Below are 72,089 nucleotides of genomic sequence, written 5' to 3' on the forward strand. Positions count from 1 at the left end.
CTGCTCCAATAGGACGAGGTGGAATGGAGAATGAGGTGACAAGCTGTGATGCCTCCAAAGACCCCATAATGTAGTCTACCACCGTGCCTCCGGTCCGTGTATGACCCCCATGTGGGAAGCATGTCAGCCCTCCTGACCCCGGCCACTGTAGCATCCCGTTATAAATAACGAGACGATGCCTGGCTCCCAACTCTAGTAAGTGGTCCCCATAATGCCCTCTGTCTGGTCCAGTGTCCTCTGATGCCCGACTAGCCCCTATCTCCTCTGGATCCACAGGGTGGAGGATCTCCATGTCATCATAGTCATACACCTCACACTGTCTGCTCTGTGTGTGGGCATTGAAGTCGCCCGTAAGAAATACTTCCCCTAGTGTAGAATAATGCATAATCTCCTCTGACAGACAAGTGTATGGCGAGGCTCCTATCTCCTCCTCCTGTGGCATGTCCTCTGTAATGACGTAGGAGGATCCTGATGGAGAAAAGTAACATAGAGCTATGTATATAACCCTGTCCTGTGAGAGCTGTAAGCTGATCCACATGTATCTGGCCTCTGGATCCTGTGCTACCACTCTCAGTCTCCCCTGTAGCTCCCGTCTGAATAGGATTGCTACTCCCCCCGACCCTCTCGAGGTACCCTGGCGTGTGGTCCTCCTGTATGCTGACTCCCACTGGAATCCCTCTACTCGAGGTAGCCCTCTCTCTGGGCTCTGATGTGTCTCTGTCAGAAGTATGATGTCTCTCCCCACCATAACATGCTCCAGTCGTCCAGGCTGCACCCATAGTGAACCATTACAGTTCCATACTGCTATGTGTATCTCTGTCAGTGGCCTGGTCTGTGTCCCATAGGCCCCAAACCGCTAATCCATGGGCCGGCCATCAATGATGACCCGACCATCTCGATAGAAGGCCTTCTTGCCTTCTCTCCTCGCGTGTAAGACTCGTGGCATGCAAGCTCTCCTATGCTCAAGCTGCATCCTCGTGAGATCATCATCCAAGAAAATAGGAGCTCCCTCTAAACCCCGTAGTATGACCCTCTTCCTCATGAAGGTGACCCTCTCCGTCTCTCCTGCAAACTGTAGGATGAGGGCTCGCTTGCGTGTTGAGTCTTTCCCGGCTCTCCATGCTTTGGTGAAGGGGAGAGGGTGCTCTTCCTTGTAACCGAGCTTCATGCATAGAAGCTGTCCATCTTTCTCGGGAGTGGAGTCGGGTGTCTCGGCTATACCTGTGACTCGAATGTTGAGGCGGCGGGCATGCCTCATCTTCTCCTCCTCAATGGTGGTGTGAATGATTTGGTCCCTGAAGAACATGCCTGGGTGTGCTCTGAAGCGAGCCAGTCGCTCCGCACCCTCTCTGTGAAACTGAGCTCTGATCTCTGTCATCTCTCTCTGGTATAGGCGTGGTGTCCGAAAGCCAGGTGTCCTCTGTCTCCTGCGGGCTCTAAGTGTCTCTGCTCTCTGGAGAGTAATCCCCTGCCGTGTAGGGGCTGGGAGGGGTATGGATCTCTGGAAAAATGTAGTAATCTGTGTCTGTCGCCCCCCCTCTGGAGCTGTCTGAGCCTGTAATAATGTCTCTCTGTGGCGCTGTATGTCTAGAATGTATCTCCCTAGTATGCGCTGGTCTGCTGTCTCAAAGATCTGGCGTAGGGAATGTGGCTCTCTGAATAAAATGGGATATCTCTCTCTGATGGCTGTATATGCTCTGCATCTGCATACATAATGCTCCTCACTCTCCACCTCCTCTCTGCACAATCTGCATACCCTCTCCTCTCGGGGAATCCGTGCTGCTCTGCCAGTCTCAATCTCCAATCGGTGTGATGAAACTCTGAGCTGACCAATAGCCACTCGGGAGCCGTGTGGTAAAAAGCCCTCCATGTATCTAGGCCTCTCTATAAATCCATCATCAGTGATACTCATGAAGTGATCTCTGTAGTATAGCATCTTCGGTGGAAGAGGCTGTGTAGGCGATATCCATGTCTCTCGTGTATAGAGCTGCCATAGATCCTGTCTCAATACTCTGTTCCTCTCACTATGAGAGAGACGGATATGTGGTGCATCCCTGTCATACTGGAATGGTGGTAGATGATCCATGTCTAGGCCATGCTGTGAGAACCAATGTGTGACCTGTGCATACCATGATCCTCTGTCTCCTGCCTCAGCCAATTGTCTAGATGCCTGAAAAGCTCTGTATGATAATCTGTCATGTGGCATCTCTCTGAATCTGTCTAGCAGGCATATAGTCTGGAATATGGCCTCTACCATCATAGGAGGCGCAGCAAACTCTGCTCGGATAATGTCATGAGGTACTGACGGTTTGCTGCGTATCATGCGTGCCATCATGAGGGCCTGTGGTCTCTCTATCTGTGTCCACCAATGAGTAGCAAGGCCTGGCGCCCATACTGCTGCTCCATACATCAATGCCGGTGTGACTAATGTGTCAAATAGCCACCCCTTCGTCCGGGGCTCCTGAAAATGCGCCTGGTGGCACTGTCTCTCTAGCATAGCCAATGCTGCATATCCCCGTGTCAATCTAGCTCTGGCTGCTGAACCCATGGTAAAGCGTGTGGCTGCTGCAGAGAAGGTAACCCCTAGGTACACGTATGATGTCACCACCTCCACCTGGCATCCTGCGAGAGTGAATGTCAGCTGACTCCTGCCCTGTCTCGATGTATGAAAGACCATAACCTTGGTTTTCCCAAGGTTCACAGTAAGACCCCTCTGCGTGCAGAAATCATGGAGTGCATGTAGATGCTGCTGTAGACCACCTGGGGACTCAGACACTAATACAATATCATCAGCATAGAGCATAATATGTACTGAGGTACCTGCTAAATCCACTCCATCTCCGCCTCCCCGTGTAATGAAGTCAGCCACCTCATCAATGTATAACCCAAATAGCGTGGGGGAAAGTGGGCATCCTTGCTTCACACCAATGGTGCTAGCAATAGTCTCGGACATACCTCCTGGACATCTGACTCGCCCAAAAACCTGCTCATATAATGCATAGATGCCCCATGTCATATCTGCTGGTATGCCAAGAGACTGCAGGCGCTGAAAGAGCCTCTCTCGTGGTACTGTGTCAAATGCCTTGCGGAAATCCACAAAGCAGCAATAGAGCTTTCTCTTCCTCACTCTGGCCTGATCAATCATACATCTCAAAGTGAATACATGGTCAGTGGTAGAGAAAGCTCTCCTGAAGCCTGCCTGCCCTGATGAGCGTAAGCCTGCTCGCTCAGCATATAAGCTAAGCTCCTGCTCCAGCACTGCACCATAGAGTTTGGCTAGCACGTGGCCAACCATAACCGTCCTGTAGTTGCTCGGATCGAGCATATCCCCTGTTTTGTGAATCGGCACAATGGTGTGCATCGTCCACTCCGCAGGCAAACCCTCTGCTAGTGCCCTGTTAAACAGGTGTGCAAGAAAAGGAGCTAAAGAATCTACTGCATATATGAGATGCTCACCCTGCAGGCCCATATGGTCGGCGACCCGTCCATGCTGTAGGCGGCGGATAGCTTCCTGTACCATCGAGTGGGTAAAGAAGCTAGCTGTGGTAGGTCGAGGCTCCTGTGGCTGAGGTATAGGTGGCTGCTGTGGGGCATGGTATAGACCCTCTGCATATGTGTGCCATGTCTGTGGGTCTGCAATAGGCGTCGGGGTCCGGGGCTCTCTGAAGTGCCGCCATGAGACAGGGCTATCTCTACTCATGAAGAAATGAAAGATCTCTAGCTCCTGTATCTCTGCGAAGGCCCGCCTTTTGCGGCGAGTAAGTCTCCTCATCTCTCTCCTCGACTCCTGCTCTGTGATGGCTCCCAAGGCTCTCTGTATGCGGAGTCGTGAGTATAGGGCTCTGCACTCGTCATCATACCATCTGTTCTGGGGCATAGTCCCAGGTCTCGCAGGCTCTCCTGAGTGTACACGATGTGGGAAGCTCTGTAATGCAGCCGTGTGTAGGAGTGATGCGAGCTGGGCTGTAATGGTATCCATAGATGCCAGGGGATCCATGAGTAGGAGTCCATCCTCTACTCTGCCAGTGTATATGTCTGCCATGTCATGTGTGAAGTAGATGGTAGTGTGTGGCGTCGGTATGTGGGGGGCTGGTGATACTGGTGATCCGGCTAGTGAAAATGCCAAGTATGTATGATCTGCTCCAATAGGACGAGGTGGAATGGAGAATGAGGTGACAAGCTGTGATGCCTCCAAAGACCCCATAATGTAGTCTACCACCGTGCCTCCGGTCCGTGTATGACCCCCATGTGGGAAGCATGTCAGCCCTCCTGACCCCGGCCACTGTAGCATCCCGTTATAAATAACGAGACGATGCCTGGCTCCCAACTCTAGTAAGTGGTCCCCATAATGCCCTCTGTCTGGTCCAGTGTCCTCTGATGCCCGACTAGCCCCTATCTCCTCTGGATCCACAGGGTGGAGGATCTCCATGTCATCATAGTCATACACCTCACACTGTCTGCTCTGTGTGTGGGCATTGAAGTCGCCCGTAAGAAATACTTCCCCTAGTGTAGAATAATGCATAATCTCCTCTGACAGACAAGTGTATGGCGAGGCTCCTATCTCCTCCTCCTGTGGCATGTCCTCTGTAATGACGTAGGAGGATCCTGATGGAGAAAAGTAACATAGAGCTATGTATATAACCCTGTCCTGTGAGAGCTGTAAGCTGATCCACATGTATCTGGCCTCTGGATCCTGTGCTACCACTCTCAGTCTCCCCTGTAGCTCCCGTCTGAATAGGATTGCTACTCCCCCCGACCCTCTCGAGGTACCCTGGCGTGTGGTCCTCCTGTATGCTGACTCCCACTGGAATCCCTCTACTCGAGGTAGCCCTCTCTCTGGGCTCTGATGTGTCTCTGTCAGAAGTATGATGTCTCTCCCCACCATAACATGCTCCAGTCGTCCAGGCTGCACCCATAGTGAACCATTACAGTTCCATACTGCTATGTGTATCTCTGTCAGTGGCCTGGTCTGTGTCCCATAGGCCCCAAACCGCTAATCCATGGGCCGGCCATCAATGATGACCCGACCATCTCGATAGAAGGCCTTCTTGCCTTCTCTCCTCGCGTGTAAGACTCGTGGCATGCAAGCTCTCCTATGCTCAAGCTGCATCCTCGTGAGATCATCATCCAAGAAAATAGGAGCTCCCTCTAAACCCCGTAGTATGACCCTCTTCCTCATGAAGGTGACCCTCTCCGTCTCTCCTGCAAACTGTAGGATGAGGGCTCGCTTGCGTGTTGAGTCTTTCCCGGCTCTCCATGCTTTGGTGAAGGGGAGAGGGTGCTCTTCCTTGTAACCGAGCTTCATGCATAGAAGCTGTCCATCTTTCTCGGGAGTGGAGTCGGGTGTCTCGGCTATACCTGTGACTCGAATGTTGAGGCGGCGGGCATGCCTCATCTTCTCCTCCTCAATGGTGGTGTGAATGATTTGGTCCCTGAAGAACATGCCTGGGTGTGCTCTGAAGCGAGCCAGTCGCTCCGCACCCTCTCTGTGAAACTGAGCTCTGATCTCTGTCATCTCTCTCTGGTATAGGCGTGGTGTCCGAAAGCCAGGTGTCCTCTGTCTCCTGCGGGCTCTAAGTGTCTCTGCTCTCTGGAGAGTAATCCCCTGCCGTGTAGGGGCTGGGAGGGGTATGGATCTCTGGAAAAATGTAGTAATCTGTGTCTGTCGCCCCCCCTCTGGAGCTGTCTGAGCCTGTAATAATGTCTCTCTGTGGCGCTGTATGTCTAGAATGTATCTCCCTAGTATGCGCTGGTCTGCTGTCTCAAAGATCTGGCGTAGGGAATGTGGCTCTCTGAATAAAATGGGATATCTCTCTCTGATGGCTGTATATGCTCTGCATCTGCATACATAATGCTCCTCACTCTCCACCTCCTCTCTGCACAATCTGCATACCCTCTCCTCTCGGGGAATCCGTGCTGCTCTGCCAGTCTCAATCTCCAATCGGTGTGATGAAACTCTGAGCTGACCAATAGCCACTCGGGAGCCGTGTGGTAAAAAGCCCTCCATGTATCTAGGCCTCTCTATAAATCCATCATCAGTGATACTCATGAAGTGATCTCTGTAGTATAGCATCTTCGGTGGAAGAGGCTGTGTAGGCGATATCCATGTCTCTCGTGTATAGAGCTGCCATAGATCCTGTCTCAATACTCTGTTCCTCTCACTATGAGAGAGACGGATATGTGGTGCATCCCTGTCATACTGGAATGGTGGTAGATGATCCATGTCTAGGCCATGCTGTGAGAACCAATGTGTGACCTGTGCATACCATGATCCTCTGTCTCCTGCCTCAGCCAACTGTCTAGATGCCTGAAAAGCTCTGTATGATAATCTGTCATGTGGCATCTCTCTGAATCTGTCTAGCAGGCATATAGTCTGGAATATGGCCTCTACCATCATAGGAGGCGCAGCAAACTCTGCTCGGATAATGTCATGAGGTACTGACGGTTTGCTGCGTATCATGCGTGCCATCATGAGGGCCTGTGGTCTCTCTATCTGTGTCCACCAATGAGTAGCAAGGCCTGGCGCCCATACTGCTGCTCCATACATCAATGCCGGTGTGACTAATGTGTCAAATAGCCACCCCTTCGTCCGGGGCTCCTGAAAATGCGCCTGGTGGCACTGTCTCTCTAGCATAGCCAATGCTGCATATCCCCGTGTCAATCTAGCTCTGGCTGCTGAACCCATGGTAAAGCGTGTGGCTGCTGCAGAGAAGGTAACCCCTAGGTACACGTATGATGTCACCACCTCCACCTGGCATCCTGCGAGAGTGAATGTCAGCTGACTCCTGCCCTGTCTCGATGTATGAAAGACCATAACCTTGGTTTTCCCAAGGTTCACAGTAAGACCCCTCTGCGTGCAGAAATCATGGAGTGCATGTAGATGCTGCTGTAGACCACCTGGGGACTCAGACACTAATACAATATCATCAGCATAGAGCATAATATGTACTGAGGTACCTGCTAAATCCACTCCATCTCCGCCTCCCCGTGTAATGAAGTCAGCCACCTCATCAATGTATAACCCAAATAGCGTGGGGGAAAGTGGGCATCCTTGCTTCACACCAATGGTGCTAGCAATAGTCTCGGACATACCTCCTGGACATCTGACTCGCCCAAAAACCTGCTCATATAATGCATAGATGCCCCATGTCATATCTGCTGGTATGCCAAGAGACTGCAGGCGCTGAAAGAGCCTCTCTCGTGGTACTGTGTCAAATGCCTTGCGGAAATCCACAAAGCAGCAATAGAGCTTTCTCTTCCTCACTCTGGCCTGATCAATCATACATCTCAAAGTGAATACATGGTCAGTGGTAGAGAAAGCTCTCCTGAAGCCTGCCTGCCCTGATGAGCGTAAGCCTGCTCGCTCAGCATATAAGCTAAGCTCCTGCTCCAGCACTGCACCATAGAGTTTGGCTAGCACGTGGCCAACCATAACCGTCCTGTAGTTGCTCGGATCGAGCATATCCCCTGTTTTGTGAATCGGCACAATGGTGTGCATCGTCCACTCCGCAGGCAAACCCTCTGCTAGTGCCCTGTTAAACAGGTGTGCAAGAAAAGGAGCTAAAGAATCTACTGCATATATGAGATGCTCACCCTGCAGGCCCATATGGTCGGCGGCCCGTCCATGCTGTAGGCGGCGGATAGCTTCCTGTACCATCGAGTGGGTAAAGAAGCTAGCTGTGGTAGGTCGAGGCTCCTGTGGCTGAGGTATAGGTGGCTGCTGTGGGGCATGGTATAGACCCTCTGCATATGTGTGCCATGTCTGTGGGTCTGCAATAGGCGTCGGGGTCCGGGGCTCTCTGAAGTGCCGCCATGAGACAGGGCTATCTCTACTCATGAAGAAATGAAAGATCTCTAGCTCCTGTATCTCTGCGAAGGCCCGCCTTTTGCGGCGAGTAAGTCTCCTCATCTCTCTCCTCGACTCCTGCTCTGTGATGGCTCCCAAGGCTCTCTGTATGCGGAGTCGTGAGTATAGGGCTCTGCACTCGTCATCATACCATCTGTTCTGGGGCATAGTCCCAGGTCTCGCAGGCTCTCCTGAGTGTACACGATGTGGGAAGCTCTGTAATGCAGCCGTGTGTAGGAGTGATGCGAGCTGGGCTGTAATGGTATCCATAGATGCCAGGGGATCCATGAGTAGGAGTCCATCCTCTACTCTGCCAGTGTATATGTCTGCCATGTCATGTGTGAAGTAGATGGTAGTGTGTGGCGTCGGTATGTGGGGGGCTGGTGATACTGGTGATCCGGCTAGTGAAAATGCCAAGTATGTATGATCTGCTCCAATAGGACGAGGTGGAATGGAGAATGAGGTGACAAGCTGTGATGCCTCCAAAGACCCCATAATGTAGTCTACCACCGTGCCTCCGGTCCGTGTATGACCCCCATGTGGGAAGCATGTCAGCCCTCCTGACCCCGGCCACTGTAGCATCCCGTTATAAATAACGAGACGATGCCTGGCTCCCAACTCTAGTAAGTGGTCCCCATAATGCCCTCTGTCTGGTCCAGTGTCCTCTGATGCCCGACTAGCCCCTATCTCCTCTGGATCCACAGGGTGGAGGATCTCCATGTCATCATAGTCATACACCTCACACTGTCTGCTCTGTGTGTGGGCATTGAAGTCGCCCGTAAGAAATACTTCCCCTAGTGTAGAATAATGCATAATCTCCTCTGACAGACAAGTGTATGGCGAGGCTCCTATCTCCTCCTCCTGTGGCCATGAGAGAGAGAGAGAGAGAGAGAGAGAGAGAGAGAGAGGGTTATAATTCAGCCGGATATTGAAAAGGCTTATGATCACATTAGTAGTTGGTTTTTTCTTTCATAGCTTATGCAGACTTTGGGATTTAGCCCTCAAATGTCTTCTTTGAGTTCTACTATTTGACAACATGCAATGGCTAGGCTTATGATTAATGGTGGGGTGACTAAGCCCATTCATTTGATGAGATCGGTCAAGCAAGGATGCCCACTTAGCCTTCTCTTGTTTACAAATGTTACACATCCAATCTTATCTCAACTGGATAAGCTAGTGGAGGACACTAAAGTTGTAGAGAAGCTCTTCCAAGCTGAGAGCAGATGGTCGACCGGGCATTGACAAATGATTCTTTCATGTTCCTTAAGGCTCAAAGAGATAATGTTCAGAAGGCTATGGCTCTTTTGGGATACTTTTGGTCTTTCTTTAGGGTTATACATTAATATGCAGAAATGTGCTCTAATAAGCTATACCGAGAGCGATTTTCTTGGTTTGGGATGGAATGGGCATGTCATACAAAGGGGATGCATCACACGCCACTTGGGTTATCCGACTGGAGTGGATGTTGATTCACATGCTTTTTTAGCATGGATTGCTGCAAGGATAAATGATAAGTTTGTGTATTGGAAATATTAGGGTTGGCCTATACATGTTCAGCTCAAAGTGGTACAATCCATTATGATTAGCATGATATCTTTTTTCTTGCCTTTATTTCCATGGATAGGCAAAGATTTACATCAGATACAACAACGAATTAGATTTATGCTATGGAAAAGAGGAGAAAATAAGCTAGGGAAGACATAGATTTCTTGGGAACATGTTACTTCTCCGAAGAGGAAGACAGATTTCTTGGGAACATGTTACTTCTCCGAAGAGGAGTGGAGGGGCAGCCCTATTAGATGATGTCAGATTACATATGGTTGCTAGGAGATGGCCTTTATTGCAAGATATGTGTGTATCTGAATAGCCATGGGTGGTAATGGGTAAGGCGCTCATAAAGGAGGTCGCACTTGTGCATGGTAATACTAGGATTGATGGTACATGGTGGGATGTAGTGAATGGTTCCCAACAGGTTCAAGTGGTAGCTTCATCTCTCCTTTCTCATTTGATGATCTCATGGAAGATGGTGTTGGCACACACTAAATGGAAGCCTTCAAATCAGCGATTGCAGTTAAAGTCTATAGGGCAGGTGAAGTGTTCGCTACTTCACGACATCTGGAGTGGCTTGACAAACTTGTTGAGTGGCCGAAACTCAATAGAATGGCTCGATTGGGACTAGTGAGAATTATGGATGCGTTGTTGCTACTTCACGACATCTGGAGTGGCTTGACAAACTTGTTGAGTGGCCAAAACTCAATAGAATGGCTCGATTGGGACTAGTGAGAATTATGGATGCGTTGTTGCTACGTAGAGGCCACTTATTGTCTTTTCAAAAAATCCATCAATCTTTTCGAGTTCCATGTGGATATGTACAGTTATGGGAGAAGGTGAGGGCATGACCTACACCGTTTGGTGATATGCCTCAGTTGGAGGATCAACAACCTTGGTTAGATTGGGCATTTAGAAAGCCTAAGAACATTGTCCAGTATACAACAAATCAAGTGTACCATATGATGGTGGAAGATAAGCATTGAATCATTGAGAAGGCTAATAGGGTATGGAACATCAAGAAAAGTAGGGCCTGGTGAAAGGAAGTAATCTTATAGCACTGGTGGTCTAAGATTCCATATCAAGGGATGGTGTTCCTATGGTGCATGCTAGTTGGAGGCCTACCATTGGGGGACCAGTTTGCAAAAGCAGCGGATTGCTTTTGGTTATTGCATGTTTTCTACTACATGCTTGGAAACATGCCCACATCTTTTCATTTCATGTCTGGTGACAAAGAAGGTGTGGGATTTCCTTTCTCGCGTATGGATTCCGTTGATAGTTAGATGGGCTTGCAAAGGTTAAAGACTAGATTTTTGGCAAGATTCCGAATGGGCCGGATAACCTAGAACATTCATTTTTTTTTTCATTTTTTCAAGTGGACAAGTCTGTGGCATATCTAGTTAGCTTTCTAGGAATGCCTTTATATTTGATGTAAAAGTTGGTAGTATAGCTCACATAGATCGTGGGCTACTATTGTGGCAAGTGTCTTCCTTGTGGGGTCAGCTCATTTGGTGGAGAATGACATGGCTATATATTGGATAAGGGTACTTCGAGCTACACCTGTGGTTTGGAGTAATTAGTGAGGGAAAGCTAGTACATCACATGGCAGCCATGTGGCCATTTGTAAAGTGATTTTTGGTAATATATCTTCTATTACGAAGAGAGAGAGAGAGAGAGAGAGAGAGAGAGAGAGAGAGAGAGAGTCTTGTGTTATTCATGTTTTAATGTGTTCTCATATGCTTTGCCATGGTTTTATTTATTTGCACATGGTTGTTCAATTCTAGTTTGAAATGTAAGTGAGTGGTGAGAGATTTCTCCTTGTGCCAAGATCCTATCACTTGGCTCTACAAGGCAAATAAGACTAAGGTTCAATTCAAGTTTAGAATGTAAGTGAATGGTAGAATGTAAGTGAATGGTGAGAGATTTCTCCTTGTTTTAAGATCCTATCACTGGGGCTCTACAAGGTAATAAGAAGACTAAGGTTCTAGACTAAGGTTCCATTAAAAGTTTTACTCTGCCCTCTAGAGGAAATCCTTAATAGAACCATTTGTTGAAAATACCAATGTGACACTAACAAGGAATTTACAAAAGTTTAGATTTGAATTATATACGTTTGTGAGTTTAGTGATCCATGGTTAAGAATGAGAACACCTAATTTGGCTCATCATCAATAAAGTTTGTGAGTTTAGTGATCCATGGTTAAGAATGAGAACACCTAATTTGGCTCATCATCAATAAAGTCATCAACAAAGCCATCTCATGTAAATGCTTGGACTAAAGGTTTGAAGAAGTAGAATAGGGGTTATCATTAGGATTTAGGGCATCTTGAAGGGCATGAAGAGGTCACAAATATAAAATTAAATTGGAGATGGGGCTAGGTCTTTAGTTAGGTAGATAGAAAGTGTTCTTCTTGGGATATTCCTCAACCCTTATTATGCATGGAAAGGTCACCCTTGCTAGCACTATTTAGAATAATATAGTTTATTTCTTATGTTGTTAGAGGCCATTCAAGAGATAGATAGAGAAATTAGAGAAAGTCCTTAAATTAACATTACAAGGCAACAACAAGACCAAGGTAAAGTGCCCCAAATATTATTCATCAAAGGGATAAAGGAGGATTGGAGGTTCTCAACATTTGAGCTTTGGCCAATAAGCTTGCAATCAAATGGCATAACTATTATTAGATAATAAACAAAGTGTAAAAGTGATGCAAGAATGGGTATAATTATTGCTAGGTAATAAATAAAGTGTAAAAGTGATGTAAGCATGTTGCTTGAGGTTTTCTTTATGTGTGGACAATTTGACATAGTTTCAAGTAATGTGGAAAAGTGAACAACAGGCATGGTGTTCACATAAACACTTGCTTCAATGGAATGGGAGGAAATGGAGAATATGGGGTGTTGAACAAGACTCCATGTGGATTCCTTTTTGCATTAATGACCACCATTTTGATATACAATGGGCTAGAAGCTTGAATAAAAATGACCAAAAGACCTTGGGAGACATGTGCATGGGATCTTCACAAATACTCACGGCACACTTTAAAGACTATTAAAATCTAGTTTAATCTAAAATTAGTAGATAGACATATTGTTTCTCTTAGGATACATGCTTTAATAAATGGGAAACAATGATCTTGCAATGGCACAACTCTGCCATTGACAACCATTTTCTTTATGAATAATTCCCCTTATTGTCATAGAAACTATGGTTTATCTCCTCAAAACGGGTCAAAATTAACATTATTCATAGTATGGTGGACCACACCAGGGACGAAACAATGGGGAAGATGTGCAACATTTTGTAAGTTAAGAAAGATTGTATGTAAAGAGTGAAAGGAAGCCTATCTTAGCAAAAAAAGATCCTCTCTTCCGTGATCATAAATTAATTTTGCTTATTCATTAACCATTTTTTGTTGCCTATCAGATTTAGTGTAGACCCTTATTTTGCAAATTGAAGCTCATTTTGTTGCATTCAAGTTATGAATACCTTGCGTTTTGCAATCTTTAGGTCAATACTTGGCACCCGAGTGTGTAAAGGCCCCTATCATGCAATGTGTAGTTCACTGTGGCATCCAAGTGTGAAAAGACCCTTTGTTTACCATTTGTAGCTCCATTTGTGTGTAAGGACGCTAAATTTGCACTCTATAGATTGGCATCCAAGCCTTATTTCCAAGCTCATCAAGTTGGCAATAGACTCATCATGCATGCTGTGGGATCCAACTTTGTAAAGACCACATAATGAGCAATTATATTATCAATCCAATAACTAATCCCTCTCGCATATGGAATTTTCAACTTTTCAAGAAGAAGGTGAAGAAAAGGAAGAGATCCCGGGAGAACCCAATTTTGCAACGCTGGAACGAAGGCTAGGGAAATGTCTATGATGCGTACGGTGGGAAGGGGGGTGTGGATACTGGGTGCGTAGTAGAATGCAGCGTGCAGCAAGGCAGCTGATTCGCCTTGTAACCTGTGATTTTCGCAAAGCCCTTTATATGAATGCAGCGTTTTTCCATACAGCAGCAGCAGCAGCAGGGACCCATCATCATTATCATCACCACTCCGCCCTAGCGGGCAGACCCATCATCACATTGCAGAGCTGCATTCACTTCTCTGTGTTGCAGCTTCTTTGCCCCTCACACAGTGGCTTCTGGCTCATCCGATGCTACTGTAACGGGTGTCCTCTGTCATCCCTTCTAACACACGACCATGATGGCTTGCACGCCACAGAGCTAAGCAAAACAGGTTTGTTTCTCATCAACACCACTTTTACCTCGCATTTGAGTTCTTGGGTTGGGTGAGTTTTAATGAAAAAAACAAAAAAGCAGTTTTGTTTTGTTTTGGGAATGTGATCTCACGTTATCGTTATTGAGTACATTTGCAAATTGCTAGAGTGTGGTTTTAACAGTCCATATCTGATCTTGGTTTTCGATTAGTGAGTTTGTTTTATGGGTAGGGACTTTTCAACAAAAAACAAACAATAAGATATTGAATTCATTCACTCTTTTTGCATTGTTTGTATATACATACATACATACTACAAACACATGTGCATGCGTATACACACACACACACACACACACACACACACACACACACACACACAAACATATATCATTCATACATGTCTATATATGATGTATGTGTAGGTATTTGTGTGTGGAATTTTTGTACAGTTCCCCTTGAAACGGGGCGTGACTGGCTTACTGTTTATGGTTTGTTTCCCTGGCCTTCCTAAGGAATATTTTGAACTTTTCTTGTTGATTGGGTGCTCTATCAGCCAGGCCTCAAGGTACCCCCACCAAAATCACCCCCCCACCTCACCTCCGGAACGGCAGTGAGGATTGTCGTTTGGGTTGCAGGACTCCCACCCTTCGAGTGGGTATAGCCTCATTGGAGAGCCTCCCTTGACAGTTTGCGATTTCGTGATTGGATGGTTCTCAATTATTGCAGAGGATCGGGTTTTCCAGCTTGCCCGGACAGTGCTTTGTTTGCTGACAGATATGGAAGCTATTAGCCAAGCATGCAAACAAGAGCTTTTGCTCCAGCTACAGAGATCTAGATGGCCCGCTTGTGGATGCACATGAAACAGTGCAAGTAAGAAGTCCACTTAGCTGTGTCTCTGCCCAAGTTCGAAATACTCATTATTATACCCTTGAAGCATATCCAAACATCTGCAATACATAGTCATCATTACATAAACATTATAATGAGGACGTGAAACCGATCCCGTCAAGTGGGAATAGACTCCGTTGGACACCCACACGCGTAAATAGCACAACTTAAATATCACAATATGAATGGACAACTCAACAACAATTGAAAACTGAAATGAAATGAAATGATGATCAATGGACACCAGCACTGGGGCCGGAATGGGCCGATCCCCCCCTCAATAAATGATATATTATTGGGAGTATTTAAGTGATACAATGCTCCATGGGTTCAATGAACCAGATGATGTCCATGTACAACTGAGATGAATACAGTTACCAAACAAGAGACTTGAAGTAGACGTTCAAAGGAGAGTAATCCAATTGAAGAAGACTAATCTCTACGGTCCTGTGCCTTCACTGGAATCCGCAGAGAGCGCCCCACTGGTGTTCCAGGACCACGCACAAACAGGCGCTCCCGTACTAACGCCTGGCTCTCCCGATCTCGGCACCCATGGACCGTGGTTCTCTAGAAGCTTGGACTACCCGGCACCGAACGGGTGTTAGCAGCAGAGGGTATCCCTTGTAAGATTTACACCAAAGACCTTTGCTTAAATCTCAATCCACTTACCTTGTAAAATAGTGGATATGGCCTTCGGAAGTACTAGGCACCCACGTACGAAAGGAGAAGTCTCTATTACTGCTGTTGCTCTGCCAGCCCGCAAGTGAGAGAGTCGCCTGGAGCTCGCTAGTGGGAGAACAAGTATCAGAGGCGCCTGAGTGCAGTTGCATAGAGGCTAGAGAAGGACATCTGGGCATAGCCGCCTGCGGGCAAAATAAGGAGGGCCTGTGCGCAGCCTTCTGCAAGGAAGAGAGGGTGGCGCCTAGGCGCAGCCGCCTGTGGGCAAGCGACATAGGAGACCTGTGCGCAGCCGTATGTGGGTAGTCAGATGAAGAGGTCGCTTGTCCGCAGCCGTCAAGTTGCAGTGGCCAGGCAAAGCAAGAGAGAGATGGAATCTACGTAGCCGCCTGCAAGTTGTACAGCCGCCTGTAAAGCGAGAGGGATGGAAGGACCTGTGCACAGTCACCTGCAAGGCAAGAGGACAGCCGCCTGCAGAGCAAGATGAAAAGAGACCTGTGTGCAAGAGTAAGCAGAGTTGCCTGTGGGCCAGCGTTGAATCAGAACTTGGGTGCAGCTGTCTTGCGGGTAAACGATGGAGAGGTTGCCTGGCGGCTAGATGAGAGAGAAGGTGGCCATGCATAGCCGCTTTTATGCAAGAGAAGTATTACCCTTGATTTGCATGGAGGGACACACGACCAACAGCTGGCCGGCCCACCTTGATTGCATGGAAACGGCCAGCTCCAACGTTCCCAAGGGGGGTGGATAGGTGGTCATGCACCCACCCCCACACACAAGATTTAGGGAGGAGTTCTCTCCCCACCATGGCCCATTCGTGGGTGCCCACCCTTCTAAAGGTACCATGAAATATTGGGAAGGGTGCCCACTCATTAATGAGTGTGAAACTGCAACCTTATAAAAACAAAGGTTAAAAAGAATGCTATGAAATAAACAAATGCAATACACTTACCACCTGTTCACACGCAACAAAACTCGTCAGAAGACACAGCAAACTTCACGACTCACTGGCAGGCGTCCCTGCTCAGTAAGTGGCACGTCAAACAAGCAAACACAAGAATACAAGTCACACGAAAACAGTTCCAAACATGCAAAACATGAATGCATGTGCAAATAGTATCATGGACATATCTCGCGTTCATGGAACAAGTACTAAACATTTCTGTTGGGCACAATAATGGCACGACAGAAAGTATAAATCTCGGTCTTTCTATGGAGTGACAGTCCCATAGGTAAGACATAGATCCAGGCACGAGCCTCCCTATGGAGTGACAGTCCCATAGGCAAGACACGGCACAAATATTGGCTCTTTCATGGCGTGACAATCCCATGGATAGAACACAATCCAGGTCATACACGGGTGGCACCAGTCTGGCTCCCGTCCATACGACACCATCCTGCTAACACACGGGTGGCACCAGTCTGGCTCCCGTCCATGTTATGCAAAAATACTGGCCCCTTCACATGAGACACCGGCCTGGTCTCAAGTGAATGAGACACAAATCTGGAGGGTGACATTCCCCCGGGCTTCTAAAGAGTTGTCCTCAACTGAAAAGCCTCAAGATATGCCTACAACAACTGTGGGTAATCAACAAAATAATCCTCGTTTACCCACTTTGCATCAATGGGTAAATAATTCTTGAACTTCACAAGGTATCTCCTGGAAAGCTTTCTTGCAACAGGTAGCTTTCTCTCCTTGTGAAAGACAATCTGTTCTGGCTGGAGGATCTCCTCAAGCTCATTAATCTCTTGCGGATCTTCTGTGACAGGCTCGTCAGGATCTGGCCCAACATACTTCCGCAAAAGACTCACATGAAATGCATTGTGAATCTTCCAATGACTAGGTAAAGCAAGCCTGTATGACACTTCATTGATCTTTTGAATCACCTTGAAGGGTCCATAATAGCGAGAAGAAAGCTTAGGATATGATCCTTCTCGTCCTGGCCTCTTCCGAAGCCTAGCTTTCTCAAATTTCAGCAAAACCCAATCACCTTCTTTGACTTGCATGTCCCTTCTATGCTTGTTATCAGCAGCCATTTTATGCTTATCTTGTGACCTTGCAATGGCTGTCCGTACCTGAGCAAAGGCTACATCCAAGTCACGAACATACTCATCAGTTGCAAAAATCTCATCCTTTGTACGAAGGATGGGTGGCAAGACCACTCTGCTATAAATAATCTCAAACGAGGCCTTTCCTGTGGAGGCATGGATCGTATTGTTGTAGGCAAACTCAACAAGTGGAAGATACTTCTCCCATGCAGTCTTTTGATCTGCCACATAACACTTCAACAAATCCAACACGACTGAATTTGCAGCTTCACTTTGGCCATCTGTTTGGGAATGATAAGCTGATGAAAACTCAAGTTTAGTGCCCATGTTATCAAATAAAGCCCTCCAGAGAAGGCTCGTAGTCCTGGGATCTCTATCCCCAACAATGGATTTAGGCATACCATGATGCTTGAAAATATTAGCAAGAAAAAGCTTCACCATATGATCAACTTTAATGGTTGACGGGCAAGAAATGAGCTTGCTTGCTAAACCTGTCCACAATGGTCTTTCCCATGGCTGCGAGGGAATAGGTAATGACTGAAGCAAAGCTGGGGGTTTTTGCCTGTCAAATTTCACTTTTTGGCAAGTAATACATGCACGTACATATGCCTCAATGTCTTTACGCATGCTTGGCCAAAAGAAATATCTCTCAATCATGCGTGTAGTGGGCATGATACCTCTATGACCAGCATAAGGTGGAGCGTGACATTCCTCCATAACCTTTGGACGCATATCCTTCACCACACATTAGCAATTATCCTTCATAAGATAACCCTCTTTGATCACATAAGAGGCATGTGACCATCAAATCAGTCCAAATATGACAAAAATCAGCATCCAAATGATACAAATCACGCATAGTAGTCAATTCCCCATGTGAGGCTACTGAAATTGCAGCCACATATGGCCTCCTGGACAATGCATCTGCTACCAAATTCTTCTTTATTGCTTTATTAATATGGATGTGTGATACAATAGGGATAGAATCTTCCTCTTTGCTAGCATGATCAACACTACCCTGCATATCGGGAACTGCATGCACATTAGGCTTAGACTGCTTGTCCTCTTGCATCTTGCTTACATTTGGGGCATTGTCGAAACATATGCTCTTTGCTTCCACATGCAAAACATTTTCCCTCTTTCGCATATTGCTCCCTTTGCTCAGGAGTCAAGCCAAACCTGTTCTTCTTGAGCACACTATCCATGGATGAGGTATTTTCAGCGTTACCTCCCTTTTGGACTTCCCTGAAGCCCTTTTTAGGTGGCTGTCCACCTTTTTGTTGCAGGTTTGGGGCAGCCTTATCTTTGCCCTTAGAACTCCCTTGATCTTGCTTAATTTTGAGCACCAATTGCTCCGTAGCAAGAGCAGAGGCTATAAGCTGTTGCAAAGTATGTTTCGGGTGCAATTCAATGCCCGAACGATAAGCGGAGCGAAACTCCTCTTTCTTTCATCTTCAGTGATTTGCATAAAGGGAGTTACCTCAAGCAACACTTTCCAAAACTTATTGCATAAAATCTGTCCTTAAACTCTTTCCAAGTGCAAATGGGGTCTTTGGTGGTCTTTTCAGTGATCCACCAATGAGCGGCTGTCCCCTTCAAGAACATGCTTGCATGACCAATTTTGGACTTCTCAGTGAAGTCCTCATCACTAAAAGCAATATCAAACTGTGCCACAAATGCTAACACCTTGGAAGCATCATGCTCTCCATGAAAAACATCAAACTTAACGGACTTGTCACCTACTTTAAATTCCTTGAGCTTTTTGGGATGAGGCTCATGGTCCTCTCTTTTTCTTTTCCCCTTATCCAACGGGGCAGCCGTATCTACATAGGCTCCATGGGCCATCATGGAAGTTTCATGAAGCACGGTGGCATGTGCTCCACGAACCTGAGGATCAGATGCATGTGACCTTCTTGCATAAGGCAATGTCTCTCCATGAGACAACTCAGTAGGCAAAGCTCTTCTAGTTGCAAACCTGTCACCCCCTCCATGGGATACATGCCTTGAATACATGTGACCATCATGCCCTCCATGAGCACTAGCATACATATACCTGTCACCCTTTGTGCCTTGTGGAGAAGATGCATGACGAGAGGTGGCTGTCACCTCTTCCCTTTGCATAAATGACCTCAACCTTTGAGATGCGGGATCTCCATGCTTCAAGGGAGGTGGATTTCTGAATTTCAGCTCTCCATCTTTCCCCTCTTTGATATCACCTTTGCGAAGGAGGCAGAAAAGTGCCAACTCCCTTTGGCTTCTTGCCCACTTCTCGTGCCATGGACTCAAAAGTCATGTCTACCATTGCATCAGCTTTCCTTGCTTCAATGGCACTTTGCACATGGGGATCTTCATGCAAAAATTTCAGCTCTTGCTCTTGTGCCTGCAAAAGCTTTCTCATATGCTCCAATTCAGCCCTCATTGCATTAGACTCTTCTTGCATAACTGTCTTTCCACGAGACGGTTGTCCCCTCGAATCACTATCATTCACCCTCTCAAGGGGCTTGTGCCTTCCTTGCAAAGCATCAGAACCACGCGAGGCACTTGATGGGCCCCTAGAATTAGGCACTTCCAAAGGATTGCCTTGGCTCTCCATTGTGTTAAGTGTGCTAGAAGCGGGGTGTCCAATACACAGGTTCGTTTCCCCACTAAGAAGAGGGAAATAACCGTGCTCTGATACCAATGAAACCGATCCCGTCAAGTGGGAATAGACTCCGTTGGACACCCACACGCGTAAATAGCACAACTTAAATATCACAATATGAATGGACAACTCAACAACAACTGAAAACTGAAATGAAATGAAATGATGATCAATGGACACCAGCACTGGGGCCGGAACGGGCCGACCCCCCCCTCAATATATGATATATTATTGGGAGTATTTAAGTGATACAATGCTCCATGGGTTCAATAAACCAGATGATGTCCATGTACAACTGAGATGAATACAGTTACGAAACAAGAGACTTGAAGTAGACGTTCAAAGGAGAGCAATCCAATTGAAGAAGACTAATCTCTACGGTCCTGTGCCTTCACTGGAATCCGCAGAGAGCGCCCCACTGGTGTTCCAGGACCACGCACAAACAGGTGCTCCCGTACTAACGCCTGGCTCTCCCGATCTCGGCACCCATGGACCGTGGTTCTCTAGAAGCTTGGACTACCCGGCACCGAACGGGTGTTAGTAGCAGAGGGTATCCCTTGTAAGATTTATACCAAAGACCTTCGCTTAAATCTCAATCCACTTACCTTGTAAAATAATGGATATGGCCTTCGGAAGTACTAGGCACCCACGTACGAAAGGAGAAGTCTCTATTACTGCTGTTGCTCTGCCAGCTCGCAAGTGAGAGTCGCCTGTAGCTCGCTAGTGGGAGAACAAGTATCAGAGGCGCCTGAGTGCAGCTGCATAGGGGCTAGAGAAGGACACCTGGGCACAGCCGCCTACGGGCAAAATAAGGAGGGCGTGTGCGCAGCCGCCTACGGGCAAAATAAGGAGGGCCCGTGCGCAGCCGTCTGCAAGCAAGAGAGGGTGGCACCTAGGCGCAGCCGCCTGTGGGCAAGCGACAGAGGAGACCTGTGCGCAGCCGTCTGTGGGTAGCCAGATGAAGAGGTCGCCTGTCCGCAGCCGTCAAGTTGCAGTGGCCAGGCAAAGCAAGAGAGAGATGGAATCTACGTAGCCGCCTGCAAGTTGTACAGCCGCTTGTAAAGCGAGAGGATGGAAGGACCTGCGCATAGTCACCTGCAAGGCAAGAGGACAGCCGCCTGCAGAGCAAGATGAAAAGAGACCTGTGCGCAAGAGTAAGCAGAGTCGCCTGTGGGCTAGCGTCGAATCAGAACTTGGGTGCAGCCGTCTTGGGGGTAAACGATGGAGAGGTCGCTTGGCGGCCAGATGAGAGAGAAGGTGGCCATGCATAGCCGCTTTTATGCAAGAGAAGTATTACCCCTGATTTGCATGGAGGGGCACACGACCAACAGCTGGCCGGCCCACCTTGATTGCATGGAAGCGGCCAGCTCCAAGGTTCCCAAGCGGGGCGGGTAGGTGGTCATGCACCCACCCCCACACACAAGATTTAGGGAGGAGTTCTCTCCCCACCATGGCCCATTCGTGGGTGCCCACCCTTCTAAAGGTACCATGAAATATTGGGAAGAGTGCCTACTCATTAATGAGTTTGAAACTGCAACCTTATAAAAACAAAGGTTAAAAAGAATGCTATGAAATAAACAAATGCAATACACTTACCACTTGTTCACACACAACAAAACTCGTCAGAAGACAGAGCAAACTTCACGACTCACTGGCAGGCGTCCCAGCTCAGTAAGTGGCATGTCAAACAAGCAAACACAAGAATACAAGTCACGAAAACAGTTCCAAACATGCAAAACATGAATGCATGTGCAAACAGTATCATGGACATATCTCGCGTTCATGGAACAAGTACTAAACATTCTTGTCGGGCACAATAATGGCACAACAGAAAGTATAAATCTCGGTCTTCCTATGGAGTGACAGTCCCATAGGTACGACAGATCCAGGCACGAGCCTCCCTATGGAGTGACAATCCCATAGGCAAGACACGGCACAAATACTGGCTCTTCCATGGCGTGACAATGGATAGAACACAGTCCAGGTCATACACGGGTGGCACCAGTCTGGCTCCCGTCCATACGACACCATCCTGCTAACGCACGGGTGGCACCAGTCTGGCTTCCGTCCATGTTATGCAAAAATACTGGCCCCTTCACATGAGACACTGGCCTGGCCTCAAGTGAACGAGACACAAATCTGGAGGGTGACAGGACATATGTGGGTTTAGCTAGCACTCGCGAGTCGTTACCCAACCATAGGCTCCAAACCGGATATAACGGTAAGCCACCCCGAGCTAGAGACCAATGCAATCTTGGCCTAGACCGCACCCTCTGTAATGGGAGGCGGACGCGTGTATTGGAATCGTATAAATGTGAACAAGATTCTGAGCACTTAACACTTGAGCATTACAACCACAAAGCTGAAAATGACAGAACACCACATAAAGGGGCCGGTGATAGGCTGACCCCCCCCCCCCCTTTAGGTTATATTACCAAAAGAGTCTGCAAAGTACAAGATTACGGGTGCCTGGGGATTCACCACCAGCCTGCACCTGATTCTTCCAAATACATTATGAATGAATACATTTCAAACAAGAGAATTTGTAGGTACATCCACCCTACACACAGGTACATCCGCCCTGCACAAGTCTCTTCACAGGTACATCCGCCCTGCACAAGAGTATCACAATCCTCAAAGGTACTCCGCCCTGCACAAGACGTAAATGGATCTTTAGGCCCTGTTTCCACGCGAGAAATTGATCTAGAAACCTGTGTTCTCCGCGAGCAAGTGTCCCCAATGCTTGCCCTAAGCACATGCTATACCAAGAATCCTTGAGACACATCCATGCTCACATATTCCATTGCTGTCCGGCCTGTTTTGTGCAATAACCAGTCCAAAACAGCAACTTTCTGTCGCGAGAAATCCACCTGTAAAGGGTCCTACAGCCCTGTGGAGGTCCCTAGAGCTGTCCTGTACTGTCCAAGTTGACTTTGGACACTTGTAACCAGCCCAAAACTCGCAATAACCAGAAATTGTAGGTCTGCAATTTACCAACCAGCCCTTTAGAAGAGTGTGGGGATCGTTGTCCAAGCTTGTGTGAGTCCGGGAAGCAAGCAACCAGCCCTGTAGCAACTCCCAAAGCTCCAACCAGCTCTCCAATATGTTGAATAATGAGTAAAACAGCCCAAAAGGGCCTCTTGAGGGAGGCGCCTTTTTCAGGTGCCACCTCAGGGGCCTGGTGGGTACACATGCTGGCTGACATGTGTCCCCATAAGGTGTCCAGGTAGGTGTCCAGCCCATAGTGCTCCATTTGTCCTGTTTCTATAAGTTTAGGTCCAACCAAATGGGAAATGGCCATAAGCTGTCCGGACTTCATTAATTTTGGTCCAACCAAATGCGAACGCATTATAAGTTGTCCGGCCACTTATTAATGAGTGTGGACCTGCAAACCAATAAACCTTAGTAGTAAATAAAGTAAGCTGTAAATTGAGTGTGGACGCACTTACCACCTGCAAAACCCATAAGCCCACAGTTTTAGGCCCAAACAGGAGTGCACACACGTGTCCACAAGGTGCCCGGGCGTCCCCGGTCCCTCGGACTTCACAAGCCAAAATAACAAGCATTGTCCAGGCAGCAAGACAATGTCACACAAAGTAAAATAAAGTTATGGCATGCATCATTTATGCATTGTGCACATGTAAACTTGGAGAACCACCTATCATCATTCTTGTACTTGAAAATATTCCGCCTGCCATCATAACACACCATGTGTGCATGGCCGGAATCCACACGGGCACCGCCCGAAAGTCCACAAATGTCCTGCCATGTCCTTGGACTCATATGCATCCACTCATATGATCCATACACATGCCCAGGTATAATACATACATGCATCCGCATGTTTCTAGGCCTGACACGCATCCGCATGTCCCTAGTAAAATAAGGGGTTTGTGACATTCCCCCCGGCTTCTAATCAGTTGACCGCAACTGAAAAGCCTCCAGATAGGCCTTCAAAAGTTCTGGGTAATCCCTGAAGTAGGCCTCATGCATCCATTTCGCATCCAAAGCTGAATAATTCTTGAACTTCACAAGGTACCTACGAACAAGTTTGCCTCCCGCAAGCTTTCGTTCCTTGTGAAAAACAATCTGTTCAGGTTGAAGAATCTCTTCCAGCTCATCCACCTCGGGTGGGTCTTCTAAAACCGGCTCAAACGGTGTCGGTCCCACATAAGGCCTCAATAGCCTCACATGAAAAGCATTATGCATGTTCCAATGATCTGGGAGTACAAGCCGAAATGCAACATCATTGATCTTCTCCAAGATCTGAAAAGGTCCATAGTACCTGTTGGAAGGTTTAGGGTACTTTCCCTCTTTCCCTGGTCTCTTCCGAAGGCGTGCCTTTTCAAATTTCAGCAAGACCCAATCACCTTGTTTGAATTGTACATCCCTTCTATGCTTATCAGCTGCCTTTTTATTCTTGGTTTGAGACCTCTCTATGGCTGTCCGTACCTGTGCAAATGCAGTATCCAAGTCTCTGACATACTCATCTGCTGCAAAAATCTCATCCTTTGTACGAAGGATGGGTGGTAGTACCACCTTGCCATAGATAATCTCAAAGGGCGCCTTGCCTGTAGAAGTATGTACCGTATTGTTGTAGGCAAACTCCACAAGTGGTAAATACTTCTCCCAATCTGATTTGCGGTCGGATACATAAGATTTCAGTAATTCCAGGACGGCTGAATTTGCTATTTCACTTTGCCCATCTGTCTGTGGATGGTAAGCTGACGAGAAGTTCAGCTTTGTACCCATATTGTCAAACAATGCGCGCCAAAATAAGCTTGTGGTTCTAGGATCTCTATCCCCCACAATAGATTTAGGCATGCCATGGTGTTTGAATATCTGTGCCAAAAACATCCTAGCCATATGATCTGGCTTTATTGTCTTGCGCACGGGAATGAAATGTGCCTGCTTGCTAAACCTGTCAATGACGGTCCAAATAGTATCATTTCCCTGTGGCGTCCTTGGTAAATTCATAATGAAATCCATAGCAATGCTTTCCCATGGTTCATTTGGTATAGGCAAAGGCTGAAGCAATCCAGGTGCTTTATGTTGGTCAAACTTGACCTTTTGACATACCATACATTCACGTACATATGCTTCAATATCCTTGCGAATATCTGGCCAAAAGAAATACCTCTCCAAAGCTTGTGCTGTGGCCAAAATGCCTCCATGACCTGCATATGGAGGAGCATGGCACTCATCCATAACCTTATGGCGAAGGTTCTTTACCACACACATACGATTTTGCATCATGAGATATCCATCTCTTATGACATAAGATGGGACAGCAATACCCTCTTGCAAATCAACCCATACATGTGATATGCAGCGGAAGTCTTTGTATTGGGAGATCTTGTCACACAAATGCTCACACCGTCTTCTGTATCCTGAGTTTCGTGAGTTTAGCAATCCATTTCAATACTTCAAACTTTAAAGAGATGAGAGAGAGAGATATGAGAACTGTACACCAGATTGGGTCCCGAATTACCCACTGAAGGGCCCCCTATCCCGATAACAAGTTAGTATTTGCTTTATTTCTTTAGAGAGAATGACTGTGGACTGTAGATAAACCAAACGCAAGATCTCGGAGGATCGGAGAGTGGCTGATCTGTACACTGCTGTAGAAACACCTCGATGACCTGATCTCGAGCCTATGCACTCTTCCCAAGGGCATGAGGAAGGGCTGCACACCTGAGGCTGAGAGAAGAAGAAGGTGGACTGTTCTACACTATGTTAGAATGCTGAAAACACTTATGAATGCTGTGTTACCTTCACCAGATGACTGCTGCATGTATGGATGATGCACAGAAGGCTGGATACTGATGCAAACTGCAGATTCAGGGCTGGAAACTGCTGTAGACTATTGATTCAGGGCTGGAAACTGCTGTGGACAGAAACGCAGACTTGTAGGGGTGCTGATGGACTGAAACGCAGAGGTTCTGGGACTGCTGGACAGAAAACGCAGAGGTACTCTGCTGCTGGACTGAAACGCAGGCTGGCTGCAGGCTGTTTGCTGGCGTTGAACTGAGGCTTGACAATATGCTGAATTAGAGACTGTAGAGGACTGAATCAGGGCTGCTTTGATGCTGAAAACAGGCTGATTGGAGGCTGATAGCAGACGCCTAGGGCTGACTGAAGCAAGGGTTCTCTGTCACAAATCCCTATATTCTAGGGACATGCGGATGCGTGTCAGGCCTAGAAACATGCGGATGCATGTATGTATTATACCTGGGCATGTGTATGGATCATATGAGTGGATGCATATGAGTCCAAGGACATGGCAAGACATTTGTGGACTTTCGGGCGGTGCCCGTGTGGATTCCGGCCATGCACACATGGTGTGTTATGATGGCAGGCGGAATATTTTCAAGTACAAGAATGATGATAGGTGGTTCTCCAAGTTTACATGTGCACAATGCATAAATGATGCATGCCATAACTTTATTTTACTTTGTGTGACATTGTCTTGCTGCCTGGACAATGCTTGTTATTTTGGCTTGTGAAGTCCGAGGGACCGGGGACGCCCGGGCACCTTGTGGACACGTGTGTGCACTCCTGTTTGGGCCTAAAACTGTGGGCTTATGGGTTTTGCAGGTGGTAAGTGCGTCCACACTCAATTTACAGCTTATTTCATTTACTACTAAAGTTTATTGGTTTGCAGGTCCACACTCATTAATAAGTGGCCGGACAACTTATAAGCGTTCGCATTTGGTTGGACCAAAATTAATGAAGTCCGGACAACTTATGGCCATTTCCTATTTGGTTGGACCTAAACTTATACAAACAGGACAAATGGAGCACTATGGGCTGGACACCTACCTGGACACCTTATGGGGACACTTGTCAGCCTGTATGTGTACCCACCAAGCCCCTTAGGTGGCACTGGAGAAAGGCGCCTCCTTCAAGAGGCCTTTTGGGTTGTTTTATTCATCATTCAACACATTGGAGAGCTGGTTGGAGTTTTGGGAGTTGCTACAGGGCTGGTTGCTTGCTTCCCGGACTCACACAAGCTTGGATAATGATCCCCACACTCTTCTAAAGGGCTGGTTGGTAAATTTCAGACCTGCAATTTTTGGTTATTGCGAGTTTTGGACTGGTTACAGTGTCCAAAGTCAACTTGGACAGTACAGGACAGCTCTAGGGACCTCCACAGGACTGTAGGACCCCTTACAGGTGGATTTCTCGCGATAGAAAGTTGCTGTTTTGGACTGGTTATTGCACAAAATAGGCCGGACAGCAATGGAATATGTGAGCATGGATGTGTCTCAAGGATTCCTGGTATAACAGGTGCTTAGGGCAAGCATTGGAGACACTTGCTCGCGGAGAACACAGGTTTCTAGATCAGTTTCTCGCGTGGAAACATGGCCTAAAGATCCATTTACATCCCGTGCAGGGCGGAGTACGTGTGAGGATTGTGGTACTCTTGTGCAGGGCGGATGTACCTGTGAAGAGGCTTGTGCAGGGCGGATGTACCTGTGTGTAGGGCGGATGTACCTACAGACTCTCTTGTTTGAAATGTATTCATTCATGATGTATTTGGAAGAATCAGGTGCAGGCTGGTGGTGAATCCCCAGGCACCCGTAATCTTGTACTTTGCAGACTCTTTTGGTAATATAACCTAAAGGGGGGGGGGGGGGTCAACCAATCATCGGCCCCTTTATGTGGTGTACTGTCATTTTCAGCTTTGTGGTTGTAATGTTCAAGTGTTAAGTGCTCAGAATCTTGTTCACATTTATACGATTCCAATACACGCGTCCGCCTCCCGTTACATTGGTATCAGAGCTCAGTTTTTCCCCTCATTGGAAAACGGTCTGAGGCTTGGAATCATAAGTGGTGACCTGATTTGAGTGTCATGGACAGCCACATTTCTGACAGTGTGGAGAACACACAGGACCGTGAATTTCATGGTACAAAGGATGCAAGAGATGCTGCAGGCAATGATGTCTATGGAGATGCAGGTACTCATGACACTATGCATTTTGATTTGGAATCTTTGAGGCGTCAAGTGCGACGCTATAGGGCTGAAACCGAAGAGCTTAGGTCATTGAAAAATGACCCGGATGTACAAAGGGTGTTGGCTGCGAAGGCAAAGGCTTCGGTCCATGAAGTCACTTTTGAAGCAATTGCAAAGGAAATGGATGTTGAGAAACCCCGAGAGCTTGCACTTGCATACCTAATGGTTAAGGGTGATGTATATACCGAAGCAGATGGTAGTTTGGCTTTCAAGAAGTCACCCCTCATGGCTGCCCGTGGTGATGCACATGATGCACAACAAGCAGAAAGAGCACAGCAAGTGCCAAATGCTGAAAGGACAAGAGTCCCTGGTGCTAGGCTTGATGCAGGTCAAGAGAAGAGTAAGGATGAGGGATCCTCTACTCATTCCCGCTTTGCTCCAAGAAGACATGTCCGTTCTCGTGTTGAGCTTTCCACTCATTTGGAGAGTGTGGCTCAAGAGAGAACGAAGAGGGATCGTGAATCTTCATCGCGGCATCATCATCATGCAGATGAACAGGATGTACATAGGGATGCATATAGAAGGAAGAAGCGTCGAGAGTTCAAGTCCGGTGACAAGGTTGTAAAGTTTGAAAACTTTCAGGGACGGATGGACTCTACCAAAGCACTTGCTTTCATAAGACAGTTTGAGATAGCTTTTTGCAATGAAGACTTTTCAGAAAAGTCTATGCTCAGGCATGTGGGAATGCATCTCAAGGATACGGCAAGTTATTGGGGGCTTGCTAAAATACTTGATGGAAGTGCTGCCCCAACTTGGTCTTCTTTCAAAATTCAGTTTTATGATCAATTCTTACCACCAAACTTTGCAAAGGATGTACGCAAGGAGTGGGATTGGCTGTCCCAAGATGAGGGAGAGTCCGTTGCTTCATACATAGCAAAGTTTTGGAAAGTCCTTCTCAAGGTTACTCCCTTCATGAAGATTGGAGAGGACGAGAAGAAGAGAAAGTTTGAATCGGGGCTCCATCACATCATCCAACAAAGCTTGGGAGTGTACCCAAATAAGACCATACAAGAGCTTATACACTCAGCCATGATTGCGGAGAACTTGCACATAAAAGCACCCACAAATAAGCCATTTGCAGGTCAAAACAAGAGTGAATTCAGGGCTGGTTATGACCAGAAAAAGGGTGGACAGCCACCTAAGAATGCTCCCAAAGATGGCCGAGATGCAAAGGATGACTCCGAAAAGAAGCCGGGGGGGTAAACGCCACAATTTTGGGCTCTCAAAACAGCAATTGGAAGAGTACAGGAAGGCTGGAAAATGCTTTAAGTGTGGCAGTAAAGATCATATATATCCTAAATGCCCACAGAATCCTAAGAATGCTGAGCCTAATGTGCAAAAGCCTCTTGTGAACGTTGTACCCGATGTGCAGGGTAATACAGGGCATGAGCCCAAGAGTAGAGTCATATGCAAGGCTTGGGGCAAATTGAAGGATCAGTCCGCTTTGTTTCTTTTTGATGATGCTTCCACAGATAACTTTATATCCGTACAGATGGCTGCCGCCATAGGTCTCAATGTGGAAGACATGGGAATGCAAATGAATGCAGATGCCGCCTTTGAGGGCAAACAGGTTGATGTAACTCCGGTCATTGGTAAGCTCCGTGTACATATACAGGACTACCTCAACTATGAGAGCTTTCTAGTGGCTTCTCTTACAGGTTGTGATGTTTTGTCGGGGATGCCCTGGCATCACCGTTTAGAGCCTGTTAAGGCTTACAAAGAGAAGAAAATCAGCTTTGTACATAGAGGCCGTGAGCACTCTATAGATGCTGGTACTACTGGAAGTACCATACCTCTTGTAAGCCATGTACAAATTAATAAGGCAATAAAGAAATCAGCTTGTTCTTACTTGGTTTTTGTACGTGATACCATTGAACATTCTAGTGTTGATGTTAGTACATTAGATCAAGACAAGCTTAATTTTTTGAATGAGTTCAAAGATTGTTTTGCGAATGCTTTACCAGCAAGGTTGCCACCAGAGAGGCCGGAAGATCATCGCATAGATCTAATTCCCGGTAGCTCTCCACCTAATAGGCCACCATACAGGGTGAGTGCTAGTCAACAAGAAGAGATTATGGCACAGGTGAATGAACTTTTGGAAAAGGGTTTGATTCGGCCTAGTTCCTCGCCATATTGCTCGCCGGTACTTCTTGTTCAAAAGAAGGATGGTACTTACAGGATGTGTATTGATTACTGTGCCCTCAATAAGATAACCATCAAGAATCGGTTTCCCATTCCGCGCATTGATGACATCTTGGACAAGCTTGAAGGTTCGGCATGTTTCAGCCGAATAGACCTCAAGAGTGGGTATCATCAAGTGAGAGTGGCACCTCAAGATGTACACAAGACTGCATTCAGGACAGCCTTTGGTCTTTATGAGTTTTTGGTGGTGCCTTTTGGCCTTACAAATGCACCCGCTACCTTCAACAGGATGATGGACAGGTTGTTCAGAAAACATAGAAAGTTCATAGGTATATTCTTTGATGACATTATTGTATTCTCAAAGAATGAAGCCCAACATCGTGAGCACCTGGCTATTGTGTTTAAAGAGCTTAAGGAAAATCAGCTCTACATAAATGCAAAAAAGAGTGAATTCTTCCTCCCAGAGATTCACTATCTTGGTCACATTGTATCAAAAGATGGTGTGCGCATGGATCTCGCAAAGATACAAGCCATGCAAGAATGGCCAGAGCTGAAATCAGTCCATGAAGTGAGGAGCTTCCTTGGTTTATGTGCTTATTATAGGAGGTTCGTCAAGCATTTTGCTTTCATTGCCGCTCCGTTACATGATTTAACGAAGAAGAAAGCAATCTTTAAATGGACACAAGAAGAGAGAGATGCCTTTCAAAAGTTGAAGAGTGCAATCATCTCGGGACCGGTACTCATTATTCCGGATTTGCACAAACCTTTTGTCGTGGAATGTGATGCAAGTGGGGACTGCGTAGGGGCTGTTTTGAACCAAGAAGGACATGCCATTGCCTATGAGAGCAGACGCTTGCAACATGCAGAGCTTCACTTACAGGTTTATGAGAAGGAGTTGTTGGCTGTAATTCATGCCCTTACTATTTGGAAACACTATCTTTTAGGGGCTGATTTTATGGTCAAAACTGATCATCAAAGTTTGAGATATTTTTTGACTCAAAGTAAGTTCTCAGAGAAGCATATGAGATGGGCAAATTTTCTCTCAATGTTTCATTTTCAGATTTTACACACTCCAGGGAAAAAGAATGTGGTGGCAGATGCCTTATCTAGACTACCACAGGTTCTTGCTATTACAGTTGCATACCATGAGGACTTATCGGATATGCGTAATACTTATCATCTGGATGAGGATTTTGCACATGTATGGGCTGAATTACAAGAGGGTATTGCTGTCCCATCTTATGTCATAAGAGATGGATATCTCATGATGCAAAATCGTATGTGTGTGGTAAAGAATCTTCGCCATAAGGTTATGGATGAGTGCCATGCTCCTCCATATGCAGGTCATAGAGGCATTTTGGCCACAGCACAAGCTTTGGAGAGGTATTTGTTTTGGCCAGATATTCGCAAGGATATTGAAGCATATGTACGTGAATGTATGGTATGTCAAAAGGTTAAGTTTGATCGACATAAAACACCTGGATTGCTTCAGCCTTTGCCTATACCAAATGAACCATGGGAAAGCATTGCTATGGATTTCATTATGGATTTGCCAAGGACGCCACAGGGAAATGATGCTATTTGGACCATCATTGACAAGTTTAGCAAGCAAGCACATTTCATTCCCGTGCGCAAGACAATAAAGCCAGATCATATAGCTAGGATGTTTTTGGCACAGATATTCAAACACCATGGCATGCCTAAATCTATTGTGGGGGATAGAGATCCTAGAACCACAAGCTTATTTTGGCGCGCATTGTTTGACAATATGGGTACAAAGCTGAACTTCTCATCAGCTTACCATCCACAGACAGATGGGCGAAGTGAAATAGCAAATTCAGCCGTCCTCGACTTGCTGAAATCTTATGTATCCGACCGCAAATCGGATTGGGAGAAATATTTACCACTTGTGGAGTTTGCCTACAACAATACGGTACATACTTCTACGGGCAAGGCGCCCTTTGAGATTATCTATGGCAAGGTAGTACTACCACCCATCCTTCGTACAAAGGATGAGATTTTTGCAGCAGATGAGTATGTCAGAGACTTGGATACTGCATTTGCACAGGTACGGACAGCCATAGAGAGGTCTCAAACCAAGAATAAAAAGGCAGCTGATAAGCATAGAAGGGATGTACAATTCAAACAAGGTGATTGGGTCTTGCTGAAATTTGAAAAGGCACGCCTTCGGAAGAGGCCAGGGAAAGAGGGAAAGTACCCGAAACTTTCCAACAGGTACTATGGACCTTTTCAGATCTTGGAGAAGATCAATGATGTTGCATTTCGGCTTGTACTCCCAGATCATTGGAACATGCATAATGCTTTTCATGTCAGCCTATTGAGGCCTTATGTGGGACCGACACCGTTTGAGCCGGTTTTGGAAGACCCACCCGAGGTGGATGAGCTGGACGAAATTCTTCAACCTGAACAGATTGTTTTTCACAAGGAACGAAAGCTTGCGGGAGGCAAACTTGTTCGTAGGTACCTTGTGAAGTTCAAGAATTATTCAGCTTTGGATGCGAAATGGATGCATGAGGCCTACTGCGAGGATTACCCAGATCTTTTGAAGGCCTATCTGGAGGCTTTTCAGTTGCGGTCAACTGATTAGAAGCCGGGGGGATGTCACAAATCCCTATATTCTAGGGACATGCGGATGCGTGTCAGGCCTAGAAACATGCGGATGCATGTATGTATTATACCTGGGCATGTGTATGGATCATATGAGTGGATGCATATGAGTCCAAGGACATGGCAGGACATTTGTGGACTTTCGGGCGGTGCCCGTGTGGATTCCGGCCATGCACACATGGTGTGTTATGATGGCAGGCGGAATATTTTCAAGTACAAGAATGATGATAGGTGGTTCTCCAAGTTTACATGTGCACAATGCATAAATGATGCATGCCATAACTTTATTTTACTTTGTGTGACATTGTCTTGCTGCCTGGACAATGCTTGTTATTTTGGCTTGTGAAGTCCGAGGGACCGGGGACGCCCGGGCACCTTGTGGACACGTGTGTGCACTCCTGTTTGGGCCTAAAGCTGTGGGCTTATGGGTTTTGCAGGTGGTAAGTGCGTCCACACTCAATTTACAGCTTATTTCATTTACTACTAAAGTTTATTGGTTTGCAGGTCCACACTCATTAATAAGTGGCCGGACAACTTATAAGCGTTCGCATTTGGTTGGACCAAAATTAATGAAGTCCGGACAACTTATGGCCATTTCCCATTTGGTTGGACCTAAACTTATACAAACAGGACAAATGGAGCACTATGGGCTGGACACCTACCTGGACACCTTATGGGGACACTTGTCAGCCTGTATGTGTACCCACCAAGCCCCTTAGGTGGCACTGGAGAAAGGCGCCTCCTTCAAGAGGCGTTTTGGGCTGTTTTATTCATCATTCAACACATTGGAGAGCTGGTTGGAGTTTTGGGAGTTGCTACAGGGCTGGTTGCTTGCTTCCCGGACTCACACAAGCTTGGATAATGATCCCCACACTCTTCTAAAGGGCTGGTTGGTAAATTTCAGACCTGCAATTTTTAGTTATTGCGAGTTTTGGGCTGGTTACAGGTGTCCAAAGTCAACTTGGACAGTACAGGACAGCTCTAGGGACCTCCACAGGGTTGTAGGACCCCTTACAGGTGGATTTCTCATGATAGAAAGTTGCTGTTTTGGATTGGTTATTGCACAAAACAGGCCGGACAGCAATGGATTATGTGAGCATGGATGTGTCTCAAGGATTCCTGGTATAACAGGTGCTTAGGGCAAGCATTGGAGACACTTGCTCGCGGAGAACACAGGTTTCTGGATCAGTTTCTCGCGTGGAAACAGGGCCTAAAGATCCATTTACATCCTGTGCAGGGCGGAGTACCTGTGAGGATTGTGGTACTCTTGTGCAGGGCGGATGTACCTGTGAAGAGGCTTGTGGAGGGCGGATGTACCTGTGTGTAGGGCGGATGTACCTACAGATTCTCTTGTTTGAAATGTATTCATTCATGATGTATTTGGAAGAATCAGGTGCAGGCTGGTGGTGAATCCCCAGGCACCCGTAATCTTGTACTTTGCAGACTCTTTTGGTAATATAACCTAAAGGGGGGGGGGGTCAACCTATCATCGGCCCCTTTATGTGGTGTACTGTCATTTTCAGCTTTGTGGTTGTAATGTTCAAGTGTTAAGTGCTCAGAATCTTGTTCACATTTATACGATTCCAATACATGCGTCCGCCTCCCGTTACATTCTCAAGGCTGGAGAAGCAAGCTTATGAGCTCCAAGGGCTGGATTAGTCTAGGGCTGAAGGCAAGAATGCTCCTAGGGCTGAGGAGGAGAGCTCTTAGCACAATGAAGACTGAATGAATAACTAAGCTCTATGCAAGCCTATTTATACTAACTGGAGGTTGGTCATTTAATAAAGTTTATATTTATAAATGCCCAATAATGCAAATAATGCTAAATAAATACTATTAAATATGGAAAAAATACCAGATAAATCCTAGTAAATTCCCTAAGGCTTCGGGGATGTTCTAAATGATGCACAGGCATATGCATGCATATTATGCAGGATGCAGAGTGCTTTCTGATGCAAACCCTAAGGCTTCTACTGACTCTACATGCATGAATGATTCTCTCCAAGTGGGTTAAGGGACTTGATTGACTGACTGACCCGCTAAGGCTGAGGAATGACCTACGTAGCTCTTGCCTGACTTATCCTGGACTGAGGATGTACAATGGGCTCACGGCGTACGACAATTATCATCCTATTGGGTTCTAAAATTGTACAACTGTTGGACTTCTGATGATGAGCCATCTTGTCACCATGCACTGAGTGCAGAGTGCATGTGACATGCCCTCCTGATTAGCTTGGCGGCAGGTTCATGGCTTTCAAGTAGTCCGCCAATAACTGGGGGTACTCCTGGAAGAACGCCTCGTCGAGCCAGACGGCTTCGTGGGTGCCTCGATCTCGGAATTTCGTATAGAACTGACAAATCCGTCGACCGGAACCATGCTTCCATCGATGAAGAAGGATCTGCTCAGGCTCAATCACTTCTGCCTCGTCTACCACGTCTGGCTGTTGTTCATCTGAAACATCAAACACTTCTGAACCAACATATGATTTTAGTCAAGAAACATGGAAAACATCATGCATTGTCCAACTGGCAGGCAACTTTAACTTCATGCAGACATCACTTAACTTTTTGACTATTGGAAAAGGGCCAAAACTACGGAATGAAAGCTTGGGACAATGTTTGCCCACTTGTTTCAATCTTTGTTTCATGATGCACTGAGAGATCCAATCCCCTTCCTTGAAGTGGATATCTCGTCTAAACTTACATGCCTGTCTGTGAACTGAATGATGGCCAGGCTCAAAATTGAGGGCCAAACTGGGTTGAGTACCAAACTCTGCGGAATCGACATACTGATCTTCTAAGTCTTTTCCAGAGATGTTGAGAATGGTAGACTCCTGACTGGTCGGGATGCTGGTCTTTCTACTAAGAACATCTGCTACTCGGTTATGCTGACCAGGGATGTACTTAATCATTCCTCCAACTTGTTGGAAGAGCTGACCCTGTCTGGTGTGCTGAGCACTCCACTGGGCACTTGGCATCGTTGGGAGCCACTTAAGTGCTTGGTGGTCTGTGGTGACTGTGAAAATGTGTCCATAAGGAACATGTTTCAAATGTTTGAGAACTGACTGCTGTTCTAGCTTGCCCTTAAAAGTCTTGGAAAGACAAGAGGGAAACTTGCTAGGAGGTTTTGCTAACTGTGGGATATTGGGTAGGAGATCATCCTTAAAAATGTCTGAATGAGAGAGGAGATCTGCTAACTGAGGGACTGAAGATGATGAGACAGTGGTTGTTGATGAGATAGAAGCTCTCTGAGCATAAATTAATGCTCCCTCTGCTCCCTTGCACATGGCTCGTTGGGCCTGGAGATGAGAAATCATAGGAACGCCAAGAATGCTCCTATCCCCCCGAATCATGACAGGCTTAGGAAAACCTTTAGAGATAATAAAGGTGTCCTGTCCCCAATTGGGAATAGGTTCATACTGACGAAACCACTGGATTCCTAAGATCATGTCACATCCCAAAAGAGGAGAGACAATGAAATCTCGTTGGAATGAGGCCTTTTGAATTTGAAAAGAAATCTGTTGTGCCTTCTGAGAGATGTGGGTGCGGAGACCAGGTGTAAACCCGTCTACCTCCAAATGATAGGGCACTAAGGTACAGCTCATGTTGGCAGCCAACTGGGGAGAGATGGCGTCCTCAGAACTGCCCATGTCAAAAAGGATTATGAACTGTCGGCCCTTGGCAGAGCCATAAGCTCGGATAAGGCTCTTCTGAGCAGCATCGCTCTCACCCTCCTGCTTAGCATCAAATACCACGGATGGCATAGGATGCATGGAAGGTAAAAGTTGAACTACATTTGAGGTAGGAGGCGGGGCTGGAGGAGCTGGGGAGGTTGTGGCAACTGTGGTAGAAGGAGCTTTGGCAGCTTGTGCCGCTTGCCATTTGTGGCAATCCTTCTTACCATGCCCTATAATATGACAGAAAAAACATCTATTTTCTGACTGGTACTTCCTTTGCTCCTCTGGAGGAAGATAACCTCCAGTAATGCCTGCTTTAGCCTTTTCATCAGGGGTTTTCTTAGGTTCTTTATCCTTCTTACCCCCTGAACTGGAGCTATTACTGCTGTCCTTCTTAGCATCTTTAGAAGATGCGTTACCTTTCCCTGTCTGTGCAGCTGATTGCTGCTGCTGGGGTTTGGTACTGGACTGAGATGCCTGCTTGGGCTTGCCCCCGTTAAGCTTCATTTCTTCATTCTGAGCGAGAGTCAGAGCCCGGTCATATGTACTTGGTTCAAAGTTACGAACTGTGAACTGAATGTTGGAGTCCAATCCAAGAATGAATTGCTCCATCTTGGCCTGCTCAGATAACCCTAACTGCTGTGCTAAAGTAATAACCTCACCGGAAAACTGAAGCACTGGGGATCCGTTCTGTCTGAGTCCATAGAACTCGTCTTTCAGACCGGTCATGTACTGGGGCGGGAGAAATCTGGTCTTCAGGTCATGGACAAAGATGTCCTAGTCAAAGGCTGTGACACTTGTGGCCTGGTCTGTATGAATACTAGACCAATGCTGCCACCAAGTGACTGTCTCACCAGTGAGATGGGGAGCCGCTAAGTGGACTTTGTCTTGTGGGTATGTGATCCTAGCTAATGGAAAATGAGCATTAAACTGATGAATAAATTGATTAACTGATGAATGATCACACTTACCATCATACTTACTGAAATTTGGTTGACTGCGAATGATGGTGGTTGATGCTGCTGCGGACTGCTGGCTGGTGACACCTATGACTGGGGAGACTGAGGAGAGCTGCTGATACCTCAAGTGTATGGCCTCCTTTTCCCGTTGGTGTTCGAGTAACATACGTTCTCGATCAAGCTCACGTTGGTGTTCCCGAGCGGCGAGGTCAGCCTGACACCGGTCTTCGTCGATCCTGCGTTGGGCTTCCTCATAGTCCCGTCTTTCTTCTTTTTCTCTTCTCCTTCGGGCCTCATCCTCTCTCCTTTGTTGTTCCATCTGAAAGAAGAGGGAGATGTAGTCGGGTGCTGCTGGAGGTGTAGAAGGACGTGCTGCTGCTGCCTCCAAGAGTTGGAGGCGCTCCATGAGTAGCTGGTTCTGAGCTCTAAGAAGAGCTATGGTGTTTGCTGTAGGCGGAAGAACAAGGTCTCGTTCGGGGGAGACGTCTTCCGGCTGATGAGTACTCTCTCCTGTAGACATGATGCTGAAGTCGGTGGTCGTGCCGGAACGCAATCTAACCATCCAAGGATGCCCCCACGCTAGGATACGGTGTGTGTGGACAATCTGAATCTGATACCAATGTGATATGCAGCGGAAGTCTTTGTATTGGGAGATCCTGTCACACAAATGCTCACACCGTTTTCTGTATCCTGAGTTTCGTGAGTTTAGCAATCCATTTCAATACTTCAAACTTTAAAGAGATGAGAGAGAGAGATATGAGAACTGTACACCAGATTGGGTCCCGAATTACCCACTGAAGGGCCCCCTATCCCGATAACGAGATAGTATTTGCTTTATTTCTTTAGAGAGAATGACTGTGGACTGTAGATAAACCAAACGCAAGATCTCGGAGGATCGGAGAGTGGCTGATCTGTACACTGCTGTAGAAACACCTCGATGACCTGATCTCGAGCCTATGCACTCTTCCCAAGGGCATGAGGAAGGGCTGCACACCTGAGGCTGAGAGAAGAAGAAGGTGGACTGTTCTACACTATGTTAGAATGCTGAAAACACTTATGAATGCTGTGTTACCTTCACCAGATGACTGCTGCATGTATGGATGATGCACAGAAGGCTGGATACTGATGCAAACTGCAGATTCAGGGCTGGAAACTGCTGTAGACTGTTGATTCAGGGCTGGAAACTGCTGTGGACAGAAACGCAGACTTGTAGGGGTGCTGATGGACTGAAACGCAGAGGTTCTGGGACTGCTGGACAGAAAACGCAGAGGTACTCTGCTGCTGGACTGAAACGCAGGCTGGCTGCAGGCTGTTTGCTGGCGTTGAACTGAGGCTTGACAGTATGCTGAATTAGAGACTGTAGAGGACTGAATCAGGGCTGCTATGATGCTGAAAACAGGCTGATTGGAGGCTGATAGCAGACGCCTAGGGCTGACTGAAGCAAGGGTTCTCAAGGCTGGAGAAGCAAGCTTATGAGCTCCAAGGGCTGGATTAGTCTAGGGCTGAAGGCAAGAATGCTCCTAGGGCTGAGGAGGAGAGTTCTTAGCACAATGAAGACTGAATGAATAACTAAGCTCTATGCAAGCCTATTTATACTAACTGGAGGTTGGTCATTTAATAAAGTTTATATTTATAAATGCCCAATAATGCAAATAATGCTAAATAAATACTATTAAATATGGAAAAAATACCAGATAAATCCTAGTAAATTCCCTAAGGCTTCGGGGATGTTCTAAATGATGCACAGGCATATGCATGCATATTATGCAGGATGCAGAGTGCTTTCTGATGCAAACCCTAAGGCTTCTACTGACTCTACATGCATGAATGATTCTCTCCAAGTGGGTTAAGGGACTTGACTGACTGACTGACCCGCTAAGGCTGAGGAATGACCTACGTAGCTCGTGCCTGACTTATCCTGGACTGAGGATGTACAATGGGCTCACGGCGTACGACAATTATCATCCTATTGGGTTCTAAAACTGTACAACTGTTGCACTTCTGATGATGAGCCATCTTGTCACCATGCACTGAGTGCAGAGTGCATGTGACAATACATGTGCAAAATCCTCATCCAGATGATAAGTATTACGCATATCCGATAAGTCCTCATGGTATGCAAGTGTAATAGCATGAACCTGTGGTCGTCTAGATAAGGCATCTGCCACCACATTCTTTTTCCCTGGAGTGTGTAAAATCTGAAAATGAAACATTGAGAGGAAATTTGCCCATCTCATATGCTTCTCTGAGAGCTTACTTTGAGTCATAAAGTATCTCAAACTTTGATGATCAGTTTTGACCATAAAATCAGCCCCTAAAAGATAGTGTTTCCAAATAGTAAGGGCATGAATTACAGCCAACAACTCCTTCTCATAAACTTGTAAGTGAAGCTCTGCATGTTGCAAGCGTCTGCTCTCATAGGCAATGGCATGTCCTTCTTGGTTCAAAACAGCCCCTATGCAGTCCCCACATGCATCACATTCCACCACAAAAGGTTTGTGCAAATCCGGAATAATGAGTACCGGTCCCGAGATGATTGCACTCTTCAACTTTTGAAAGGCATCTCTCTCTTCTTGTGTCCATTTAAAGATTGCTTTCTTCTTTGTTAACTCATGTAACGGAGCGGCAATGAAAGCAAAATGCTTGACGAACCTCTTGTAGTAAGCACATAAACCAAGGAAGCTCCTCACTTCATGGACTGATTTCAGCTCTGGCCATTCTTGCATGGCTTGTATCTTTGCGGGATCCATGCGCACACCATCCTTTGATACAATGTGACCAAGATAGTGAATCTCTGGGAGGAAGAATTCACTCTTTTTTGCATTTATGTAGAGCTGATTTTCCTTAAGCTCTTTAAACACAATAGCCAGGTGCTCACGATGTTGGGCTTCATTCTTTGAGAATACAATAATGTCATCAAAGAATATACCCGTGAACTTTCTATGCTTTCTGAACACCCTGTCCATCATCCTGTTGAAGGTCGCGGGTGCATTTGTAAGGCCAAAAGGCACCACCAAAAACTCATAAAGACCAAAGGCTGTTCTAAATGCAGTCTTGTGTACATCTTGAGGTGCCACTCTCACTTGATACCCACTCTTGAGGTCTATTCGGCTGAAACATGCCGAACCTTCAAGCTTGTCCAAGATGTCATCAATGCGCGGAATCGGAAACCGATTCTTGATGGTTATCTTATTGAGGGCACGGTAATCAACACACATCCTGTAAGTATCATCCTTCTTTTGAACAAGAAGTACCGGCAAGCAATATGGCGAGGAACTAGGCCGAATCAAACCCTTTTCCAAAAGTTCATTCACCTGTGTCATAATCTCTTCTTGTTGACTAGCACTCACCCTGTATGGTGGCCTATTAGGTGGAGAGCTACCGGGAATTAGATCTATGCAATGATCTTCCGGCCTCTCAGGTGGCAACCTTGTTGGCAAAGCATTCGCAAAACAATCTTTGAACTCATTCAAAAAGTTAAGCTTGTCTTGATCTAATGTACTAACATCAACACTAGAATGTTCAATGGTATCACGTACAAAAACCAAGTAAGAACAAGCTGATTTCTTTATTGCCTTATTAATTTGTACATGGCTTACAAGAGGTATGGTACTTCCAGTAGTACCAGCATCTATAGAGTGCTCACGGCCTCTATGTACAAAGCTGATTCTCTTCTCTTTGTAAGCCTTAATAGGCTCTAAACGGTGATGCCAGGGCATCCCCAACAAAACATCACAACCTGTAAGAGGAGCCACTAAAAAGCTCTCATGGTCGAGGTAGTCCTGTATATGTACACGGAGCTTACCAATGACCGGAGTTACATCAACCTGTTTGCCCTCAAAGGCGGCATCTGCATTCATTTGCATTCCCATGTCTTCCACATTGAGACCTATGGCGGCAGCCATCTGTACGGATATAAAGTTATCTGTGGAAGCATCATCAAAAAGAAACAAAGCGGGCTGATCCTTCAATTTGCCCCAAGCCTTGCATATGACTCTACTCTTGGGCTCATGCCCTGTATTACCCTGCACATCGGGTACAACATTCACAAGAGGCTTTTCCACATTAGGCTCAGCATTCTTAGGATTCTGTGGGCATTTAGGATATATATGATCTTTTCTGCCACACTTAAAGCATTTTCCAGCCTTCCTGTACTCTTCCAATTGCTGTTTTGAGAGCCCAAAATTGTGGCGTTTACCCCCCGGCTTCTTTTCGGAGTCATCCTTTGCATCTCGGCCATCTTTGGGAGCATTCTTAGGTGGCTGTCCACCCTTTTTCTGGTCATAACCAGCCCTGAATTTGCTCTTGTTTTGACCTGCAAATGGCTTATTTGTGGGTGCTTTCATGTGCAAGTTCTCCGCAATCATGGCTGAGTGTATAAGCTCTTGTATGGTCTTATTTGGGTACACTCCCAAGCTTTGCTGGATGATGTGATGGAGCCCCGATTCAAACTTTCTCTTCTTTTTGTCCTCTCCAATCTTCATGAAGGGAGTAACCTTGAGAAGGACTTTCCAAAACTTTGCTATGTATGAAGCAACGGACTCTCCCTCATCTTGGGACAGTCAATCCCACTCCTTGCGTACATCCTTTGCAAAGTTTGGTGGTAAGAATTGATCATAAAACTGAATTTTGAAAGAAGACCAAGTTGGGGTAGCACTTCCATCAAGTATTTTTGCAAGCCACCAATCACTTGCTGTATCCTTGAGATGCATTCCCACATGCCTGAGCATAGACTTTTCCGAAAAGTCTTCATTGCAAAAAGCTATCTCAAACTGTCTAATGAAAGCAAGTGCTTTGGTAGAGTCCATCCGTCCCTGAAAGTTTTCAAACTTTACATCCTTGTCACCGGAGGCTTCTTCCTTCTATGTGCATCCCTATGTACATCCTGTTCATCTCCATGGTGATGATGCCGCGATGAAGATTCATCTTCGTTCTCTCTTGAGCCACACTCTCCGAATGAGTGGAAAGCTCAACACGAGAACGGATATGTCTTCTTGGAGCAAAGCGGGAATGAGTAGAGGATCCCTCATCCTTACTCTTCTCTTGACCTGCATCAAGCCTAGCACCAGGGACTCTTGTCCTTTCAGCATTTGGCACTTGCTGAGCTCTTCCTGCTTGTTGTGCATCATGTGCACCATCACGGGCAGCCATGAGGGGTGGCTTCTTGAAAGCCAATCTACCATCTGCTTCGGTGTATACATCACCCTTAACCATTAGGTATGCAAGTGCAAGCTCTCGGGGTTTCTCAACATCCATTTCCTTTGCAATTGCTTCAAAAGTGACTTCATGGACCGAAGCCTTTGCCTTCGCAGCCAACACCCTTTGTACATCCGGGTCATTTTTCAATGACCTGAGCTCTTCGGTTTCAGCCCTATAGCGTCGCACTTGACGCCTCAAAGATTCTAAATCAGAATGCATAGTGTCATGAGTACCTGCATCTCCATAGACATCATTGCCTGCAGCATCTCTTGCATCCCTTGTACCATGAAATTCATGGTCCTGTGTGTTCTCCACACTGTCAGAAATGTGGCTGTCCATGACACTCAAATCAGGTCACCAGTTATGATTCCAAGCCTCAGACCGTTTTCCAATGAGGGGAAAAAAACTGAGCTCTGATACCAATGTAACGGGAGGCGGACGCGTGTATTGGAATCGTATAAATGTGAACAAGATTTTGAGCACTTAACACTTGAGCATTACAACCACAAAGCTGAAAATGACAGTACACCACATAAAGGGGCTGGTGATAGGCTGACCCCCCCCCTTTAGGTTATATTACCAAAAGAGTCTGCAAAGTACAAGATTACGGGTGCCTGGGGATTCACCACCAGCCTGCACCTGATTCTTCCAAATACATTATGAATGAATACATTTCAAACAAGAGAATCTGTAGGTACATCCGCCCTACACACAGGTACATCCGCCCTGCACAAGCCTCTTCACAGGTACATCCGCCCTGCACAAGAGTGTCACAATCCTCACAGGTACTCCGCCCTGCACAAGACGTAAATGGATCTTTAGGCCCTGTTTCCACGCGAGAAATTGATCCAGAAACTTGTGTTCTCCGCGAGCAAGTGTCCCCAATGCTTGCCCTAAGCACCTGCTATACCAGGAATCCTTGAGACACATCCATGCTCACATATTCCATTGCTGTCCGGCCTGTTTTGTGCAATAACCAGTCCAAAACAGCAACTTTCTGTCGCGAGAAATCCACCTGTAAAGGGTCCTACAGCCCTGTGGAGGTCCCTAGAGCTGTCCTGTACTGTCCAAGTTGACTTTGGACACCTGTAACCTGCCCAACACTCGCAATAACCAGAAATTGTAGGTCTGAAATTTACCAACCAGCCCTGTAGAAGAGTGTGGGGATCGTTGTCCAAGCTTTTGTGAGTCCGGGAAGCAAGCAACCAGCCCTGTAGCAACTCCCAAAGCTCCAACCAGCTCTCCAATATGTTGAATAATGAGTAAAACAGCCCAAAAGGGCCTCTTGAGGGAGGCGTCTTTTTCAGGTGCCACCTCAGGGGCCTGGTGGGTACACATGCTGGCTGACATGTGTCCCCATAAGGTGTCCAGGTAGGTGTCCAGCCCATAGTGCTCCATTTGTCCTGTTTCTATAAGTTTAGGTCCAACTAAATGGGAAATGGCCATAAGCTGTCCGGACTTCATTAATTTTGGTCCAACCAAATGCGAACGCATTATAAGTTGTCCGGCCACTTATTAATGAGTGTGGACCTGCAAACCAATAAACCTTAGTAGTAAATAAAGTAAGCTGTAAATTGAGTGTGGACGCACTTACCACTTGCAAAACCCATAAGCCCATAGTTTTAGGCCCAAACAGGAGTGCACACACGTGTCCACAAGGTGCCCGGGCGTCCCCGGTCCCTCGGACTTCACAAGCCAAAATAACAAGCATTGTCCAGGCAGCAAGACAATGTCACACAAAGTAAAATAAAGTTATGGCATGCATCATTTATGCATTGTGCACATGTAAACTTGGAGAACCACCTATCATCATTCTTGTACTTGAAAATATTCCGCCTGCCATCATAACACACCATGTGTGCATGGCCGGAATCCACACGGGCACCGCCCGAAAGTCCACAAATGTCCTGCCATGTCCTTGGACTCATATGCATCCACTCATATGATCCATACACATGCCCAGGTATAATACATACATGCATCCGCATGTTTCTAGGCCTGACACGCATCCGCATGTCCCTAGTAAAATAAGGGTTTTGTGACAGCCTCAAAGCAAGCCCATCCCATACCATGCACCCCAAGTGCTCACGACTATCACTATTACGACGACTAGCCAATGGGCTAACCAATAGCTAGGTCCTTGGCAGGCCCCTCTCCGAGGGTCCCACAAAGGAACTGAATAATAATGAGCCATAACCCAGCTATATAGCCCATGAACCACTTCACACTACCTCATGCTAGCCTTGTTATAACTGGACACGGGACATAACAGCGCAGGTGGTTCACCTCTTCGTCTTCTTCTATGTCAGCTTTGCAGCAGAGCAAGGTATCTTCTGATAGGTTCATGGCAAGGGTGACCATCCCCGGTGGTCGTCCGGAGTTGGGCCAATGCCCAATTGTCATTCCTGGAGGCGTGCATTCTCTTCCATCTGAAGCGTCTTCATGTCTAGACGGATTGCCACTACTCCCTGTCGAAACCAGCTCTGAAAGTCTTGCAAGTCGAGGGGGACTCAAGAAGAACCTGCAGCCTTTTCCATGGATCCACCACCTTTGGACTTGTCAATGCCTAATCAGTGCTCTCTATCACAACCTCTCCCTACGTCTCTACTGGTGAGGGTGGTGGTGTTTCTTGTTTTCGGTTCCTAGAGAGGCATCCCCCTCTCTTGTTCGTAATGTAGTCTCCTTTCAAGAGCGGCCAGCCAAGCAAGGAGCCCCCCTTTCTTTTGTTTTGTATCTTGACCTCCTTGGAGGGTGTGTTAGAATTGTGCATCTTAGTGTTCTGGGGCTTTACCATTTATCTGGGTATTTTATTGTATTTCTCCTATTTATTTGTCCTGTGAGTAGTCGGCCAGCCCTAGAGGCAGTTGGCCAGCTCACTCATGCACTCACTATATAAGGAGTTCCCCATTATTCAGGAGTTCACTCCTTTATCCAATTCACTTGCACATAGTTCAACATCCAGTTGCTGGCCATTGCTATTGTAAAGCTTTACTGCTGTTATAAAAGGTGATCTTGTCCAACTCTCTCATTCTACTTTGCACTCTCTCATATGTTTACTGTTTATGCTTCCGCCTGTGCTATCTCCTTCATGGTATCAATGCTTAGCCCACCTCTCCCTCCTTTTGCTGTGCGTTTTTTTCCACATCTCTCCTGGCTGCAGATCTATGACAACAGTGGCTGCGTTTCCCCAACAGAGCTGCGTTTTCAGGTCCAGCCAGCCGGCTGTTTGCTGCAGGCCAGTTTTGGTGGCTGCGTTTTCTCCTACAAAGGCAATCCGGCTAGTTCATTTGGCTGCGTTTTCTTCTACAGTGGTAAAAGGTGGAGTTGTGGCTGTGTTTTTTGCACTGGCATCTGTTTTTGGTGAGTTCTTTGCATTTGGTGCTGCCAGACAAGTGGCCCTACATTGTCTTCTTCCTCCATGAGTCCCTGCCCTTCCAGTAGGCGGTTCCTAGTGGATCTTCGACTGTTTTGCTGTTGTCCCGCCTCTTTCTCTCCACGGTTTGAGAGGGGGCTGATTGTTCCTGGTGCCTCGCTTCGTTGGTAAGCACTTGAGAGAAGTGTTTGAGAGCTAAGATTTGTTCTTTGCTGCTGTGGATATGGCCCCCCCCTGTACGAACAAAGATGACAAGTTGAAAGGACCCAACTACGCTCATTGGAAGCTTCAAATGCGGGTTTGGTTTATCCACAAGGGTTTGTGGGACATTGTTCAGGGCATTGAAAGGAAGCCCGAGCGTCCTCAACACTCTAGGAGGTGGACTCAGGATCAGGAGGATGAATTTGTTGTGGAATTACAAGACTGGGAGAATAGGGACTTGAAGGCGTATTCTGCGTGTGTGCGGACCATCACCGAGGAGGTCTCACGGGTAGTGCAAACTCTCTCCAATGCTCATCAAGTATGGTCAAAGTTGGAGGATCTCTTTGCACGAGATTCATCGATGAGGGCAGTTACCTTGTAGGGGCAGCTCTACGGTTTGTTATTTCCTGAAGGCGATTCCATGCAGTCTTTTCTCATGAAGGCCAAGGTTATCCACTGGCTGCTCTTATCCTTACCAGGCTTTCTCCGGACTATGATGTTATTTCTTGATCTTTGCGGTGCCAGGTCACATCCACTCAGTTGGATTTTGATGATCTTAGCTCCCTACTTTTGGAGGAGTCGTCTGTTCTCATCTCACAGGGTAAATTGAAGGTGTGAGTCAATAGTTCTGACCAGACACTTTCCTTAGTTCAAAAGAAAGGTCGGAGTCGCTGCTTCTCTTCTGGGAAAAGAGGACATTTGTCCAAGAAGAAGGACAAGACCAAGGGCAAGGCTTCATCTCAGAGAAAAGGCAAAGACACGACACAGGATAGTGATACAGATTCTAGTACCACCTCTAGGGCTCCCAGGGCGCTTTCGGGCTCAGGAGACCCCGGATGGTGTGCTTCTCTAGTACACATGCATGCAGTTTCCCCCCATGTGCTTCCAGCCAGAAGAGGCTTGTGGGTGGGAGAGGGGGCTGATTATAGCTCCACTTACTAGTGCATGGGGACCATGATTCAGTGTTCCAAGCATTAGACATCTAGCAAGACATGGTTATCTTTGGTACAGCAGAGATTATGAACCGGCTCAGGAGACCCCAGATGGTGTGCTTCTCTAGTACTACACATGTAGTTTCCCCCCATGTGCTTCCAGCCAGAAGAGGCTTGTGGGCGGGAGAGGGGGTTGATTACAGCTCCACTTACTGGTGCATGGGGACCAAGATTCGGAGTTCCAAGCATTAGACATCTGGCAGGACATGGTTATCTTTGGTACAATAGAGATTATGAACTGGATCTGTTCCAAGTTCATTGTTTGAGGCTTTTGGGATGTGATGTGTTCCGTCCACTGTTGGGGATTACGGACGCGGTGTGTCCAGCAACTCATCATCTATTTTTGGAGTTCACTGCACGCTTGTGTAGGAATTCGTGGCCAAGCAAAGTTCCTTGCTGTTTGTGGTGGCATCTTGTTTCGAGGAAACAGGTTGGTGGATGCTCTCTCCGAGGTGATTCTAGTATTCCTGGTGCTGGAGGGTCCATGGTTGCATCTTCATCAACTTATCTTCTTCCGACTCTTGCACACTATGAGCTGCAGAGGGGGTGTTAGAATTGTGCATCTCAGTGTTCTGGGGCTTTACCATTTATCTAGGTATTTTATTGTATTTCTCCTATTTATTTGTCCTGTGAGCAGTCGGCCAGCCCTAGAGGCAGTCGGCCAGCGCACTTATGCACTATATAAGGAGTTCCCCATTATTCACTCCTTTATCCAATTCACTTGCACATAGGTCTGGCCATCGCCATTGTAAAACTTTACTGCTGTTATAAAAGGTGATCTTGTCCAACTCTCTCATTCTACTTTGCACTCTCTCATATGTTTACTGTTTATGCTTCCGCCTGTGCTATCTCCTTCAGGGTGGTTGTGTGTTTTACCTCTTTGAGGGTTGTAGTCTGCATCATACAAATGTTTCCAATCAATAGAAGGAAAGAGGTATTCTTTTGGCATATATCTGCAATAAGGTTGCTAGAGTTCGGGTTGTGTAACCTGTGTTTATTTTTTGGTAAAAAGAAGAAAATAAAAAGCATACGTGAAAAATTGCATTTTTGACTTATGTTTTTTCATGTTCAGCTGCCACATGAGATTATTATCTGAATAAAAAGTCATTGCATTGGGGTCCAGATGACCTCCATTTTTTGGCAGATAGAAACAGTACACATGCTGGGAATGATGGATTTGAACCTGGAGTGAGACAAGCTGTCCATCAAAACTCTATCAATGCAAGCCAGCCTTCTGCAGACTGCACACTAGTGTCCTCGACTGTAACTTGGAATCACGAAAACAAGTCAGATGGTACTCCAACAGGAGAAGACAAAGCAAGTTTTCCATTAGTGCCGCTTTCTGGTTCTGAAGGTGAACTTGATACCAGACATACGGTTTTGCATGGAGTGTTGACGGAACTACATTGTGTACAATCAGTAAATGATGGCAAGAAAAGTGAGCCTGTGACGCCACCTTCTGGTATTGCATCACAATCTGTAGCTGATAGCATTGAAGGTAGAAACCATGTGGTTTTAGATTGCCTTTCACCTTCAGGATATGGTATCAGGAGTGATTTGAGTGAAGTTACTTTACCTTCTGGTATTGCACCTGAAGCTGTAGCTGACAGAGGTGTCCGGGATGGAAATTATGTGGTTTTAGATGGCCTTTCATCTTTGGGAGATGGTATCAGGAGTGATTTGAGTGAAGTTAGAGCGGGGCAAATTGTTGATCAGAATTCTGTGCAGTCAAGCGAGCCTTCTGTGGATGCCTCATTAGTGTCTTTTATTCTAGCTCAACATGGATGGGGGCCACGCACGGAGGATATGCTCCAACGCTTTGTTGGGAGGTTAACACCGGAGCTTGTGACCAGCATTGTGGACAAACAGAAAAATGCAAAAGTGGCCATGTGTTTCTTGGAGTGGGTGGGCAACCAGGAAAATTACGAGCACCGAGCAGAGACTTTCACGAAAGTGATAGGCAAACTGGGCAAAGACATGGATTTTGCAGCAGCATGGAACGTGCTAGAGTTCATGAGGAAGCATGGTCTCAAGGTGGATTATGCGTTCAGTGTCTTTATTCATAGGCTCAAAAGTGCAAACATGGTAGGTGAAGTAGTCAAAGCTATGGACTACATGGGGAGGTTGGATGTGATCCCCACCATTCCTTTATATACATCAGCCCTTCAGCTCATTCTGAAGGCCAACAATCTGGGAGAAGCCCAAAGATTGTACAAGCAGATGCGTCAAAGTGGGCTACAGCCTGATATCAAATTGTATGGCATCCTTATCTCCGGGTTTGGAAGAGCAGGAAAACTGGATGATGCGGTTTTTCTCTTTAAGGAGATGCAAAGCCATGGGGTTCCTCCTGATAGCTTTACATACATCAGCCTCATCCGAGCTTTTGCTGCAGTGGGGCAATTTGAAGATGGGCAAAGAATCTACACAGAAATGGTTAAAAACAATTGCTTCCCAAAAGTGCTTTCTCGGCTTGATTTGGGGTGTGCCTTACATGGGGTAAGTTCTATGGAGCAAATACGGAGGTTTTTAGAGGAGGTAGAGGTTAAAGGGCACATGATTAGTGTCTACACATACAACAACATGCTTCAGCATCTCCTGGATAATGAAATGTTGTCAGAAGCAATTGAAGTATTTCACAGATTGTCAGGTGATAGCTGGATCTATTTCATGGCTTGAAATTGCAGTTATATACATACATGCATGCATGCATACATACACACATACAAGCAAGCAAGCAAGCATGCATGTATTCTTATATGTGCATACATGCATAGTTGCATGCTTATGTGAATACATGCATGCAGACATACATACATACATGCATATCTGCATGCTTACAGACATTCACTCTTGCATGCATACACACATACACGCATGCATATGTGCACCATACAAATATACATATATACATACATGCATGCATTCATACATGCATACATAAGTGGAAGCAGTTATTCTCTTCCATGTTCTACATACATACATACATAAATACATCACTCTATGTTCACCCTGAACTAAATTCAATCCATTTTCTTGCATTTAGGGGAAGTACAGGAATGCAACGGCAGCTCGTCGAACCTGAATGAAAGAGCAGCAAGGCCAAATTTGGACTCTTATTTGCTACTCATTCATGGCCTTTGCAAAGGTGGAAAATTAAGAGAGGCTGTCCATTTTTACAAGGAGATGCTGGTAAGTGGGTTAAAGCCGAGTACAGAAATATGCAATTGCCTTCTGCTCGGTCTGAGCAATGCAGGGTTAATGTACGAAGCTGTGGAGCTTTCTAAACACATCATGAAAGAGAAGTTGATCGTCGATGTCGAAACACAGAAGACACTTTTCAAGGCACTATATGCTGCTGGAGACCTGTCAAAGGCTCTTAAGATTTTTGAAACCATGAAGTGGAGGGGTTGTATAGATCAAAGCTCGAACTTCCACACATTGATTGGTGCTGGGTGGTAAGAGTCGGAAGTGCTGATGCATTGGGAGGGTGGTGATGTGCCGCCCTGGCCCAATTGGAGGTGAAGAGGAGGGGGGAGGCCAAGTTTGTAGAATGCTCCATGGCCAATTTACGAGGGCTTGTGCAAAAAGATGCTTTGAACAAAGGATTCTTGGGTGGTTGAGGAAATTTACACATCTGCGACATGAGTCACCATACGTATCAGTGGCAGCTGCTACAGCCATGCCTGCTCCAAAACACACAGAAAAGTGTCTCCTGCCACCAGTATAGGCTTCTTTGGCACACAGCTGGAGATAATTATTCGTGCCCACAAAGAGTTTTTTCATACAAAGGGTTCTCTCCCTTGATTCCCAGGCAGGTTCCTGAGGCTCACAGCACCTTTTGATGTGCAGTTAAGTTGAAGGAGGACCAGAGAAAGGATAGGGGCAGCTGAACCTACCCAGTCTAGCATACCGTTGAATGCCTAAAGAGGATGCGAATGCTCTCAAGGGCAAAAGGTGTATATGGCCCAATATTTTGCACAGGATTTTCATTAATATGATGGAGCCCTCATGGGATGGTGCTCAGGCTACGACGCTCTGGTTACTGTGCCTTGTCTGCTCATTGGAAGCTGTTGTCCTATTCTGCATTTGTATGGGTGTCTGGTTGGGACAGAGCTTGCTTACTGGTAGCCCTTTTGGGTTATTTCATGTATCACTTTGAAATTGGTATTTAATGGAGGGGACAATCTCTAGAGATGCTTTGTGTTGAACTGTGGGATTGAAGCGTTTATTTTTTATTCTCTTCAAATTCGTTTGGCGCTCTCTCCAAACGTTCTCATCAATTTATTTGTGAAAAACTACATTGGTTAGGCAGGTGGCTGCTAGCAATAACCAGTTGGAAGTTTCACCTGCACAAAATGAAAACAAAACCTTTCAGGTTTTTTTCTATTTAAGTCTTTCAAAAGGTGATGAAGCAAGTTCCTAGTCATATAAACCTATCAAATAAATCCTTTAGAGTAAACAAGGCTAGAGTCATCAAACTCACTGCACTTGAGTCCATGTCAACTGTCCCTTTGTGGTATTTCATAGCTATGACTAAGGCAGCAATGCAGTTCCTTTCAACAATGGATGCCAAGACTGCAAAGGCACACACTGTCAGCAGAACTATGCTCTTTAACTGCTCAGGCACCACTTTTGGATACTCCCATTAATGCAGTCAGCCATGTATTAATGTGTTGCATGCGCAGAAGCCTTCATACTTGATCCAGCCCTTGGCCTACTGATTAGGAGCACTAATGCAATAGCAATGATTAGACAGCAGAGAGGAGAAGAGATGAACTGTATTTTCAGTATATTGATATGGTACTAAAAGATGTATATGACTGTACAACTTCCATGGCCTTTGGCCTTCCAAAAGTGGACTGAATTCTTGACCAAAAGACTGTTGGGTATTTTGTTATGAGACTGACATGAAATACTATAAGGTAGACTAGAAAAGATTATTTATATGTAAAAGGTTTGCATATAAGTAAGGTTCAGGGGATTTCAAATTGGAAATACCTAAAGCAATGGTTATTAGGAATTAAGGTCAATGTAAAAGGGATGTAGATCGTGCATAAGGGAAGCCCAAAGGCCACAGAAGTAGGTGCCCCCTTCTAGGGGAAGTTGAGGAGGCATTGGATAGTGAAAGGGCCATGCCTAGCTATTGAAACGTCAAGGGGCTGAAGTTGGAAGCTCATGCATCACCTAGGCCTATATAACCATGTGTTTAGGGTCCATTTGGGATATGGTTGGGTGGAGAATCAAAGTTCTAGTCCTACGAGTCCTTAAGCTATTGATGCAAGGAGCATTACAGCTACATAGTTTATAGTCCTTAGTGGTGTGAACACCTTATTATTTAAGGTCAAAAGATAGGCCTTGGTGCCTATAAAAGCATGTACTTGGGTCCTTCATTCTCATATTATGAGTTCCATTCAAATTGTGCAATCTCTCTCTCATACTTGAGCTCTATTGTTTCTCTCTCTCTCTCTCTTTTCTACACTCTCCACCATGATGATGATATTTCATCCTCCATAACTCCATGTATGACCTCCTGTGATATCCAATATGGTATCAGAGCGCAGGTAAGCCATGAATCTTTCTCCTCCTTATGTTGGCATCTCTGCGTTTTTAGGGTTTTTGCATTTTTAGGGTTTCAGCGTTTTTTTCCTCATCAGAGCCCAGCGTTCAACCATTCAGCCCAGCGTTTTTTCCTCTTCATGCCAATCTGCGTTTTTATGTGACCACCATCGTGCTGTGCTTTCTTTGCTGCCATCTCAGCCGCCTTTGATGGAGTCATTTGCTCTACTTCACTTGCTGACCAGCAGGCAGCCCGTCAGCAACATCAACATCATCTACACTAGCTGTGTTGTGTGCCAGCCCGGCTAGGAGCAGCATTCAGCTCACACCTGTCAGCTCTGTTCACTCCTAGCAGCAGCACCAACACATCAGCAGCCAGCTAGGCTACAACATCGTCATCAACCGTGCATCAACTCGTAGATAAATTTGTGGTAAGCAGTTCAATGGATCAAAAGTTTTTCCAGTGTTTTCCTTCCTTCAAGGGGGATGCACAATCAGCACAAAGAGGTGCTTCACACAATATTGCTGAAATCTCTTGGCTATGTGGTATTATGGTCATAGAAGAGGATATATTCTATGCATTAGATGCTATGTTTGACTTTGCCATGAGTATGTTTGATGTGATAGAAAGTTTGCTACTCAACCATGGCATTCACTAAGGCCAAGAAAGCGGCTTGGTCTTTGTTATTGGGACCACCACATGGTCTACATCCTATGCTTCTTCCATGGAGATCTGGGATCTTTCAACATTGATGCGTATCTCAAGGCATGTGTGTTTGGCATTGACATGAACATCTTCATCGAACACATCCTGTCACGTTCATGCCTGTGCCATGGCTAATCTTTTGCATGAACTGTCTTAATCCCTGATTAGAGCAGTAGCATCACAGTCATCATCAAAATCTTCATTAGCATTACCATCAGCATCATTAGAAGAACCATCAGTATCAGCATTAGAAGCATCATCAGCATCATCATCAACATCATCGTTGGCAGCATCAGAAGCTCCATCATCTTCATCATTAACATAAACCATGGAGTCTATGGATGCCCAGTCGGCAGCCAGCAGTGCAGTTGGCTGCCTATGGAGCATCCTACCAGCCAGTCGGCTAGGCCCAGAAGGTCGGGTAGCAGCTTGGACAAGGTATCAAGGCAGTACTACATTTAATAAAGAAAAAAAAGGCATATTTTACTTGTCCTTTTCTGGCTGACAGAAGCAGCCGAGCTGGCCGAACAGCACTCCTGGAACATATATAAGCATCACATCGTTTTCAGCAAAGGATAGATCATTAGCGCATCATTCATTCATTCAATAATCAGTAGAACCCATGTAGAAGGGGCCCAGGTCACCCCTATGGGGCTGACCATGAGCCTACATCATGTACAAGCATTAAGTTGCGCTTTTGTACCATAGTAATACAGAAAACCTGACACCTAATCTCTCTCTTCTTCTCTCTTCTCTGTGTCTTAATCTAAGTTAATTAGCATCAGTTTTCTTAATTATGCTTAGGGCTGTGGATCAGTACAGCAAAGGCTTCCGTGCATGCAACATTGGTATCATAGCATTTAGGCTCAACCCACTAAGCTATGTCCCAAGGAAGGTGCACAATTTCAGCAGATTGGATGCAACAAGGTAGCGGAAGGAGTGGTCCGCACAACAGGCGAAGCCAGAGGAAGCATCCCCCGAGGGTAGGTACGCATACCCAGTACCTCATTAAGCCCTCAGATCATTTCCAAAGGCCGAGCAACAGGCATGATCAGTTCCAGTAGGTGACCTACCTCTGTGTCAAGGTTAAGGGAAAGTAGGCATGGAGACAACAGTGAACGGATGCTCAATTCTTCGTCAAAGACATGGAAGTGGAGATTAGGAGTGAAGGTGTTCAGACCAAAAATATCAGTTACTCAGTAGAAGTCAAGGTCAGTAAGCAGTAGCAGTTCAAGGTCAGTAGAAGTCCAGGGAGGAAGGATGACAGAATCTCCACCCCGTCATCAAGTTTAGCATAAGGGAATGCCATGTGCATGCCCATGCCATGGCTAATCTTGAGCATGAATTGTCTTAATCCCTGATTAGAGCAGTAGCATTGCAGTCGTCATCAACATCTTCATTAGCATTACCATCAACATCCTTAGAAGAACCATCAGTATCATCATCAGAAGCATCATCATCAACATCATCGTTGGCTCAGCAACAGCAGTTCCATCATCTTCATCATAAACATCACCATGGTAGTGCAGTCAGCTGCTTATGGAGCATCCTACCAGCTAGTCGGCTAGGCCTAGAAGGTCGGGTGGCAGCTTGGACAAGGCATCAAGGCAGTACAACATTTAATAAAGGAAGAAAAGGCATATTTTGCTTGTACTTTGCTGGCCAACAGCAGCACAGCTGGCCGACCAGCACTCTTGGAACATATATAAGCATCACATTGTTTTCAGCAAAGGATAGATCATTAGCTCATCATTCATTCATTCAATAATCAGTAGAACTCATGTAGAAGGGGCCCAAGTCACCCCTATGGGGCTGACCATGAGCCTACATCATGTACAAGCATTAAGTTACCCTTTTGTACCATAGTAATACAGAAAACTTGACACCTAATCTCTCACTTCTTCTCTCTCTTCTGTGTCTTAATCTAAGTTAATTAGCATCAATGTTCTTAATCATGCTTAGGGCTGTGGATCAGTACAGCCAAGGCTTCCGCGCATGCAACACATCCATTTCCAAGTACTCTGCCTTGGCCCATGTGCCTAAAATGATGGCCGATGCGTCGATACTGACTCGAGAGCTTGGAAACGATGCTGTGAAAAAGGATCTTCATTGGCATGAGGGGGGGATTTTCCTTAATCGTTGGTTTTTATTGTGTCTAGGGTTCTCTGGCTGGGTTGTCTCCCAAAATCAGAGTTATATATTTCGGATCCTTTTGGATTTTGTAATGCATTGTTTCTATAAAAGGCTCCTCTCCATCATTCCCTTTTTGTTTGTTTTGGTATGCCAATGTGGGCTGTCTTTGTCTCCTGGGCAGGACATGACCTTTGAGTCCTTTCATTGAGCCATGCTTTATGAAGCTCCGAGCCATGATTTTAGCCTTTGAGCCACGTTCATGAGCCCTTGAGCTAGATGCGGGGTCCATGTTTGGTCTTTGCTTGTGTTGGTGTACGAGATTATTGAAGGTTATGTTAGAATATTGTGCATCTCTGTGTGAGGGAACTGGACAATTTATTGGGGTTCATATATATTTTCTCTTCATTTATGCTAGTCGTGAGCTGTTGGCTAGTTTCTGGTGGCAATAAGCCAGCTTCTAGCCTCCCTATATAAAGGGTCTCCCTCATCACACTTATTGTATCCAATCCTTGCACATTGTATTACCCATCTGCAGGCTATTGCCATTGTAAAGCCTCTTGCTTAATAAAGGTGATCTTGTCACCAATTGCTCTCTCTCTCTCTCTCTCTCTCTCTCTCTCTCTCTCTCTCCTTCTCTAAATGGATGTACCTGATCTGTCCCATAGGTCGGATTCGGCCTCCCGTGGACGTTAATATAACTTTCTTTCTTTCTTTCTTTCTATCTCTTTCTTTGTCTATGCTTTTGCCTATGCATACTCCAACATAGTATCAGACGACTAGGTCCCGGCTGCCCTCATCTGTGTTTTGATCCCCTCCTCTCTCTTGCATTTTTGGAAGTAGTAGGTGGTTGCGTTTTCTCCTCTACTGGCTCCATTTTCTACTGAACCTGTGTTTTCTCTCTGTGCCTCTTCACATCAGCGTTTTCTCTTCTTGCCCCATGCAACCCTTGCAAGGCGACAAGGCACAAGTACAAGGTGTCTGTGGTTTGCTTTTCTAAGCACTTTCTGCAGTGGCTGGTGGTGTAGTGGCTGTTTTTACAGTCAGGACAGCTTCTGGAGGTGGTCATTCACGTGTGGTGCAACCCAACAAGCGGCCCCGACAGCCCTGCTTCTTCCTCAGCTTCCCCTCCCCCTGGTTGGCTGTTTCCATTACGTTTTGGTGGACTGTTTTGCTGCTGTCCGGCTCTCTCTCAGATTTGAGAGGGGGCTGATTGGTCCTCGTGTCTTGCTCCGTTGGAAAGTGCTCGAGAGAAGTCTTTTGGAGTGCTAAGATTTGTGTTTTTGCGGTGTAGTTTGTTGCTCTGGATATGGTTCCCCTCTGGACGAACAAGGAGGACAAGCTGGACGGAACCAACTATGCTCATTGGAAGCTGAATATGCAGATTTGGTTCATCCATAAGGGTTTGTGGGAGATTGTTCAGGGCAGTGAGAAGAAGCCCTAGTGTCTTCAACTTGAGGCACTAGACCCAAGTTCAGGAGGATGAAGTCCTTGCAGAATTACAAGATTGGGAGGATTGTGATTTGAAGGCACGCTCAGTGCTTGTGCGGACCATTATGAAGGAGGTCTCACCAGCCATGCAAACTCTTGCTAGTGCACATCAAGTTTGGTCCAAGTTGGAGGATCTCTATGCTCGAGATTCCTCGACGAGGGCAGTTACTTTGCAAGGGCAACTCTACAGTCTGGTATTTCCTACCAAGTAGTTCTGTGCCTTCGTTTCTTATGAAGGCCAAGGTTATCCACGACCAGCTGGCAATGGGTGCTGCCTTGTCCTCTATTTAGTTGGCTGCACTTATCCTCACAAAGCTTCACCCGGAGTATGATGTGGTTTCTTGGGCTTTGAGGTGCCAAGTTACAACAAGGCAATTGGATTTTGATGACCTCAGCTCCCTTCTCTTGGAAGAAGAGTCCATCCTCGTTTCTCAGGGTAAGATCAAGGTATCTCTTAATAGTCCGTATCATGCACTTGCTTTAGTACAGAAGAAAGGTTTGAGTCGTTGCTACTTGTGTGGGAAAAGAGGACATTTGTCTAAGGATTGCTTGTCCAAGAAGAAGGATAAGGGCAAGGGAAAATCTTCATCTCAACAGAAGGGCAAAGACACGACACATGACAGTGATACAGATACTTCCAGTGACTGATCTAGGGCTCCCAGGGTGCTTCTGGCTCTGGGGGACTAGGATGTTGTTCTTCTCTAGTTATACAGATAGTTTTTCCCATGTGCTTCCAGCTAGAGGAGGATTGTGGGTAGGAGAGGGGGCTGTTAGCAGCTCCATTTTCTGGTGCATGGGAACCGTGAGTTGGACTTCCAAGCATTTAAAATTTGGTAGGACAAGATCAACGTTGGTGTAGCAGAGACTATTGATAGGATGTGTTTTGAGTTCATTGTTCGATGTTTTGGGACGTGTTGTGTTCACAATCCATATGGGCATGGTATGTCTCTCAGCTCATCATTCTATATACTTGAAGTTCACTGATGTGGGACTTCGGAGCCAAGCAGATTCCTTTGTTGTTCAGGGTGGTATTTTGTTTCGAGAAGTCAGGTTGGAAGGTGCTCTTTCCGAGGTACGCAATATTGGAGTGTCCATGGTTGCATCTTCATCAGCATATCTTCTTCAGACTTTTGCACACTATGAGCTATAGAGGGGGTGTTAGAATATTGTGCATCTCTGTGTAAGGGAGCTGGACAATTTATTGGGGTTTATATATATTTTCTCTTCATTTATGCTAGTCATGAGTTGTCGGCTAGCTTCTAGCCTTGCTATATAAAGAGCCTCCCTCATCACACTTGTATCCAATCCCTGCACGTTGTATTATCCATTTGCTGGCTATCGCCATTGTAAAGCCTCTTGCTTAATAAAGGTGATCTTGTCAACAATTGCTCTCTCTGCTCCTCTCTCACTTTCTTTGTCTATGCTTCTGCCTATGTATACTCTCACAGGTTATGCATGCAACTCCACCGTCACTCCGAAGGGGGGGTTTGTTGGGTATTTCGGTTAGTATGGAGTCTAGTCAAGTTTCCTTAGTGGTGTGAACACCCTCTTATTTAGGGTCGAAAGATAAGGCCTTGGTGCCTATAAAAGCATGTACTTGGGTCCTTTATTCTCATGTTATGAGTACCATTCAAGTTGTGCAATCTCTCTCTTGAGCTCTCTTGCTTCTCTCTCTCTCTCTCTCATCTATACACTCCACCATGATGATGATATTTCATCCTCCATAGCTCCTATCCAATAAATGGACTATGACCTGCCCCAAGAGTGGGAGTCAGATTATTAAGACTGTTTGTGCCTAGCCCTTTATAGGCTCAATATTCACAGCTCAGCTCCTCTAGTTGGGTGGGGGTACTCTTGATGACCTCGCTACAACAAGCTCACCAAATATGCCATGCAGCAATACTACTGCAAATCTACCATCTCTGGCAATAGCTTGGAGTCCAATGAACTGATTAGGGAACCGGAACTAGAACTGTCGGGATCCGTAGTGGCAACCCCCCACCATCCTCCTCATATGCCATGGTTGCCTCAGCCTCGGTGGCCCAAGCAACTGTGCCCCAAGTTACTAATTGTGTGGGGGCCGCCCCGGAGGTTGGGGGGGTTCTTGTTAGACGTCATCTCTTGTCCGTACACTACACCAGGGCTTCTGTTGTGGGTGTGCCTGCCCGTTTTTGGTGTTTCCCCATTTTTCCTCACTCTCCATGTATTTTTCCCAATTTTTTGAGGTGTGGCTAGGCCCTCGGCTGTCTCCTTTTGCAAGCCGATTGAGTGTTGCTACCCGACTTGTCTTCAGCAGACCTGGCCAACTGCAGGCACCTGGCCGACTAGGGTTTTGCTGGTCGTGAGCATCAGAGGTGCTGCTCATGAGCATGTGCTGGTGTCGGCCTGTTTGAGATTGGCCGACCAGTAGCCTGGGGCCATATAAAATGGCCCCTTGCCCCCCACACTCTCCGTTGTAGTTCCCCGATTTTCTTATGTGTATATAGCAGAGTTACACAGCTTCTCTCTCTCTCTCTCTCTCTCTCTCTCTCTCTCTCTTTCATCCGCGTTTTACTCTCTACAGCAATTGTCTTCATTTCCGCTGTGCATTCTGACATGGTATCAGAGCCCCAGGTGGCTTGAAGCTTGGAGACTGTGGGACATTGAGGGTTTACTGATTTGAGGTGCTGATTGAAGATTGCTTGGGCTGTTCGGGACTTGGAGATCGGGTAGAAGGCGGCCATCACCGTTGGACAGCCACCTTGCATATTATTTGCAGCCTCTTCTTCTTCTTTTTTCCCACCCACGCTCCCTTCACAAGACCTTGTGAACCCTTGAGATGGCAGATGCCAGACTTGCTTGAGATGGCTGAGAAGCACGTGAAGATCCCAACACTCCCCACGTTCCTGGTGGACCGACAATTGGATGGGAACAACTACGGCATATGGAAGGTAATGATGGAGTCCGTTTTGGAGTCTTATGACTTGACTGATTTCTTTTTTTTTTTTTCCGAGAAAAGATCCTTTCATTAGTTATATAAAAACGCCCGTAGGGTTACAAATGATCCTCTCCTGCTCTCAAGAAAAAAGAGCAGAGAACAAAGCAAGGCAGCCAGGGAGACTCTCCCTAGGTGCTGCAAAGTACAAGTATCAGTACAAAGAACTGAGGGGCTATATCATACAATAGGAGGGGGGAAAAGCCAAACAGGTGGCCTGTAGTGCCAACGGGGGGACCTTGTGTGTAGGGTATAGAAGGGGCCGCTGCGCCAGGTGGTGTGAAAGGCCTGGCGCCGCAAGATCGCCTCATCCGAGTCGCCCCGGATGCGGTCATACTGTCCTCGCAGGGTGTGGATCACCTCCTACCAAATCCCCCGAACAGTCTCTGCTGGTGGCTCCAGTCTCCCCTCAAAGGCCCTGAAACACCGGGCCCTCCAGGTGAACCAGATGGTGAGGCTGCTGAGGAGCTCCCATCGTAGATCCCTCTCCTATGTCCAGCTGGCGGACGAGAAATCCGGTGAAGGAACAAGGCGAGGCTGGCCCCTAATGAATCTGATGGCCTGGCTGTCCTGCTCTGTCTCATAGCCCATAGCAGGCCCTGACGAAGTCGACCAAGCAGCGGCACCCCACGTATACATACCCTCTGCAGAGAGGGGGCCAGAATACGCAGCATCCACAGCCAAATTTGCTGCGCCTGAGGGCAGTCCCATCGGCAATGTCTCTGTGTCTCCATAGGGTGGCCGCATCGGACGCAGGCCGCCGGAAGACCGCTGTAGACAAGCCAGGTGCCAACTGCTGAGCCCGTGTGGGCGACCAGCCATTGGAAAGTAGAGATCCTGCGGGCCTGTCGACTAGCCCAGAGCCGGGCCCAAAAATCCTCCAGGAACTCCTGTGAGAGTCCCTGTAGCCGCCAGTGCCCCGCTGCAGCTGGAGAGACCATCCTTCTTGCCGTCAAAATATGCCGCCCCAACCGAACAATATACTGGAAAAAGGTGATCTCTGTGGCCTCAAGGGATGCATAAGGATCATGCCACTCGTACTCACCAGGGTCCCACTGGAGCCGGGCCAAGGGGCGCGCTGCATATGCCCATATGCGCTAATCCGGGAGCACCTCTGCAGGGTCTGGGTCAATATGCCACTTCCGAGAAGCGGCGGCCACTACCTGTATCCTCTGAAAGGTGCACTCTGCAACCAAAGGCGACTCCACCTCCACTCTCTGAAGTCTGCCCTCATCCTGAATCTCATAGTAGAGGCATCTACCATCCTCAGTGCAAGCTCTGACAGCAATCAGGATCTCCAACTGTGTAAAGGCTCCCGGGCCACTAGCTCGAGAGGCGTGAACCACTCCTCTGTGAGTGCCTCCTGAATGTCATCCCTCATAATCAACCCCCCTTTGAAGTGACTCAGCCTCTCCACCTGGATCTCCTCTGGGAGACTGCAAAAGGCCTGCCAGTCTCCAAAGCTACGTGCTGGGCCTGCCGCTAAAGGTCCCCAGGCTAGACGAGGCCGAGAACCCAGCATATGACCCTGCTCTGTGCGAACCGCTGGGCTCCAGATGAGCGGCTGTCTGGCCCGCTCCTCAACACAAGGAGGAGGTCTCTGAGAGAGCCCCGGTCTCAGCAGCTCCCAAGCTCTCAGGATGCTCAAGGCAAATCTGTCCTCCCATCCTCTACTGAGGCCTGTCCTCCTCATCTCTATGAAGATCCATCGAATCTCTGGTGCCCAAGTGCCCCCTGCTGGGGGAGCCCGAGCCTGCAGCCGCTGCAAAAGAAGCTCTTTCCAAGGCTCAGCGCCTGGAAGCAGCCCCCGAACAATAAGCTTCCCCAATAAGGCTCTACTCTGGTCGACTGGATCAATAATGCCCAAGCCTCCCTGGGCCAGCGGAAGTGTAATAACTGCCCAAGCAACCTTTGCCCGGGCTGGCTGACCGTCCCGCCCAGACCAAAGAAAGTTCCTGATCAGCCTCTGTACCTGGCTGATGCAAGCAAGACGTAATGTACCACATGGTCGCTAAAAGCACCTGATTTGCCACCACCACCCTCCCAGCCAAGGATAGCCGAGCTGTACTCCAATACAAAAGCTTCTTCCGAATGCTCAGAAGAAGCGGGGCAATCTGCTGCTCAGGTGACAAATCTAGTCCAATCTGGCATCCCAAATATCGCATTGCTGTGCCAGGAGGAATCCATCTAAAACCTGGGTCTGGGCTCCATGGCGGAGTGGGAGCGCTACTGATCCAAAAGGCCACTGTCTTGCGCCAATTGATCAGCAAACTCAGCATCGAGCAGGTCCTCCCCCCGGACTGGGAGCAGGAGTCCTCTCAAACCAACCTCCTCTGCCGTCAAATACATGCTCATAGCCTCAGCAAAGAAGAGAAAAAGAAACGGGGCGAGAGGACACCCCTGACGGACTGATCTGGTCAGCTCAAAACTCGGCCCTCGTCCTCCTGCAATCAACACCTGGCTACGAGCTGTGGAATACAGAGCCGCCACCCCTCTAATCCAACCTGGCTCAAAGCCCAGGCGAAGCATAGTGCCCTCTAAGAAACCCCAATCGACTCTATCGTATGCCTTCTCAAAATCGAGAAACATCATGACCAAGTCCTCACCAAGAAATCTAGCTCGAGCCGTCGCCTCCCAGAAGGTGAAAATGTTGTCAAGGATACTACGCTCCTTGACGAATCTTGTCTGGGTAGCATGAATCAACTCCCCCAGGAAGGGCTGGATCCTCAAACTCAAGGCCTTTGCTAAGACCTTGTAGACAGTATTGAGGATCGTAATAGGTCTCCAATGCCGAATATCATCTGATACTCCCTCCCCCTTGGGGATAAGAAAGATCAAGCCCTCTGAAAAGCTCTGTGGCATCACCCCAGTGTCCAAAACATACTGAAAGCCCCTGCGGAGGCCTGGCCCCAAAAGGTCCCAATAGCGCATAAAAAAGGCCGGCGTCAATCCGTCCTCCCCTGGGCAACTATGGCACGGCAAGACCCACAAGGCCTCAACAAGCTCAACCTCTGAAAGAGGCTCACCCAGAACTGTACGCATACGATTTGTGACCCTCCTCTGCACATGGGCCCACATAGTCTGTCTGCAAGCATCCTGAGCCTCAGTGGCTGGCTCCGCTGAAAGCAGGTCTCTATAGAACCCAGTGGCAATGGCTCTGATCTCCCCGGGCTCAGTAGCTACCGATCTGTCCGGCCTCCCAAGCTGACGGACTCCTGCTCGAGCATGGCGGGGTCCAGTAATCTCAAAAAACTCCCTAGTCACTCTATCACCAAGCTGCGTCCACTGAGAGGCTTGGCGACGATAGTAAAACTCATGTCTCTGCTCCTCTGCCTCTCTAACCTCCTGGCGTGCCTGGCTCAGCTGGGACGCCACCCACTCACATGCAGGCTGCTGCTCCTGAAGGCGCTGAAGCGAAGCAAGGCTGTGTCTCAGCCGATGCTCCCGCTCGCGAGTCTCTCCCAGCCGTGTCAAAGCTGGAGCGTGCAGAAAAGAGCTAAGCTCGATGAGTCCCTGGGCACACTGGCCTGCTGCATCCTGGTCAGAGCACTGACTATCATGCCAAATCCTCTCAATGTCCTCAGCGAGACTAGGATTTGTAAGTACCCTCTCTGGGATCCTCAACTGCAAGCTGGGCTCCCGTGTCCTCTCCTCAAGTGTCAAAATAACTGGCGCATGGTCTGAAAATGAGGTGCCAGCGAGAATGCCAACGGAGCCCCCTCGCTCCCCTAACCAGTCGCCCACATAAAAGCGATCAATCCGTGATAGATTAGTCCCTCCCTGCCGGCGATCCGACCGACAGAAACTGAGATTGTCCTGAAAGCGGGAGAAGGCCCCATGCTGCCATGCATCAGTGATCCTCAGTGACATGCGAAATCGCTCGCAAGCTGCAAGCTCCGTGCCGTGCACTGTAACATGGCGAGGCTCGCTTCCTCTTCTGGCGAAAGAGAAAGCCTGATGGGGGTATCCTCAAGGGCGGGCGAGGGGGCTACGGGAGAGTCCCTCTGAGGTGGGGCGAGAGGAGCCTCCATCAGTGTCTGAAGCAATGTCGAAGGCGGAGCAAATGCGGAGAGTCCTGCAAGAACCGAGCTGCACACAAAGGACGGAGGGGGAAGGTGGAAGGCGGAAGGCAAAAAAAGAAAGCCCCAGGGGACGGAAAAATCAGAAAAAAAGGGGGGGGGGTGGGGTAAGGCGGCGAAGACAAAAAGCCCCTAGGGGGGAGGCGGAAGCAGCGCGAAAAAGGGGGCGGGGGGGAAGATAAGGCGACGGCAGCGAAAGGGGGGGCGGGGCGCTGAAGAAGGACGGGCTTGCGCGAAGGGGATGAGCAGGAGCAGGGGGCGGCGGGCGCTACAGCGCTGGGGTGCGCAGGACAGCTAGGCGGGGGAGAGGGGGCAGACGCGAGGGCAGGCGGGGGGGGGGGGGGGGGGGGGGGGGGGGAGCAGACGCGAGGGCGGGAATGGAGGGAGGGCGTGCAGTCAGCGTGAGCAGGGGGGGGGAGCGAGAGCTTCAGCGAGCCAACTGATACGACATCAGAGGATTTAGTATCCATGACTTGACTGATTTCATTGTTGTTGGTGTTCCACGGCTAGAGTTGGAAGATGGAGAGCTACCCTCTATACGGAAGGAACGGGAGGCTTAGGCATAGTTATGGGATCGTGTCAATGCCCGCGTCCATTCTTTCATCTTCCTAAATTGAAAGCGTGCAACAGTATCTCAACAAGTTCTGGAAAGTGTTATTGGAAGTAACTCCCTTTATGCAAATCACTGAGGATGAAAGAAAGAGGAAGTTTCGCTCTGGACTGCAACCAGCATATCGTTCGGGCATTGAATTGCACCCGAAACATACTTTGCAACAGCTCACAGCTTCTGCTCTTGCTACGGAGCAATTGGTGCTCAAGATTAAACAGGATCAAGGAGGTTCAAAGGGGAAAGACAAGGCTGTCCCAAATCTGCAAAAGGGTGGACAGCCACCTAAAAAGAACTTCCGGGAGACTCACAAGGGTGGTAAAGCTGAAAATACCACATCTAAAGATCAGGGCCCAAGGAAGAACAAATTTGGCTTAACCCCGGAGCAAAGAGAGCAATATGCCAAGGATGGAAAATGCTTTTCTTGTGGTAGCAAAGACCGCATGTTTCGACAATGCCCATATCGTAAACCTAAGCACGAGGACAAGCAGACCAAGGCTAATGTACATGCACTTCCTGATGTGCAAGGAAATACAAGTCATGATGCAAAAGAGCGAATGGTTTGCAAGGCTTGGGGGCAAATCAAGGATCAGCCCGCCTTATTCATGTTTGATGACTGTGCAACCGATAACTTCATCTCTATGCAAACGGCAGCTGCATTGGGTATTGAGGTCGAGAATATGGGACCTCAGATTGAAGCCGAAGCTGCATTTATTGGTAAAGAGGTGCAGGTTACCCCATTGATAGGGAAGTTGCGCATCCATATCCAGGGCTACCTTGATAATGAACATTTCCTAGTTGCTCCACGAAATGGATGTGATGTATTGTTGGGCAAGCCATGGCATCATAGGCTTGAGCCCCGCAAAGACTACAAGTCTAATATGATTTCTTTTATGCATAAAGGCCGCATGCATTTTATTGATGCTGGCAAAGAAGGGGATTCTATCCCACTTGTATCACACATCCAAATTAATAAAGCAATGAAAAAGAGTCTTTCTGCGTACTTGGTTTTTATTCGTGATAGCCTTGTGCCAAATCATCAAAATGTGGATGCTATGTCTAATGATAGGCTGAATTTTCTTCATACATTCAATGACTGTTTTGCTGATACTTTGCCAGGAGAATTACCTCCCCAAAGGCCCGAAGATCACCGCATAGATCTTGTGCCAAGTAGTTCTCCACCCAACAAACCCACATACCGAGTGAGTGCTGCACAACAAGAAGGAATCATGAAGCAGGTAAATGAGCTTTTAGAGAAAGGTTTGGTTCAGCCCAGTTCCTCACCTTGTTGCTCTCCTGTGCTTCTTGTTCAAAAGAAGGACGGCTCATTCCGCATGTGTGTGGACTATAGAGCTTTAAACAAGCTTACCATCAAGAACAGATTCCCAATTCCGCGTATTGATGATATTTTGGATAAGCTTGATGGTTCGGCTTGCTTTAGCCGACTTGATTTGAAGAGTGGTTATCACCAGATACGAGTGGTGCCACAAGATGTCCATAAAACTGCATTCAGGACAGCCTTTGGTTTATATGAATTTTTGGTAATGCCTTTTGGTCTCACCAATGCTCCTGTCACATTTAATCGTATGATAGATAGGATATTCCGACCCCATCGCAAATTTACAGGAGTATTCTTTGATGATATCTTGGTTTTCTCCAAGAATGAGCAGGAACACAGAACTCATTTGGTCACAGTGTTCGAAGAGTTGCGGAAGCATAAACTTTTCATTAATGCCAAGAAAAGTGAATTCTTCCTTTCAGAAATTCATTATCTGGGTCATATTGTATCCAAAGGAGGAGTAACAATGGATCCTGCAAAGATAGAGACCATTCGGAATTGGCCCGAATTGCAAAACGTACATCAAGTACGTAGTTTTCTAGGATTATGTTCGTATTATAGGCGTTTCATAAGGCATTTCGCTATGATTGCCACTTCTCTACATGATCTCACAAAGAAGAAAACCACTTTCAAATGGACTTCAAAAGAACAGGATGCTTTCTTGCAGCTCAAGCATGCTATTATATGTGGTCCAGTATTGATTGTTCCTGACTTGCACAAGTCATTCGTAGTTGAATGTGATGCTTGTGGTGATTGCATAGGAGCTGTTCTAAATCAAGAAGGGCATGCAGTTGCATACGAAAGCCGTCGTTTGCATGATACTGAGCTTCATATGGACATCTATGAGAAAGAGCTCTTGGCTATAATTAATGCCTTAAAGATATGGAAACATTATCTTCTTGGGGCTGAATTTGTAGTCAAGACAGATCATCAAAGCTTGAGATACTTTCTATCTCAGACAAAGCTTTCAGAGAAGCAGATGAGAATGGCAAACTTTCTTTCCATGTTTCATTTTCAGATTGTGCATACTCCAGGAAAGAAAAATTGTAGTGGCCGATGCACTATCCAGGAGGCCTTTTGTAGCTGCAGTCTCAGTGGCCTCTCATGGAGACTTATCTGCTATGCGAGAATTGTATCATTTGGATGCTGATTTTTGTCATATATGGACTGATTTGATGGCTGGTCATTTACATGCCTCTTATGTTATCAATGAGGGTTATCTTATGAAGGATAATTGCCTGTGTGGTGAAGGATTTGCGTCCAAAGGTTATGGACGAATGTCATGCTCCACCTTATGCTGGTCATAGAGGTATTATGCCCACTACTCGCATGATTTAGAGATATTTCTTTTGGCCAACCATGCGTAAAGATATTGAGGCTTATGTGCGTGCATGTATTACTTGCCAAAAGGTGAAATTTGATAGGCAAAAACCTCCAGGTTTGCTTCAGCCATTGCCTATTCCCTTGCAACCTTGGGAAAGTATTACTATGGATTTTATTATGAATTTGCCTAGATCCCAGCATGGGAATGATGCTATTTGGACCATTGTGGACAGATTTAGCAAGCAAGCTCATTTCTTGCCCGTCAAGAAAACCATTAAAGCTGATCATATGGTAAAGCTTTTTCTTGCTAGTATTTTCAGCATCATGGTATGCCTAAATCCATTGTTGGGGAGAGAGATCCCAGGACTACGAGCCTCTTTTGGAGGGCTTTATTTGATAATATGGGTACTAAACTTGAATTTTCATTAGCTTATCATCCCCAAACGGATGACCAAAGTGAAGCTGCAAATTCAGCCATGTTGGATTTGTTGAAATGTTATGTGGCAGATCAAAAGACTGCATGGGAAAAGTATCTTTCACTTGTTGAGTTTGCCTACAACAATACAATCCATGCCTCCACGGGAAAGGCTCCCTTTGAGATTATTTATGGCAGAGTGGTATTGCCACCCATCCTTCGTACAAAGGATGAGATTTTTGCAGCTGATGAATATGTTCGTGACTTGCATGTAGCCTTTGGTCACGTACGGACAGCCATTGCAAGGTCACAAGATAAGCATAAAATGGCTGCTGACAAGCATAGAAGAGACATGCAAGTCAAAGAAGGTGATTGGGTTTTGCTGAAATTTGAGAAGGCTAGGCTTCGGAAGAGGCCAGGACGAGAAGGATCATATCCTAAACTTTCTCCTCGCTATTATGGACCCTTCAAGGTGATTCAAAAGATCAATGAAGTGTCATACAAGCTTGCTTTACCTAGTCATTGGAAGATTCACAATGCTTTTCATGTGAGTCTATTTCAGAAATATGTGGGGCCAGATCCTGACGAGCCTGTCAATCACAGAAGATCCGCCAGAGATTGATGAGCTTGAGGAGATCCTCTAGCTAGAACAGATTGTTTTTCACAAGGAGAGAGAGCTACCTGCAGGAAAGCTTTCTAAGAGATACCTTGTGAAGTTTAAGAATTATTTGCCTATTGATGCAAAACGGGTAAATGAGGATTATTTTGTTGATTATCCACAGTTGTTGCAGGCATATCTTAAGGCTTTTCAGTTGAGGACAACTCTTTAGAAGCCCGGGGGGATGTCACCAATTGGCCGACCATTTGGTCCATCTCCAGTTTTTGTGTCTTGTTCACTTGAGGCCAGGCCAGTGTCTCTTGTGAAGAGGCCAGTATTTTGCTGACATGGACGGAAGCCAGACTGGTGCCACCCGCGTGTTAGCAGGATGGTGTCGTATGGACGGGAGCCAGACTGGTGCCACCCGTGTATGACCTGGACTGTGTTCGACCCATGGGATTGTCACGCCATGGAAGAATCAGTATTCGTGCCGTATCTTGCCTATGGAACTGTCACTCCATAGGGAGGCTCGTGCCTGGAACTGTGTCTTACCTATGGGACTGTCACTCCATAGGAAGACTAGGTTTTTATGTTTTACGTCGTGCCATTTTTGTGCCGACAGATATTTTGTACTTTTTGTTGCATGAACGGGAGATATATCCATGATACTATTTGCACATGCACACATGTTTTGCATGTTTGAAATTGTTTTCGCATGACTTGTATTTTTGTGTTTGCTTGCTTGACGTGTTACTTACTGAGCGGGGACGCCTGCCAGTGAGTCGTGAAGTCTGCTCTGTCTTCTGACGAGTTTTGGTGCATGTGAACAGGTGGTAAGTATATTGCACATGTTGGTTTAATATTTCATATTTTAACCCTTTGTTTTATAAGGTCATTTGTTCACACTCATTTAAAAGTGGGCACCCACTTAGGGGCCAAGGTGGTGAGCCCCACTTAAGTGTGTGTGTGGGGGTGGGTGCATGGTCACCTACCCACACCCCCAAAGAGCTGGCCACCCACATGCAAGCGTGGGGAGCCAGCCAACACTAAGGTTATACTCCACTCCAACTCTTACAAATCAAAGCCACCACCCCTAACGTGAAGGAGAATCGGGCGTTCATCTCTTCGCTCTTTCAGGTTGCGCATGTACACGAGCAAACTACTTCTTCTGCACTTCTGTACCCGGCTGCTGTCAGGCTGCTCTTCCTCTTCTGGCTGCAACCAGGCGACTATAGCCACACCACAGGCGGCTGCTTCTTCAGCCCTGCAAACGGCTGTTTCACCCTTGTCCAGCAGGCTGCGCTTGTTTGCTACAGGCGCTTACACCACCTGCTCTCCTGCAGGCGGTTGTACTGGTTTTGGCGGCTGCACCAGTTCTCTTACAAGGCGGCTGTCTACTCTGCACTACAGGCGGCTGTACTTGCAGCAGGCGGCTGCACTTGTTTTTCCCAGCAGACTGCGTGATTCTCTGCAGGTGGCCAAAACAGGCAGCATCCAGGTGGCTGCTCCTTCTACTCTGCAAGCGGCTGTATTGGTGCCACACCTCTGTCCAGCAGGTTGTGCTGATTCTCCAGCAGCACGCCTTTTCACCTGTAGGCGACCTTGTAGGTGACTGTGTGCTGCATCTACAGCAAATAGCTGCGCCTACTCCACTTCCTCACCTGCAGGCGACTGTGCCATCTCACAGGCTCCTGTAGCCAGGTGTTACATCTTTCAACAATGCGGCTGCTCCATCTCTTTTTTTGTAAGAGGTTGTTACACCTCCTATTCATAGACGGCTACCGGTGGTTTTGCACCTTCTCTAGGTGGTTACGCCTCTCACAGCAAGCTGCCTTCCTCAACCTCCTCGACAGGCTGCTGTGACTCGGTGTCTCACTCAAGTAACTGCACACAAAAACCACAGGTATTGGTCCTCCATATGCCATCCACAAGTAAGTGAATTTTCATATTTAAGTAAGGTACTTTGTGATAAATCTGATAAAGGATTCTCTCCACGGCAACACCCGTTCGGTGCCGGGTAGTCCAAGCTATTGGAGAACCTCGTTCCAAAGGTGCTGAGATCGAGAGAGCCAGGCGTTAGTACGAGAGCGCCTGTTTGTGCGTGGTCTTGGAACACCAGTTGGGCGCTCTCCGCGGAGTCCAGTGAAAGCACAGGACCGTAGAGACTGAACCACGCTAGTGGTCGTTCTGCTTCGAATATCTACTTCGAGCCTATTTGTTTGGTACTGTATTCATCTTGTACATGGACATCATCTGGTTCTTGTAATCCATGGAGCATTGTATTTGTTAAATACTCCCAATAAATATATCATATATTGAGGGGGGGGGGGGGTCGGCCCGTTCCGGCCCCAGTGCTGGTGTCCATTTATCTCATTTTATTTCATTTCAATTTCAAGTTGTATTAAGTTGTCCATTTCAAATTGTGGTTTTAAAGTTGTGCTATTACGCGTGTGGGTGTCCAACGGAGTCTATTCCCACTTGACGGGATCGGTTTCAACCACAATCCGGTTCTTATGCTCAACTACTCCATTCTCTAAATGGCGAACCTTTATTGGCCAGCACCCGCTTGATGCCATGTTCCGCACAAACGCATTGGAAGAAAACTCTCCTCCTTTGTCAGCCCGAAGAGTCTTTATCTGCAAGCCAAACTCTTTCTCCACCATCACATGCCACTCGTTGAACCGAGCAAAATCTTGGTCCTTCTCGGAAAGGAAATAAACCCAAGTGAATCCACTACAATCATCAAGCAGCACCATAACATAAAAGAACCTCCCAAGGATGGGGTCCTGCATAGATCCACACAAGTCAGTGTGTACCAACTCCAAGGTTTCAAAAGCCACCTGGAAGCCTGCTTCGGAACAGATTCCGTGTGCAGCTTACCATGAATGCAAGAACTACAGTGTCCCTGCCTACTGCCAACATCACACACATTAACTCTTTGCTCCAACCTGTCCCGCTTTTGGGTGAGAGTTTACTCCGCATTTGGTGGCAAAAACTGAGCATAGAGTCGGTCCTTAAATTCCTTCCAGGTGCAAATGGGATCCTTGGTGATCTTTTCAGTGATCCACCAATGAGCAGCAGTCCCTTTCAAAAACATGCTAGCATGGCGTACTTTAGACTTTTCCGTGAAGTCCTCATCGCTAAAAGCAATGTCGAACTGTGCCACAAATGCTAACACTTAAGAAGCATCATGTTCTCCATGAAAGACATCAAACTTAACAGATTTGTCACCTGCTTTAAATTCCTTGAGCTTTCTGGCATGAGGCTCATGGTCTTCTCTTTTTCTTTTCCCCTTATCCAACGGGGCAGCCCTATCTGCATGGGCTCCATGGGCCGTCATAGAAGTTTCATGAGGCACGTTGGCATGTGCTCCACGAACTTGAAACTCAGATGCATGTGACTTTCCTGCATAAGGCATTGTCTCTCCATGAGACAACTCAGAAGGCAAAATTCTTCTAGAAGTAGACCTGTCACCCTTACCATGGGATATATGTCTTGAATGCAAGTGACCTTCATGCCCTCCGTGAGCACTAGCATACATTTTGTGCCTTGTGGAGAAGATGCATGACGAGAGGTGACTGTCACCTCTTCCTTTTGCATAAAAGACCTCAGCCTTTGAGATGCGGGATCTCCATGCTTTAAGCGAGGTGGATTTCTGAATTTCAGCTCTCCGTCGTCCCCCTCTTTGATATCACCTTTGCGGAGGAGGTAGGCAAGTGCCAACTCCCTTGGCTAATTGCCCACTTCCCATGCCATGGACTCAAAAGTTACATCTACCATTGCATCAGCCTTCCTAGCTTCAATGGCACT

At 46.8% G+C, this 72,089-nt stretch overlaps 1 protein-coding gene across 2 annotated transcripts; it reads left to right on the plus strand.

Moving 5' to 3' along the window:
• Positions 1-13,113: 13,113 nt before the first annotated feature.
• LOC147625029 (uncharacterized) lies at positions 13,114-51,251 on the plus strand. 2 transcript variants are annotated; one of them, XM_086818258.1, is made up of 3 exons: positions 13,114-13,638; positions 48,185-49,708; positions 50,116-50,294. In XM_086818258.1, the coding sequence occupies exons 1-3, from the start codon at positions 13,326-13,328 to the stop codon at positions 50,145-50,147; spliced, it is 1,869 nt and encodes a 622-aa protein (XP_086674384.1). In that variant the 5' UTR covers positions 13,114-13,325; the 3' UTR covers positions 50,148-50,294. The 2 variants fall into 2 exon arrangements, with proteins under 2 accessions (XP_086674384.1, XP_086674383.1); XM_086818257.1 differs by having other exon boundaries at positions 13,123-13,638; positions 50,105-51,251.
• Positions 51,252-72,089: the final 20,838 nt, after the last annotated feature.

Source organism: Cibotium barometz, chromosome 24, assembly GCF_041138505.1.
Source record: "Cibotium barometz isolate CiBa-2024 chromosome 24, ASM4113850v1, whole genome shotgun sequence".
NCBI lineage: Eukaryota > Viridiplantae > Streptophyta > Polypodiopsida > Cyatheales > Cibotiaceae > Cibotium > Cibotium barometz.

What these genes read in the sequence shown, in the direction of transcription:
- LOC147625029 (XM_086818257.1), top strand. Translation starts at nt 13,326, where the DNA reads ATGCAGCGTGCAGCAAGGCAGCTGATTCGCCTTGTAACCTGTGATTTT. An exon ending in CACAGAGCTAAGCAAAACAG is followed by an intron (nt 13,639 to 48,184) that starts GTTTGTTTCTCA and finishes ATTGGGGTCCAG; the next exon opens with ATGACCTCCATTTTTTGGCA. An exon ending in AGTATTTCACAGATTGTCAG is followed by an intron (nt 49,709 to 50,104) that starts GTGATAGCTGGA and finishes TCTTGCATTTAG; the next exon opens with GGGAAGTACAGGAATGCAAC.